This window comes from Oreochromis aureus, linkage group 1 (assembly GCF_013358895.1).
Source record: "Oreochromis aureus strain Israel breed Guangdong linkage group 1, ZZ_aureus, whole genome shotgun sequence".
NCBI lineage: Eukaryota > Metazoa > Chordata > Actinopteri > Cichliformes > Cichlidae > Oreochromis > Oreochromis aureus.
Window position 1 is genome coordinate 24975363 of NC_052942.1, and position 72089 is coordinate 25047451.

A 72089-nucleotide genomic window follows, 5' to 3' on the forward strand; every position below is an offset into this window, starting at 1 on the left:
GCGATGCTTCATCTCCTGCTTTGCGTTTATGTGGGAGCCCCGTCAAAAACCTGTCCACAGTGTCCAAGCGCTTTTTTTTTTTTTTTCATACCGCGCCCCCCCTGCAATGGCTCTGCGCCCCCCCTAGGGGGCGGGCCCCACACTTTGGGAACCTCTGGGTTAGGGTCACATGACTTCACAGTGACACAAAAAGATTAATATACTATACTATATATTTCCATATTAACAATGCTGACATCAGCATAATCCATAGAAACCGCTGATGTCATCAGGATGATATAAACACACTTAATCTGGGAAAACTGCACACATCATCATATTGTAATAAAAACAGACTGATGTCAGCATGATTTAATAAAAGCATCATAGAACAGCAAAGTCTTTTGGCGGGACTTGTGCTTTCTGTTTGTATGTCACTGTTTAGAGAGATGTTCTGCAAATCTTCAGACTCATTACTCGCCTTTTAATTCTACTGGCCTCCACTACTAAACACTCGAAAGAATACTGTTTATCAAATTAGAGCTTTCACTTTGTCCTCTCAAAACGTTTAGATTCAGTGTCTGGTTTTGTTATCGCAACAGACCCCATCTGATGTAAACCTTTGTTTACAATAAACTTGAGACTAAATCTTTTGTCTAAATGTTTTGTATACAGACACAGAGTAAAAATGCACTTTGAAATAATGTGTATGTGACGTGTGAGGGGCTGGTTTCATCTGGTTGCTACACAGAAGAACACTTTATATTAATGTGTGGTAAAATTACACGTTTGTATCGATGCCAGAAAACAAATGACAAAACCTCAGCAATATTTAAAATTTTGCTTTTATATGCAATGCTGATAAACAATAGTGACAGAGTTGCCAACAACTAGTATACCTACCTACAGCTGGAGATACATAAATACAGGAATAAAATTTCTTACTGAAACAGACTTGAGAGTTTTATTAACAATGACATCATTAAAGTATGAAGTAAAATGAATGGACTAATGGACTGAGCATGCTACAAGTTAAATCAAGTGTCTGATGGTCATTTCTGTGATGGCTTCATTTGTGATGAAGGTCCAGGGCCATTGTCTGTGATAACAAAATAATTTTTTCCCTTTAAGGGAACGGATGAGAGAAGGGGTGTCACAGGGGTGGAAGTAACTCCTGTAAAGTAGAAAAAAAAAATGTTTAAATAACCATTAGAGAAACCAGAAAGACAACAATGAGGATCAGGTTTTAACCTCTGTCATAACTGAGAATTCGTCTATTACCTTGTTACTATCAGTATTTTGATTGTCTCCACCCACACCGGAAAATGTGGGAAAGAGTTGCAAAGTGAGGAGGATTCAGGGACATAACAGTTAAACATAAAAGCAAACTTCCTTAGAAAAGTTTCCTCTTCCCAAAGTATCATGAATATTGTCAAGTAGTTTATGGTGTAACAGAATTACTATATGGCTATTTCTTCCAGGACTTGGGTGCCCTCTTGTGGACACTTGCAGAGATGCAGTTAGTATTCTGAATGACTTTGTGACGTACCAGGTTATAGTAACATAACTTACTTCCTTACAAAAGACGATGATAGTTACTCTTATGACTGTTTTTAACACTTTCTATGTACCTGAGGATGCAGAGTGTCTGAGTGACTCGAGGAGGTTGGTGCTTGCAAATTTAACAACACATTTGAATGGCTCATCCCGCTCTGTCATGGTCTTATTGGTGTGATCTCTGAATTTTGTTTCCAGCTGATGAAACATTAACAAGGAACATGGCAGCATCTGGGTTAACATCTGTATCTGTGAAGCAGTGAAACAACAACTTAGATATTCAACTTCTTTTACTTAGTCGGTGTTGTCCGGCTACCTTGTAAACTGCAGACTGTAGTTGAGGTAATATCCCATCACCAAATGCCTCACAAGCCATTTGATGTCTGTTTGCTGCAGACCCAGCTTGCTCTTTTTCTATGTGAAGGTCTGTACATATAAATAAAGACAAATACATAAAACCAGCGTTAAGAAATTTAAGTACATGTTTCACCATACAACAGAAATGCATAGAGAAAACAGCTTAAAAAAAAAAATCAAAAAGTTATAAAACATACTTGAGACAACACAATTCCTTTCTGCCAGAGGGCTGGGAAACTTGGTGGGAAACACCTGGGTGGATTTAAAAGACAAAAAAAAAAGGTCAGAGCAAAATTCCACTCATTTTACTCTCTAAAGCAGTAATTTAAAAAGGTGAAAACACTGCATGCAGCCCACAAAATCTAAGAAATGAAAAAAATAAAAAAAGTCAGTCTTAACTAGTAAATAATTCTGAAAAATAATCAGGCATACTTGCAGATACTGCTTCATAAGCAGATCTCTGATGGCAGTGAGCTTCCGTCCACTGAGGTTAGCATCCTTAATAGCTTGATATCGGGTGGACAGAACCAAAGCCTGCAAAGCAAACACGTCTCTTAAAGTAGGATGGAAACAAACAAGGAAACTGGAAACCTGATAAACAATGTGAAGGATTAACCACAGAAGTTATCCTTACCTGTGACAACAGAGGCTTTTGTTTTGAAGTTGGGCTGGTCAGAAAGACGTAAGGGGTTTGAAGATAGTGAACGACATATGTGGGTTTCAGGTGGTTGGGGCGAGAAAAGGTGTCTCCCCATGCAATTCGAATCCACACAGCTTCATCTGTGTGCTTCTTTATTTTGATAGAAACCTTCAAATATAAAGTGAAAACAGACTGATGATGCAGAAGGTTAACGGAGAAGCACGTGAAATGTAATTTGCTGATAAAACAATTTAAAAATAGGATTTTTTTGTGTAAATTAGATGGAACAGCTTACGTGTCTTATTAGCTCACTGAGGTGGGACTTAAATTGTTCCTTGAACTGTGTCAGCTCTACAGAGTGAGCATCATCTAGAAAACAGAAAAAAAACGATTACGTATATTTATAAAGAAGATTAAGAAAAAAAGATTAAGATATTTATAAAGACAGCAAGAAATTAAAATATTATTTAGGCACTTAAAGCCATCGATATGGCCATCAATAATTTAATAAAGAAAACCTCCATTCAATTCCATTTTATTTATACAGCACCAAATCACAACAACAGTTGCCTCAAGGTGCTTTATATTGTAACGTAGACCCTACAATAATAAAACAGAGAAAACCCCAACAATCATATGACGCTCTATGACCAATCGCTTTGGTGACAGTGGGAAAGAAAAAACTCCCGTTTAACAGGAAGAAACCTCCGTCAGAACCAGACTCATGGAGGGGCATGAGTCTCACCCCTACCGCGACCGGTTGGGGTGAGGGGAGGAAGACAGAACATTCCCTGAAAACCCCAAGAGCTTCGATATTCAACGAAGGTTCAAAACTTATAGGCTTTCAGCCCTTGACGACACAGAGCAGGTTACTGCTCTAAGCAGGTTACTGTTTCAACATACCTTGAGGGTCCATGAGCTGGAAGACATACCACATGCCCAGGTTGGGATTCTCGATGACATCTGTATGAAACCAGGGTGACACAAGCACTGTTAGTGAACTGTAAATCTGTCCTTACCACTGATATAGCAAAAAGCCAAAATGATAACATAATATATGATAGTAATAATATAATATAGTAACTTCGCTTGACTTACGTATCATCTCGAGTTCAGCTATGTGTTTAACTGTCAATTCATTTTCCTGTGAAACACAACACTTATGTTAAACACTAATAGAGCAAACACCATAATATTTAATAGTAGTTTCAATGTGGGCATTTTTACAGTGTACAATGAACACATAGAAATAACAACAAACTATATTGCCTAAAACCAGCCAAATACCTCGCAAATGGCAAGTAGTTTTTCTGTTAACGCCCATTTTGATTCGGCATAATCCATGGACTGCCGCTGCGCCGCCGTCAAACGGCTCCACTTATCCAGCGTTGTCTTCAGCATCTGACTCGGAATCCGTCTTACGAGTCGCTGCAGTAAACGTTTAGCAGTGTTGTCCATGCTTCCTTTAAAAGTAACCGAAATAGACAGACAGCTTGAATTTGAGTAAAACAGTCGATCTGTTCAGCTTTCAGCTTTCACGACAACGCACACTACAGTCGATCGAGTCCAAACAAACCGCCCAGAATAAAAGCACACGAATCCACCAATCAGATATTGGCAAAACGGACTCACGTATTCCCTTTAGCGCCCTCTGCTGTCTTGGAGTTGCATATTAATTTTAAGTGCCGCCGCTGCTGACGCGACCAACAATGGTTATACGAATCTGTATATAATAATGACCTTAGGACTGTTTTCCGCTCTCTCAGATCTTCATCTGCCACTCATCTTGTTGTTCCTTCTGCTCGCCTTACCACTATGGGGCACAGAGCTTTCAGTCGCTCTGCTCTTCGGCTCTGGAACTCAGTTCCTTCAGCCTTAAGAAATATAGATTCTCTTCCCGTATTTAAGTCAAACTCAAAACCTGTTTAAACTGGCTTACTCGCTTTAATACAGATTTTACTTGCTGTCAAATCGTGTTTTTTTTATTTGTTGTTTGCGGTTGTATTTCGCTGTTTTTTGTATTTTAATTTATTAGAATCTATTTTAATCTACTGTTTTATTGATGTCTTTTTCTCTTTGTAAGGTGACCTTGGGTTTTAGAAAGGCGCCCTCAAATAAAATGTATGATAATAATAATAATCATTATTATTATTATTAATATGACCCTTACGTAAAGAGTGAAATGTTGAGAGAAATTAGTGACTGTCATTGAGTGAAATTAATTATGACATACAAAAAGTTCATATAGTATGCACTGCTAGTAGAGAAACTGTTGGGAAAAAAAACAGAAGAAAATTTGTCAACTCTGAGTTGAAAGTTCAGGTCATGGTTTGGAAATTTTGACTTACTAACCCGAAATTAGGGTCAGGGGTTAGTTAGGTTTGACCAATGAGTAGTTTACTCAGAGCGTGGATACTATTTATTAATTTTTAGTTTAGTCCATTTAGTTATGAATTTTCCCCATTTATGCATACACCTTCTGAAATGAAAACGAGAAAATAACAACCAAAAATAAACAAATAAATAAACAAATAAATAAATAAAAAGAGGAAATGGAATAGAAAATGGAATGAGTTGGATACTGTCAGAGGAAAAACGGTAAAAACCCATCACTCATATTGTTTAAATTATGTAAACACAAACAAAATACCCTCCCGCCCATCCACACACACCCACCCACACACACAAACAAGCAAAAAAAACAACAAAAGAACCGTAAGTAGGTAATTAAACAACGTTGAAATTTTCGAGTTATCAAGTTTAATAACATAATAACAAAATAAATAATAACATGAAAATTTGACTCAAGAAAAAAAAAAAAAACCTCAGTGACTGAAACAAGGTTCCATGCATTACAGTCATAGTAAGTAATGGCGGAAAAGAACATGTGTAGCACAGGTGACCAAATAGTACCGTACCCATTCACAAAAACGGAGGTGCTTGGAGAGGAGACTTCTTGTATTTCCTGCAAACTCCCGTCATCATTTGTCCCGCCTTTTGTGGAAAGTACGTACGCCATTGGTGAGGCCAAAGAAGAATATAGGCTACGATTCGCCCTCGACTCTTGTCACTCAAATCGTTGAGGCGAAACAGTTACGAAAGCTTCACGTCCTGTAACAGGCAGGCACGTCCTCTAGATTGTAATTTCTTGTAGGTTAAACCGGCGATAGTACTACTACAGCTCATTTAGTCCAGTTCATTAAACCGTTAGTGACTTGCAGCATTGTTCTACCGTGGAAACGGACCATAAAGCTTCTGCAGCTGTTTAATGGTTGTATAGATTCATCTTCTGTTAAGTTAGCTTGGAGCTAGTAGTTAGCAAGCAGTGACTTTTTTACCCAGGTGTGCTTGGAAACTTCTCAGATGATAAAGCCTTTGCAGTGGTAAGTTTAATTCAGCTGATAGCCCAGTGTTGACATAAAGCTTATTATAAATTACTACATACGCAGTACAGACGCCCAGTTCAAAGTCTAGTCTGGCTAACATAATGCCAAAGTAAATGTAGATGGTGTAGATTTGACACAATGCTATTCTCTCTGCCTCTGTGTCTGCAGGTAAGTGTCCACTGGAAAAAACAATCTCGGTCATCCCTATGACACATCAGGATGGAGAGGGATGGGGAGGTGTTAGTATCCTTTAGAGGAAATGCTGCTGACGTACTACAGGGATGTCAAACTAATTTTACATCATGGGGCACATGCAACCCGCTTTGATCTTGACCGGATGTTTATGCACTCCTTGTTTTCCATTGCCATCCAGTGGGGCAGATTGCAGTGTTTCCCAGAATGCTTCTGGCCCCCATGCCTTATGTTTGATACCCCGATATACGGTATATAAAGTGCAGTTGAAGCAGTCCGTGGAATAATTCATTCAAACAGTTAAAACAATTCTTTCAATTATCTATTCATTATTTGTTATTGGTTGGGCAAAAGATCAATGGTTCCAGATGTGGCAGTATTTTGCTTTCTTGCTATATGTTATTGTATACTGGCCTTAAATCATATTACTTCTAAGGTGCCCCCCTTGGGCTGAGTATTTTATGTTGTTTATAGATGAGAGTTTATCCTCAGTTCATCTCGTGTTTGTTGCCTTTCAGTGTCTCTGCAGTTCATCAGTAAGCCCTTAACTCAAAATGCACCCTGACCTGTCACCTCACCTGCACACAGATGAGTGTAATGAACTAATAAATCAACTGAGACAGTGCCACAAAGAGGTAAGTCAATCTCCAAATGTGACTGTTTCTCTATGCTTCACATGCATAGATATAAAGTTGTCTAAAACCTTGTTTGCTTTTACGATCAGCACAATATCCTGAAGTTCTTTGGCACATGTAACGATGTGGACCGTGCCATGCGACAGTGTCTGAAGAAAGAGGTCAGCTTTTTATTTATTTTTTTTCACTTATGAATAGGACGCAACAATCAATCTTATTAAAAGATTTTTTCTCTCTCTTACATTCATTTCTGTCTCCTTACTATTCAACAGAGACTGGAAAAGCGGGAGCGCAGCAAGCAGCATGCGATAGAGATGAAGAAGAGGCTGAAAGAAGGACCTAAAGACCGTCTCTAAGGGACATTTTACTGCAGCTGTGCCACTGGCACAGCAAGTTAAACCTACTGAGATTTTGGCACACTGAATTAAGCTTGACACTCTGTACCAGGCTTCCTCAGCTGACATTTTATGTCAGGACAGATGAAGAGATATTTCTTTATAAGCAGTGTGGGTGATTTCATTTAATGGTGTGCGTCTCCAAGAACAAAATGGTAATCTTGCCATATTGATGCTTATATTACTGGTATTTTTAAAGTTTTATTGAATGGCAAGTAAGCTCAATTAAGCTTACATGGGTACTTTTTATCAGCTACATAGACTAAAACTTGAAGTGTTGGCAACAATGTCGACAGGTCAACATAAAAAAATCCATCTAGTACTTGAGATTGAAGACTGAGTTTGGGGATTATAAATCCCCCCCCCCCCATCTCTTGCAGCGGACTACTGCTCCATCACTGATGTGTCTGTTGGCACAAAACCACAGCAAGGATTACTCTGTTAACATATAACAGTATCTATTGTTGAAGATTTCTTTGAATTGGGAATCATATTGATTCTTTTTGAATAAAGTAAAATTCTGAATTAATGTAAGAATCTGTTCTTGCTTTAATATGGTGCCACAACAACGTGGGATGCAGTATCAGTTTTGCAGCATGTAACACATGTAGCATTTATATGCATTTTGCTAACAAAATGATAGACATGAGTCTTCTTTTTTTTGGTAATTAAAACCACATCAGAAGCATGAGGTTTTCTCTGAGTGTTAGGTAAGGTTAGGCTAGCTGTGCAAGCCATACGCAGAAGCCTTGTGTTTGCGCAAATGTAAAAACATGTTGTCAAAGTATTGTTTCTTTATTTGAAGCAGCTCATTCTACTCATCACAATGTATGAATAACTCCTTGACAAACATTTAAATTATAAGGCAACCCAAGGTGTGCTTTCAGACAGTGTAGGGAAAAAATACACATGTAGGTATGTGTATTTAAAAAATAAAATAAAATATAAACCTGCAATTTGTAATAAATAATGGAGCAAGTTATAACTGATCTACTTCAAATATTCTCATCAAGCACACTTCAAACACATGCTGAGCTGGTGCTTTGGGGCTCAAATCTATTAGAAACTCCCATAGCCCTAAATAAAGTTTCAAATCAAAGAAATGCTTCTTCTGTCCAAGTTGACACTCAAATAAATTTGATATTTTACAAAATAAATAAATGAATTAAAGTCCATGAATCTTCTGCGTGAGTAACGCTCAGCAGACCTGAGTGATTTGTGTTCATTGATGCTGTACAGAAGCCATATTATACCTCTTCTTATGAAGCAAATGACACAATATAAATAATCTATTATCAGATTAATACAATAGAAGTAAAGACAGGGTCTCCTTTCATGGATCTAATGACCACAATGAATTTTTGTACAGAAACCTGAGTATACGGCAATTTTTAGATTTAATGAGCTTAGGTGGAAGTCTGCCATTGTTTGTTTTTGTCAATTTTTGGTTGACAAAAACAAAACAGAACAAAACAAAAAGCTTCCAACCTTAGTATCCCAGCAATCAATGACCACAAAATCATTTAACAATCTCACATTGCATGAAATCTTATACAAATGTTAACAATCTGTTTACACCACAGACTTCAGCTCATACTCACAAAGGTTTTAAAGCACAATGTAAAGTAAATTAAATGAGCCCATGTCTCTCACTGATCATGTACAACACTTCTATTTGTAAATCATATCTTCAAGTGACAACACTTAACATTTTGGTCATGAAGGACATATGTATTTATGTATACCATTTTCTGTTTTCTGGGCCTATTTTGCTAACTCACTTTTCTGCAGGGTCACGAAAAAGAAGCCGGGGTGCCTCTGGAGCAAAGTAAACCACATGGCACGGCACAACAGTTATCTCAAATAAATACAAAAATAAAACGCAACATTGCTAACAGTACTTACAATGGTGGTACAAAACATACCCTGAAATACAAGGAATTCAGACAAGCAGCACATTTACAGTATATTACATGCAATTAATTACAGAAAACAGTCTACATTATATATATATATTATCATATTTAACTGCAAAATGGACACCTTTTAAAAAATGTACACAGAGCTAGACACATTTACATTTTGGTAAAACAAAATAGATCCCTAAATATACAGAATATAAAACTTCTTGAAACTTTGAATGATCACATGCAGGTTAGGACAGGAAGTGGATTTCAACAACAAAAATGTTCAATTCCTACATTATTGTTCAACGACAGTTGAAGATGCTTGAGAATCCAGATATTTTCATCTCGTCTGTGCTCTAAAAACACACAGCTAAGGAAAAAAAAACATCATCTGGGTTTTTTTAGTTGTTGTTTTTAAAAAGAATGTTCATACATTTTATGTAATGACAATCCGCATCAATTACTCAATAAAGGCTTCTATATGTAGCGCAAAGTTTGATCAGATTCATCACCAATTCTCCCCTGTGAGAATTGCAGTCAGTTACTTTTAGCATTTCTATTTAGTGCTAGCATTCACAGAAGACCTCTAGTGTTGCTTTTATTTTGTATGTTTTTCCCTTTTTTTGGATTTGTAAAAATGATTGGTGCATTATTCCAGGAAGAAAAGAGAAATCCTGGCCTTTGTGTGATTATTTGTAAAAAATAAAAGGCAGTAGTCTTGCCTATATTGTTAAAGAGGTAAACGACTAAAGTTGGTTGGATAACAATAGTTTTATTATTAAAGAAAAAAATCACCTGAAATACTTTTTATTTTATTTAAATGGAAGAATTTCATTTTATCTAGCAGGTTATTATAATAATGTAAGCAAACAGAAATGCTCTTTTTAATAAAGATGTTTATGTAAGAAAATATAATTATGAGAAAACAAATTCCACACTACTTCATGATTGTTTATGTTTTGAGCAGTCACTGAAACGCCCCCCCCCCTACATACAGTCAATACAAATAGGAGACAATGTGCATGATAAGGAGCAAGCAACTGTGTCCTCATGCAAACTTTGGTTTACACTTCAATTCAAAACAGTAAGAGACTAAAAGAAAAATCCTGGAAAAATGCATCCTATGTACACAAAGCAACTCTTTTACACGCTTGTAATAAATATATATTATTCTTCTATATATTATCATCACTTTGTCATGTGCAGTCAGAAATACATTTATTTTTTCATCCATCTTGTTGAATAAGTCTCACAAATGTACAGATGCACTCTGTACCTCCCTGCGCTTACGCAATGCATATTTGGCCTTTGCTCTTTGACTCCTTAACACAGAGCGTGGAAATCTGGAAAACTTGGGGTCAAAACAAAAACCTGTTTTAGAAAAGTGATCATGACTGAATTTTTAACAGATATACACAGAAAGAAATCAGAAAGAATTCTCCTGCTGATGGATGGAAATAAAGGCCCGTAATGAGTTTGACACCACAGCACTGCCAACCTGATCCCCCTTTTTTTTTTTTTTTTTTTTTTTAGGTAGCTTCATATGATGATCTATAATTTCTGTGGTGGGATGGTTACTTTTCACTTGTCTTGTTCTGCAGGTAACTGAAGAGTGCCTCTAGTCCTTTAGTTGAGCACCATAGTTGCTTCAACATCTGACATTCCTTCTCATTCACTTCCTCCAGGACGGACATGAGGATACTCCTCACCAGGCATTTAGATTCTTCTAAGACCTTTAAAACACACAGACAAAAGGGGAAAGAGTTATTTCATTTCCATCCTTAAGAGACACCTTTGCCTTCTGCTTTGTGTAGATCAACAAGACTTACCACTGCGCTACAAGATGCCATTTCCTTCACACGCAGCATCACCTCTTGGTTGAATGTGGTTGGCCAGAAGACCTGCGACACGAGCCCTCGACTGCATGCTTCTTGTGCTGTGAGTTTTCTTCCACAGAAGAGCATCTCATTGGCCTGGAATGAAGGAGAAAAAATGCTATTGGTGGAACCACATAACATTATGTGGAATTTTGCTAAAAAATTGATTTCATGGGACCCACAAGAGCAACGCCCAGTATTTGAGGGAAGGTGTAAGAGGAGCATCCAGAAGGAGTGAGGTGCAGGGCTGCACATGGAGTTTGGAACCAGGCCCTTTCACTGGCCCACACCACATCGCACAGTGGCAGGATGGATGCTCCTAAGCCCAGAGCAGGGCCGTTTATTGCCACCACAATGGGTTTCTTGAAGTGGATGAATGCCAACACAAAGTCCCTACAGGGGTCACAGAATGATCAGCAGTGACTCTATCAAGACTAATGGTAACACACAAAAGAGCTGCCGCCTGTAGTGGAATGATTTCTTCTTACCGTACAGCATCTGCGATGCGACTGCTCTCTTTTCTGCGGTCAGTGGACAGACGCCCTATCAGATACGATGGCTCCAGGCCACTGCAGAAAACAGTCCCCACTGAACTGAGCAGCAGTAATTTACTGTCATCGGCAGCGGCATTACCCAAAGCTCGACAAACTTCCTTCATGATCTGAAGAGAAAGAAGAACAAATGTGTATTACATTCTTAACCAACAAAAGAGGACTGGTTGGGAAGGAAAAAGCTTAAATATAGGTTCTGAATCCTCAGAGCAAAACTGGAGATCCACTAGGTACATCATTATTTTTTATTGCAATGCCCAGAGCAGAGAAAAAAAAATGACCAGCACTGGGATTACAAGACTTCCTTCTGCATCCTTACAGTTAACAGAGACTGAAAACTGTGTAGCACATCACAGCATCTAACAAAATTTCACTTTGAGGGAACAAGCTTGAGATATTCAGTTTAAACATGCTAATGCTAAATATATATAACTGTATATATTGCATAAATACTATACCATTTACATTCTCTATTTAAAATTAAAGTGCAAAAAAAAAATAAATCAAAACATAAGCTTTTAGACTTTTGCTCCAATAGGCTTAGTTTCTGTGTAGAAGGTGAGCTTAGCGTTGAAATGGTTTCTAGTTACTTGATGTTACTTTGTGAGCAGGGGTTGATGTGGGTAAGATGTTAATGTGACAACTGGCACTATGCAGCTTGTTTCCTTGACAGCCTGCCCGTCAGCAACAACTGGCTTAACTGTATGTTAACAATTCCCACTCCTTATGGCTGCATGCGTTACAAAGGAAGACAAGCTGTGTGTGTAAACTTCTAAATGTTATAATAAAAAATATTTTTTTAAAAAGGGCATATTAAGAAAATATTGGTCAGACTTTACTTGAATATAACCTCCTTGCAGTATGGTATGTCAACAACTGGGCCCAGTACATTTTAGTAGTCTGAAAAGAGACACGTTTCATGCTGCCAGTTAAAACAATACATGCAAAATTCAGTATTAAGAGTTTGGCCTTTGTCTCATCTGATAAACAAGAGAGTTTGCCGACACTGTCAGACAGTCAACCTGACAAACCCCAGCCCCACACCCACACCACCACGTCACTGTCTGCAGTCAGTCTGCACAGTGTTGTTGCATTTTAATCAGATTATCACTCCTGACCCATATTAACCATTCAACCTCAAAAGTGAACTTAATTCTCACCAAGCACATAATCTGATCCCAGTTTTAACTGTGTGTGCTGTGTTGTCTGCGTATTTGAATTACTTATGTTGTGGGGACACAAGTCCGTTTACACAGTGACGTGGTGGGGCACAAAAAGCACTTTCTCATAATGAAATTTAGTAGTGAATGGAAGGGTTAGGCAAGCAGTGGTTATGATTAAAGTTAGGATAAGTCTCCAGGAAATTAATGCAAGTCAATGTAATATCCTCTACAATGATGGAAACAATTTGTGTGTGTGTGTGTGTGTGTGTGTGTGTGTGTGTGTGTGTGTGTGTGTGTGTGTGTGTGTGTGTGTGTGTGTGTGTGTATAATCGAGCATGAGAGAAAGTGAGAAATTACAAATGTCATTATTTTAGGAGGTGAATGAAACACTTGCTCAGATACATGAAGGAGAAATGAACAGATGCTAGTTCCACTCGATCAAACAGAGAAAGAAGAGGGCGATCAAAGTGACATTCATGTGGAGTCGGAGAACTTGAAGACGTTAGTAGACAAATCTGCTGCATATGCATTTAGGGATATTTATCATTGAGACAATTAATGAGATGCTCTGTGCTTTAATCTTCAGGACATTTAGTTTAGAATAAAATGTTGGATATTGTGTTAAAGTGCTGAGTCTTGGCTTTAACCTCAATATTTGAAGAACTGTTGAGGAGGTCCAAAAAAAGTTGTTCGGCTGCTACATGTTTCTTGAACAGCTTGTTATATGTTAATGTATAATAAAACTATAAAAGGGCAAATAACATGGTAAACTGAATATTTTAAATTTATCAGAACAGAAATTTGCTTTTTTTGTGGATGCAAGAACTAACCTTTTTAAAGAAAATGCTAAGGATATTTCTCACTTACTTTTTAATTTCTTACTTCTCTTTCATTTATCGATGAAATGGGGAAAAAAACCCCACAGTTGGTTTAAAAACAATGGGATTATAATAGAAAGCTACAGTACTTTAGGCCAGAAAGGTGATAGAAAGTGTACCAGTTAATAGATAGGGGGACTTTCTCACTTACAACCAGCACTGAGTGTTTAGAAGAAAAAGGAACTGGGATATTTTTCAAGATTTTCTCAGCCATCCAGTAAGCACATCCGTAGAGCCTCTTGTTCCTGTGGCTTCAAAGACTGAGGGACATAGAAGGAGCTATCTGAGCAGTTTGATGAGCCCACAGCTTACGAGCTTAGTGTCACAGATGAAAGTACACACATGTGCACACATAGTTTAGGCCACTTCGGTGCTTGTGAAGTACAGACTGCCGTGCTTATGATGCTGTACCAAAGCCAGAACCACCCTCTGTGGAAGATGTGAGACACATCCTACAATCTGAGAAGAGGAAAATCCTGTTTGCTTAGAGTTATGAGCCAAAGGCAGATGATTTTGGGTTGCATGTAATTTGTGGTTAATGCCATAATATTTTAATAGACCTCTAAAAATAGACCTGTTAACATTGACAGATTGAACCTCATTCATTTATTAATGAGGTTCAATTTTACACAGATGAAATTTAAAATAAATACATGTTTTTCTGTATGGTTACAGACCAGAATGAATTACTCCCAAAATATAAATCACAGGAGGTGTAGAAACAGTGTGTATCCACAACTGTGCAAATGATGCACAAAAAAGAACATAAATGTTTTTAGCGTACTAACGTGTTATTAATACAAGATAGCGATTCAGATACAGATCAGTGTCAGGTATGGTAGGAGGAGCTGGAGGCCACTGCAGCTGTCATGGAGCAATAAACGGTCACAACCTGGACACTAGTCACTATTCTGTTCATTCATACTATGGCTAATTTAGAATGGCCAGTTAACCTAACCCACACACGTTTTTGGACACGCTAATACAAGACAGAAAGACTCCAATCTGGATTTGAACCCAGGACCTTCTTCCTGTGTGGAAACACTGCTAATTACTACACATCTGTGTTGCCCCTGTTATTAACCCTGATTTTTTTTTTTTAAATGTCAGTGGGTATATTAGTACATATTGGGGCTTGCGTGCATGTGGATGTGTCCTGTTTCTCCCTGAACTCAGCTGTCATCCATTTCCCTTGGAGGAACTCAGCAATTAGCCACTCGACACTATAAACGCTGGTGTTAAGCGGTTTGGTCTCAGTGTGTGGGCCAGCCCTGAGAGTGGTGAGTTGTAGTAGTGTCTTTTACCGGAGTTTTGACTGTCAGATTAGTGGTTCTTTGGAGCTATTAGTGAGCTATTTGCTTTCAACAATGTCTGTTGCAAAGCAAAATTTTTCTCTATTAACTTGTTTGTTAATCTCTTTTCAGTGTATTTTAGTTTGTGGTTATCGTTTATTTGGTGGGTATAGCGGTGTAGTCATCTCTTTCAGCTCTATTCTTTTAAATGAAAACCCTATTTTCATGAACTACTCTTTTTCTTTTCCCAGTTTCTTTTCCCTGTTGTTACTCCCCTCATCCCCTAGGCTTTTCAGGAACTTAATTTGGGGGGTCATCCGGGATAATAATTGCCCTAAGGCTGAACTCTGTTGACCAGTTTACAAATACAGGCATACAAGCCTGTCTGTCTGCTTTCAAGGTGTGCTATGAATACAAAACAGCCTACGAGAATGAGGTAGTGAGGTAGAGATCTAAGTGATCTTAAACTTTAAATGCCTGTCTTTATATTTCAGCTTCAAGCAAAAGTATACACCTATTCTATAAACAGTAAAAATAGTACAGAAATTGCTTGAATTACTAAACAGTTTAAATAGTATCTCTATTAAATCATTTAAATTAAAACTGAAACAGAAATCAAAATCCAACTGCTGGTATGCATCTGGGGAGAGCAAGTTACTGAAAACATTCATAGGAAATTTAAATAGACCAGCTTGTTGTTGATTGGAGTGTGGAAATGAGCAACCAATCACGAGCTGGAAGACTCCTGCAGGCAGCCAGATCAACGAGTGAATCATCACAGTTCACAAAGCTGCATAGAAGAGAGCCATTAAATGACATCAAGTACTGCAGATGCACACGCTCCAGCCTTTCTCAAGCTCTTCACCCAGTTTTATAAAGTCTGAGTTTTATGCCTTCATTGAGCAAAGCCTGAGCAAAACGATAGTGATATATTTTAGACTAATGAGTCTATGTTGTATCTGCCTTGTGGATGCACACAAAGTCAGCTATGTTTGGACTAATACTGTCTTCCAGTCTATTTAGAGTCTACTTGGAGGGCAAACGCACAGTTGTTACCCTAGTAGTGTGGCGTGTGCTGACAAATCTGTGCTCTCTCAGTAAATTGGACAGCCTCGCATTTACCCTTAATCATCCTTTGATTCACCCTCAAGTCACTTCTACCACTCTTACATTCACATGGGCTGTGGAAAGTGTGCCACCAGGGTAACCCAACACTTTAATCCACTGAAGCATTACACCTGGATATACTGATAATAACCATGCCTGATTAAGCAAAAAGAATGACCGAAAATAGATGCAATTTGAAGCAAATTTCAATATATTAATAGTTCAAATATTTCTGTTCTCACTTTATAGTGTCATTAACATAAACAATATATAAAACCTTAATGTATAAAAACCTGAATATACAAAGATAGGTTACAGGTTCTGATCAGTGATTTAAATTACAGATTTAGACACCGTCTGTTACTAAGTTCAACATCTACAGTTTGTTTCACTGCTAGATTATGATTTTTTTAAGGCAGTTTGACTGACATGGAGTTAGCAGGTGATCACCAAATTACTGACAAGAGCGTAAGAAAACTCATCAAAAAAGGGAGGACACAGCTTGGTACAGATTATGCCCCCTAAACGCCTGTAGAGAAGACTCAGCTGGTATATCATTAGACATAATCAGAAGTGTTTCTCAAAACAAAAGGCCCTGAATAATCTATTAATAAATCAACCAAAAACTTTTTGTCATTTTATACCTTAATCTTATCAAGTAATGGAGAGACTGAAAAGGCAGAATTCCTTTTAAAAGTTTCTTTTGTACTCACAAATTTGCATTTTAAATAATATATTTTTTGAGAATGCACTGCAAATATAAAAGAACAAATACTGGTTTATATTTCTCATTAACTTTATTTGAGGGTACTCCTATTTTAGAAGTCGGGAAATTAATGACAGCCAAACTATATTCTCAAAATAATATTCCAGTTATCCCATTTACATACTAGGTTTACATTTCTTTAAATGAATAATGTTTATGTTAATGATGCCCATGCCTCCTGGAGACCATAGCCTGTAGAAGCAATGGGAGTGATATTCCTAAATAGCAAACAGCTATGAAGAAATCATTGGCGAGTATCTCTAGGGTATCCAGTTCCCTCTCTAAGAATTATTACATAACAGCCTCCTCAATGATCTTGCAGCATAATTTCCTCACTAGTTCAACTGGCATTTTGCTGCAGTAACAACAGATGGCAAAACACTAGGTTATATGTACCACTAATTGCTAAACTTGTTGAAGCCTTGTTTGTTAGGAGGCAGCTTTGAGGAAACTGTGACCCTTTTTCAGCAGTGCCCTGTGTTAGATTTATGCAGCTAGCATTTTCACACCTGGCAGCTGTCAAATAAAACCACAGTTTTCTAAAGCCGTCTCCTGAAAAACTCCCCTTGAGCAGTTAGGGAACTACTGCATAGCTCCAGGGCATCTCTACAACAGTTACTGGGCAAACTTTCATAGTTTCTTTTTTCCCCCCAGACAGAACTCCATGGCAACTAGGATACAATCAACACCAATTAATATGTGTCAGCGAAGCACAAAATATAAATTATGTAAATATAAATAAACCGACATGCACTAATCAAAATGAAAAATGTAACATATGCACAGCACTCATGTGTTTTTTTGTTCTCACCTCTGGCGTCAGACCATTGTTATCTGTTGTTTGGCTGGAGAGCAGGACATGCGTGAAGCCCTCTTCCTTCCTGACCACAATGTCTCGAAATCGACAATTGCTCTCGTTCTGTCGCACGTTGTACCTGAGCCGCTTGTCAAAAACGTAGCCTTTCTCCTCAGCCAGCTTCCGCTTCACTGAGCTGTGTAGGTGCATCTTCCCATTGGCTAAAGGTGAGCCTGATTCATACAAGAAGTGACAGAACAGGTCAATCTGTCTTCTAGAACATTTTAAAATAATTGACAGCAACTAAAAGAAAAAAAATCTGTTACAGTTGGCTATTGCAATTATTGCTATTGCAATTACAAAGTGCTTCCAAATCCAAGTTTAAGCGTGAAATATATTCTTTTAGAAAGAGCATTTAAAAAAAGGGACTTTGATTTGCACAGTAAATATTAGTTTGGTTAGACTGTGGACCTTTTAAAAGCGTCAGCTGAGACTGAAGAAGTGACTTGGATGAGTGACGAAATGTTTCTTCCACTGAAAACGTTACGTTCAGATGATCATATTCAACTTTTTGGGATTTCCTTATCTGGATGATTGAGCAAGCATCAAGATACAGTAGTTCATCTTTTGGATTGGATCACATGGGCCAGCCTTTGCTCCCCATGTGTGAGTGAGCCTTGGCCACCCATGACCCTATCATTGGTTCACCACAGTTTCGTTCTTGGATCGCTTTTCTTGCATTTTGACCACTGCAGACTGGGAAAACCCCATAAGAGCTGCAGTTTTAGAGAATCTCTGACCCAGTTAGTCTAACAATCACAATTTGGCTTTTCTCGCTCAAATGCTTACACTTGCCCATTTTTCTTGTTTCTAACACATCAACTTTGAGGAGAAAATATTCACTTGCTCCCTAATATATCTCACCCACTAACAGCTACCATGATGAAGAGATAATGAGTGTTATTCACTTCACCTGTCAGCAGCCACAATATTCTGCCTGATCAGTGTATTTGAAATCTGGAGTACACCCAACCCTTCCTTACAGCAAATTATCTGTGCTGCCACAGTGTGGCCTGAGTCTTTTTCATGTCACAGTGTTGAACAAATCCAGCAAAGTTACTCCAACTTTGTGTTTAGCCTAGTTTTACTACATTTCTTTATACTATAATATTATTTCTTAATACTTAAAGCTGAAAGCCGAAGAAAAAAAAAAAAACCTTCCATAGTCCATATACAGAAGTCTAGAAAATATTATATTGTCGGGACTCAAAAAAAATAATTTTTTTCAGTAATGCGTTTTGTTTTGTTTTTTTTTTAGCCTGAATAATTTTATACTAGCAATGATTTTAATTACTTTTGGATTTCTTAGTCATTCCAATGCTATTATGCTATGTGGACAATTACACCTACTTTTACATATACATGTGTCATCTAAGGGTATTCTCTCTGCACGATATCACAACTCTTGGTGTGATTCAATGAATTTCAACTTGATTGCATTAACATTTCAACCTTGAAAATTGGCCACAGTTATATTTACATGCAATCTCATGTTCACATTTGAAAAGCAATCAATGTAATTTTCAGGCCTTGTCACACAAAGGAGCATTAATGTACAGGAGCAGTGTAATATCTAATGCACAGAAATCACTGATACATCTGCACTGAGTAAGAAAAAATAATGTCCAAGAGGGTCGAGTACCACATTCTCAGCTGTAGACTTTTACGAGGTAAATGATTAAAGGCAGAAAGAAAAATGAGTCAGACAAAGCACATGTTCCTCATCTAAGAACATCTAGTGATGCTGTGGTAAACAATAACCAAAATAAATCAGAAATTACTCAGGCACACAGAGTCTTTTTACTAGAACAAATGGTGTGATGCTTTTCCAGCCAATTTTATGACTGATAAAAATATGGAGACAAAAGTCTGGTCCTTAAACAATAAAGTTCATGTTGACTGAAGAAAAAAGTAAAGTATATCTTGCCTGAAAATATAAGAATGCATTTTTAAATAATCATCATACATTGGGGATTTGTTTCTTTAATTAACACAATCTGAATCTTGACTAATAGTGACTTAATTTAAAGAGCTAATTTCATTTAATTTTTACAGCAAGCTTGAAAACAAGATTAACATGTAGGTACTGTGGGGGGTTTTTTGGGTGCCAATGACTTTTTTTGTAATTTTGACTCTGTGCACCACCACAGCAGATTTTAAATGAACAAAAAAGATGTGATTGAAGTGCAGGCTGTCATCTATTATTCAAAATGATTAACTAAATTATTACATACATTGTTAAGTGTCTTCATTTTCAGAGACTTGGAAGTAATTCAACAAGCTGACATCATTTTAAATATTATGATTTTTTTAAAAATATTTTACTTATATTTTTACTTGTATGTAAAATCTTGCAGTCAATGACTGCTGCAAGGCTAGAACTCCTGCAGTTCATGAAATGCTGTGTTTCCTCTCTTGAGATGCTCTTCCAGGCGACTGCAGCTGTCTTCAGTTTCTGCTTGTTTATTTGTCTTTCTGTATTCAATTTTGCCTTCAGTAACAGAAAGGCTGCTCTACTACATTGAGATCAGGTGACTAACTTGGCCACTGAAGACTATCCAATTTCTTTACCTTGAGAAACTCCTGGGTTGCTTTGCTAGTATGCTTTATTATCCATTTGCACTGTGAAGGGCCAAAGTGTTTTGCAGCACATGGCTGAATTCAAGCAGAGTAGAGCCCCATGCATGATGTGACTACTTCCATCAGAAGTAATATTATCAACAAACACTAGTGACCTGAGTGGTTTACAACACACTTACACAGCCAGGCTTTCTTTGCATTAGCTGGCCTGACTTAAAACCCCAGTTAGAAATAACAGCTATTATGATGGCGGTTGTCAGCTTTCTCCACTAAGGCCAGCTTCCTGCCTTATGCTTTATGCGTGTTCACTTTAAAGTTAAAAAAAGGGCATTTCACAGGTCATATGACTTCTTTCCCTCAAAAGTGATCCCTATGAGTGCCACCTACTCCAGTCACAGACAGATGATAAGGATGGTGATAAAACAATAATTAAAACTATAAAGAACAGTGGCGGGCTCAGCTGCAGGGGAGGGGTGGAGCAGTGGGTTCAGAGGGCAGTGCTAGGGGAGGCTGGATATCAGCTGGCATTCATTAATTCCATCATGTCTCCCCTATTTTATTTTACAGCACTATTCACCAAGTGACACGGTGTGACTCGGGTCATATCTTCACAAGAACATAAAAAAAAAAAAAAAACAGAACAGTGAAATGCAACACTTAAACAAATAAAGAGATTAACGCTACTGAAAATTGTTATTTTGGTGATCTAGCACAAAGAGCAATAAAATAAACATTTTAGTTCAAGTTAATTATTTTTATTGCTGAGTGCTGCTGTTCTAAGGTGACAGCTGCACATTAGGGCTCCGAAACTTTAAACCGAAACATTTAAACATTCACATCTCCTGTCTAATATCTAATAAAGGAAAATGGGAATCACTTTAATTTGTTGGCAGATAAAAAAGTGAAATTAATTTTACTGATTGAATAGGTATTCTTCGTGAGAGTTCTGTGTTCTAATAGCTGCAATTCCAGCAGAGCAAGCGATACTTTAATCTACCGGTAACATTTATATATTTTATGCATCAGCAAATCAATACACAGACATTCCTGTGACAATATGATGGACAGTTTGCGCTTCATTCAGTGGTTTTAGTAAGGTACAGCCTTACCACTTGCACATGCAAAAATTATATTTCCCTGGCAGAGAATCTGTAAGTTATTACAGTGATCTAGGCAGGTAAAAAGACACTTCAGAACACTCTGACTTTAACCTGAGCATAATTCTAACCTATTAATCTTGCATTATAGTACATTCCTCTGGTTCCAATTCCTCTGGTTCTCGAGCAGGTCTATGTACCTGCTCTTGACTTGGCTAGATACTGAAAAAGTTTTCTCCTAACCAATTCTGCAATCATCCACTAGTGTTGAGCACTTGAAAAGAAGGCAACTGGATTTCTTTCGGTAAAAAGAGGTCCAACACTCAAAGAAGTCCACCTGTCTTCTTTACAAGGTCTCAAGACTACCATGACGTGGATGACTGAGAACCTAAACAGATATCATAAGACGTGAACAATGGATATAAAACAATACAACTTGAGTGAAGCAACCGGAGGGACACCTGACTGTGATTAGTTGTTTGGATAGTTTGGATCCCACATAAGAACTGATCCAGTCTAGAACTAACAATTTCAGAAATGATCTGTGCAAAAAAGTGACATCTTTACAGGGACATGTTTGACTTCAACGGGTTAATGGGTGGAGCACAGGATTTTGGATGAGGTGAGCAGGGCAGTCTTTTGAGGCTTATGAGATTAGGATCTATAATAGCTCCCAGGGTGATGGCCATTAGGATGGGTTGGTGCTGCAGCCCTACCATCCTCATAAATAAATGACAGACTTTTATAAAGTATCACAATCACTTGTTAAATTAGGATACTTTGAAATTAATGAGCAACTGAGAAATTGAATTGAATTGATATTTTGTGGATCATACCATGACAATGATGTCATCATATCCAAAAGCAATAGAAATTCAGTTTGCAACTGGATGCTAAACAAAATAAATCACAGAAATTTAGGCTTATCAGAAAAATTGTATCCACAAAAAGCAAGAAGAGGGCTTAGTTTGACTTAAGCTGATTTAAAAGAAAATAGAAAATTGTTTACATTTTACCTCAGAATTGTGTTATTGTGTTTATTTATGAAGTAATTTAAACAAAATCAAACCAAATGATCTGTTTTATATGGGGTAAATATGGTTTACATGTTTTTGGCATATTTATTCTACAGTCATTTTGTTCAGGGCCACTGAATGAAAAGACAATATAAAGCCTTACATAGTATGTTTCATGACTGTAAAGCCAGTAGATACTCACAGTTAAACAAGCACATGACGCAAGTGGCCATAAAGCTAGTATCTTTATATCAGAAAATTAAAAACATCCTCTGAACTAAAAGCAAAATGGAAACACTCAACCTACAACTATGTACTAGTATGCTTAGTTATTCAGCTCTTTTCTCTGATTTTCTGTTAAAACAGATCAAGATGACTTTTTAAAAACACAATTAATGATTAACTACAGTGGTTGAGACACTGGACTGTGACCCAGGAGCGAAATTCAAAGGTGTTATCAGCTGCTCCAGCACGAAAGAACCACAGTAGGTATGTGAGACGACTGTGGTAACATTAAAATATATGAATAAATAGCTTCTACTACTGCCACTATTACTTCTACTACAGGTTACTGGTTATTGTCACGGTGTAGTAAGTGTTATGGGTGAGGTGGAAAAATATAATAAATCATCCTTATCTATATACAAGCCACTACAGCACATGGTGTTGTGATAATACAAAAAAGCTATGCTCAAATCTGGATTAATTTTACATTTACAGTCGTTGTCAGAAATTTATGTACACTTATCATGGGTGTGATTATTGTGGTAATTCTGGGCTTTTAATTATTTGAACTTTATTTATTTTTGGTGGAATTATTGTACGCCACACTTCCTTAAAGAGGTAGTAAGTAAAATCTCACCACCAGATGTCAGCAAATTCGAGACTGGAGTCAAATGAATTCTGTTTTCTTACCACTTCCAGTTCAAGTGCATAAATCCAGGTACAGTGGACACTGTAGGACAAATAACTATGGCAGAGATCTGTCAATGTCTCCACGTTTATTTAGTCTGGAGGAGGTTTTAAAACTTTGTGAACTGAGTCGACGAGTCAGTGACGCTCACTTCTATCCAATGACAGTGATACTGAGGTGAGGTGTTGAGGATATTCTGAACTTCTCTGTTGGTGAGGGCTGTTGTTTTTGCCAGGGAAACTAAGTGAATTAATGGTCATACGATGTGAGAATGTAATCAAACTGTTTATCAGAGGGAAAGTGTGATTTTTAGGACACTCAAGCCTCATATTATCTAGCATAAGGTTAACAAGCTGTTGTTGCTGTTTAGTCGGCTTGTTGTGAGCTGTGCACAGGACAGTAGCAAGTCTAATCTGCTGACAAAAATTAATGGCAACACTTTTGGGAATAAATAAACATGTTTATGCACATTTATTGTGTTAGATCCCCGACTTCAGCTCAGGAGATGAGAGTTGATGTGAGGAGGAATAGGATGGGGTGGAAATGAGAGAAGCCAGTGGTTGAGGATACAGATGAAGAGGAGGAAAATTACATTATGAGAAAAATGCAAAAATGTTAAATACTCATAAATTGTTTGAAAGGGTTAATTATGATCTTTACATTAAATGTAACATTTAAGGCATGCAGCCAGTCTTTAGCCACACAAATAAAACGTGATTAGGCAGAACAGCAGTGTTCATCTTGGCCACTGTATTCCAGATGGCACGGCAATATGGTGGCTTACAGAAACCAGCACCCACTCCTGCGCATCTTTAATAGATTAATTCTAAGTTCATGAGAATGCATTGCACAAGTTGTTGAAAGATGTAATTACACAGCAATAAATCTATATTTATGAGCAAAACCTTTTTCTATAAAAAAATAAAAAATTCTTACTGTACCTTTAATAAATTTTAAAAACAAGAATTAGGAGCACGGGTTTGAATGGGCATGCATAAGAACAACAATCGCATTTCTATAACAATATATGCCTCAAAAATCCAGCATCACATCATCTTAGTTTACCAAACTATCTGCTTTTCTTAATAACTTACCTAGTTCAGTAGTAAACTGCTGTCCGCTGGCTTCCATATGTCCTAGTTCTCCATCCACCCTGTCTGAGGGTGGTCGTTGTGACCTTGCTGCAGTCCTGTACATGACAGAGTCCATCTCTCCATTCTGGAGTCCATTATGAGGAACCCTCAATGATGGGACAAAGGGAGGTCCGCCTGGCGGAGGAGCTTTAAATGTCATGGCTTTGCTCATTCTGTCCCCTAAAGCATGTTTTCCAGGTCCTACACCCACTTTCTTCTGCTTTTGAGTGGGTCCTGATCCTCCACTTCCAATCCCCGGAACAGTCCCTACTCTCACCCCCACAGTTGAGCCACTAGTCCTTTTCTTTTTTCGAACTTCAGATCTAGCTCTTGAGTCATCCGTTGCAGAAAGGTGGCTAGGGATGAAGGGCTCTCCACGGTTTTTGGGAACTTTAGGCCGTTTGTGTGAGTGCAGTCTTGAGCTATTGAACTGATCAATAAATTCTTCACAGTGTAGTAGATGGTGTTCTGGCTCCCAGGTGTCCTCTTTACTTCCATAGCCTTTCCACCTAATTAGATACTCCCACTTACCCTTCTTATTCCGCCTCTTATCCACGATCTGCTCCACCTTTAAAAAAAGTACAACATAGAAGAACAGATTATTAGACAATATTCTAATGACAAAAATTATCACAAAACACTTAATGCATTTGTGTTTGAGTCTTTAACCCCGTTTTTATTTCCAATATTTAGTCACAAGTATGACATAGGGGTGTTAAAGATTCTCTGAGTTCACAGTTCAGATAGTACCTCAGCACCACCTCCCAGTTTCTTCCGGGAACCTATTTGAGTTATGCAGCAGCCTAACTTAAAAGCAACGCACTCAGCTAAAGCTAGAAGACAGATGATAGACAGTACATTAAAAAACTAAATAAAATAAAAATGGTTGTTGGCACCATGGTGTCACACATTCTGTTCTGAAGCCTAAACTTCAGCCATCATCACTTCATAGTCTTGAAACTGGATGTGACAAGTGGAGACTTGATCTGACTGAAGGAATGAAGGTTACTGCATGCTCACATGGTAGCAACTTGTCACTCTGGACTATCTTCTCCACAGACTTAGTATAGCAGCTTCTTTTTTGGCACCTAGATGAATATCCTTCTGCAGGACTACAACTTAAATGAATAACAAAGCAACATGTAGCATGCAGTGTCTGTGTCTTAGTAGATTCGACCGTAGTTATCATATTGAAAACTTTAGGTGACTCCTTTTTCAATTTATTATGATCACAACATTTTCAGAAAACTTGGCCTTTGACCTTGAGGTAACTGGGATTCAAACTTTTTAGACACATTGACACATATGATATTGATTTGAAAATCTGAAGTGACTTCTTAATTTATTGCATTCACAAGATTTTCAGAAAACTTGACCTCTAACCTTTAACCTTGAGGTTGAGATCACTGAGATCCAATTTTGTCTGAGGTTTTTAGCAATAAAAATCCTAAATCGCCTCATTCTTGCATTCACAAACGTAGGTGTCCACACCGCCTGAACACCCACCCACTGGTTGTGGTTACGACAATACCTAATCAGCTTTAAAGTTAAGTAAAAATTAAAAATTAAATATTGCTTGCAGCCAAAACTAAAAATAGCAGGAATAAAATTGATTCCAAAACCACCTTTTTTTCTTACTGATATTCATCAAGGAAACAAAGGATTCAGAAGGGATCTTCTAGGAATGTTGTGTTATTTTCAGAGAACTAATTGTTCAGCAGACTGATTTCATACCTGTTGATCACTTGAACATAACCTGCGCCATATATTAGGTTTGGTCTTCAACATAATTTACCATGTACCCAAGCAAAAACCACCTATGTAGCACTGAAAACTTAGCGTTAACTCTGAAGTTACCGGCTAACTAATAAATCACAGTTCTTAAGAGGGTTCAAACCCATCTAAGACTAAAGTCAAGAGTTGACTTCCCGGTTAAATAAATTCCTATTTCACAGTACAGGCCTCTGGTAATGCTTGATATTGGGCTAAAACCTGGTTTATCATGAAAATAACAAACAGCAGAACTGTTTTACTTAAATTAAAAAATATATATATTTATTGTCTACATTCAAAACGCAATCTGTACCAGGTAAATTTGATTCATCTTTGTGGCTTACTTATTTTAATTTATCTTAAAGTGTCTGAGTTCCTTTATATGATTTTATGCTGATGGAAAGAGGGTTTTTGTGAAAGTGTGTGCCGCACTTTTGGATAAACTTGATGATGATGCACCTTCAGAGGTCTGATTCTGTGTCATTTACCAGATTTGCACATAACTAAAATCAAAAGCTAATGGGTACACTGAAGTGCCTGACTACATTTAGTATGTTTTCCAGAAGATGATCCCTTATAATCTGAAACATTGCCAAGGAGTGCCAGATCGTTAAAAAAAGAGAAACATTGTGTGACATGTGTCAAGTTCAAGATAAGAGCTAACTCCCTGTGGAAGAAAGATAAGAACCAGGCTGAAGCCAAGATGAGCTGCAGGCTGTTTTCATGATGAAACCTTAAAAATGGGCTTTTTGAAGCCAAACACCAGATGAGCCAGTGCATTTTATAATTCTATAGAGAACAGATGAGGACAGGTGGCACATGGGCAAAAGAAGAAACCTTTACATTTAATTGGAAATCAGTTATTTGAGAAAAATACCAAGGTGTGTATAATTGGTCTTGGCAGGAGTCTAAAATCGAAGTGCTTCTGAAGTCATTGTTACAAACTGAATAAATCAGGAGTAACAAAATAGAAATTCAACTGGTACAAAGCAAACACACACATCACATAATTTCTTTCTGACACTCAGACAAGCAAATATCTCAGATTTAATTAAAAAAACTGGCTATAGTGAATAGTTGTCATTCGTTTTTAATCAAAACCATGGATACAAGTAAGTTATTGTTGCATAAACAATACAAAGTCCATGGTGTTCTTAGTGTGGAATCATGATTGTGGTATACACAATGTGTGACTAATCACTTCAATAATGAAACGACTCATTAATTTGCACTTCAATTTGACTGCATTCAACTTGATTCGCAAAGGTGTTGATTAGACTGAAGGTGAAATTACAAGTCAATAGAGACTTTCACATGAAAGAAAAAAAATAGAACATTTATTTAATTTATGCAACATGATATTTATATAAATTTATGTAAATAAATGCTATGTTAAATTACATTTATGTATTTTGTTACATTTATGTAACTTCTAATGGTTTTCACTTTGGAATTTTTCTAAAAGAAAACACACAATATCTAACAAAACTAAACCTAGAATGGCAACAAAATGTCACCGCCAGACAAAACTAAGGGCCTCACTCTCGGTCTGATCCATCGGTCCATCGCAAACAGCCACATGCACATTATCACATCACAGAGAATACAAAACACCCATAATAACCACATCACACCAAAACCAAGTCATACATACACAACAAACTGAAACATCCCAGTAAAATCTGTCACTAATGGCATTTTTCAAAACATACAAATAAACACAGGCTCCACTGTTGATACACTGAAGGCTCAATTATGTGGAGCATCAAAAGGTTGATGAGATTTCATAATAATCACTGCCAGATGTGAGAGTACAGTCATGCTAAAAAGAAAAAAAGTAGAAAAAATAGTACATCCTCAGGTATCATGTGAGGATCTTCGAGTTTTACAGCAGTCGAGTTGCTCTTAAAACAAATGTTAAGTTTAGCTTTTGTGTCTTTTACTGCCAATGACAAGAAAAAACAAAAGACAAAAAGGATATATGAAATAAATATCCATATGACTTCTTCTGAAGAAACAGGTTTTGAGTCATGAGACCCGTGTTAATCGGCTGGGAGGTTTTATCAGAGGCTTCAGTATAGCTTTGGTAATAACTGCTCATCATGTTCTCAGATGTGCTGTGCACATTAACAGAAGTAAACAGCCTTTGATGGGTGAGCTGCAGGGGTGGCAGCGAAATGAACAGATGATTAGGTTGCTTACAGTCTAAGATAATGTCAGAGTTAGCAGCCAAGCAGAGAGATACATGCAGAGAGGAGAAAGAAGGATAAAACCTCAACATGGTGTGCACTTGCATACACAGAAAGGAGAGGTTTAAAACTTGATGCTGAAGCATCTGCTACAGAGAATGACTTCATGTGTGGCATCAACGTGCAATGTTGAAACAATGTTCTTGCAATAAAACTGGATCTACATTAGGTTGTCAAATTTTTCTTGGGATGGCACCATTTTATTGTTAAACTTGTCCCAACACTATAATTTCCTGCTCATTTTTAAAGAGACTTGTGCCTACAGTAAAAAAAAAAAAAAAAAAAGTCTAAACAAACAAATGATGAATAAATCTCTACCTCATGCTCTTTTCAATTGGAAAAAAATAACAAAATGTGCACTGCTGCCACAATCTGGGAAGTGGGATAGACAAAAAAAGAAGTCTAACAAGATAAAAACACAATTTCAGCTAAGATTTACTAAAAAAAACTGGGACCATGATCAAAATGTCATTTGACACCATCAACATAAATTTAATTCATGACTAGTGTATATTATGTTCACCAATATCAGCATAAAATGAATGATTATTGAGAAATTTAAGGTACTCCAACCACCATTGGAGAATTGGAAATTTTTAGTTTTTTCATTTCAAATGAAATAATTGAGAGCAGTCCAGTAAACACATTTCACAAATCACTACAAAAATGCTTCAGAGTTAATCTAGATAAAGATTTTATTTTCAAATTTAATGGTTTTACCAAACACTGAACTCAACCTGCTAAGACAGGAAAGCTGAGCACATCCAAACAAATCATCCCACTGAAATGGACATCTAAGCTACACCAACAACCTACAGTGTAAACAACATCCCCTGAAGGCATCATTTCCACAGCAACTTCAGTTGAAACATATGACACTGATCTCATTTAGGAAAAGCAGAAATTGGGGCTGCCTCGGAGCAAAGCTTCTTAGCGGACAAGTAGTCTAAGCAGGAGTTTAAACAGTTTTTAACTGCATTATGTGTAATTAAATTTTAATTATAGGTTTGGGAGCTATCATAAAAATAATTGGAGTTCCATGGCTGCGAAAAAGTATTGTAAGTAGCAATGTTTACACTGTACTATATTAAAGAGACGTATAAAAGCATAATAATAAAACTCAAAGGAGGTGCTCAATCCAATTCTTTTGGTTAGTGCGATTGATGTCTGGGATTAAAAAAAAAAAAGATCGGTTCAGTTTGATTATTTATTAATTCAAGTAAATGACAAATATGTCCATGGACAGTATGCTACCACTGTCCCAGAGAATGCCATAAAAAAGTCCTGCTTTTCCTCTACAGGAAGGCATGCACGTGTGTGAAAGAGAAAGGGAATGAGAAGAGTTGAGATGCTGAGACAAACTGATGCGTACTCAGGCTCAGATTGTTAAGGGCAGTGTAAGCGCGGCAGGCAGTGAGGAGGGACATTCATGCTCAAACTTGGAATGAAGCAACCGTGCCTAGTGTGAGCACACCCTAACATACATTTTCACAGGTGCACAGACAAAATAAGCTCACTGCCAACAGCAAAGGCAAAAGAGGTAAAGATCCTGAATGTTCTACAACAACCAGCAAGGAGGCTGACTATCCAACACAAGCGTTTGTGTCCAGAGGTGATGGTAACTGATGATTCACGGTATCATCTGATCAAAATAGACGTCAATCAAATTCCTGATAGCAGCATATTTTTTTCGCCATGAGCAAATGAATGTTTTCTTGCCTTGCCACCATCCAGTTACCAAAGGATAATGGGGCTTTGTTCTAGTAGTTTATAGTTACAGCTATCCAATCACCATGCAAACCACGGACTGGTTTTAAAAGAATGAAAAAACAAAACGAAAAACTTATTTTTCCTTCTATTTCACCATGATCATAACCCCTTTTCTTGCTGACGCTTACCGAGTTTGTTTACAGGTCATTGTTGAATTTCAAACCAACACTTGAGATAGTTTTCGGTTCTCTCTCTCCATCTCTCTCTCACTCTTGTACATAGACTCACTTCTGAATTTCGACCCGTGTTAGAGGAAAACCCAGAGACTCAAGGAATTCAAACAACCCACTCAGCTTCAAAATCCTTTGTCTGCTATGCTTATAATGTCCGCCCATCTCCAAAGGTCTGTGCACTACCGTTCTTCTCCCTTTTGTCTTGCATGCATAAACACACATCCATGCACACGTGCAGTCTTTTAGTAAGTGGTGCTAAAAGTCCTACAATGTCTTAACTTGACAGGGCCAAGGACTAGGAACGTCTGGTTAGTGATGAAGATTGACTAAACGACTGAACAGCTGAGATCCATGAGAGCCTGGATGAGGATCAATTTCCAAAGTCTTAAGGAAAGTTAGACACGCCCACCCAGCAGAGTGACAATACCTGATCAGCCTTTTATGGCCGTGGGGTAAAAATGAAATATTGCTTGGAACCAAAACAAAAAATAGCAGGAATAAAATTGATTCCAAAACTCAATTTTTCGTATTGATATTCATCACAGAAAGACAAAGGATTCAGAAGTAATATTCCAGGAATGGTGATGCTCCGGGGTTTTTAATAGATACTATAAGTGTATCATTTTCCTTGAGTTATCATGTTCACAAAGTTGGGTGGTCCACACTCCTGTCCGCCTGCCCTGCAGGGTGACAACAACACCCCATCAGCCTTTTACGGATGAGGGGTGAAAAGAATGAACATATTACCCAGTCCTTTCACGCTTCATTGCCTCCCTGTCTTTTTTAGAATTGAATTTAAGATTTTATTGCTTACTTTTAAAACTTTTAAATGGACTGGCCCCTTTGTATCTGTCTGAGCTGCTTCACATTCATTCACCTGTAAGAGCTCTTTCAACTAACCAGTTGCTTTTACACACATGCTCTTAAAACTAGATTAAAAAACAGAGATGACTGTGCTTTTGCAGCAGCAGCAGCAAACCTACAAATCTAACCTCTCATCAGCAGTGCTAGATGTTACAGGCAATTAAGCTTTATTAAAAAGCCAGTTATTCTCCTTGGCATTTGGCTGCAGTGTGACATAATTTTAGAAGATTGCATTGCATGGTTTGCTTTTATTTTATTTTAATGTTGTGTATTCTGCTCTGTTTTAATGGATACTTATATATTTTCAATGTAAAACAATTTAGTGAACTCTATTGTTTTAAGTCTACTATATAAATAAATATTACTTTAACATTAACTGCAACTGCTAGTTTCTCTTTATCAGCACAAACATTGTCTTATATGTTGTTTGACAGCTTTTCTCCAGACTGACAAATAATCATTGGATCACTGATTCAAACAACTGAACTTAAGTAAAAGTTATTCGGATGTGTTACCACTTTGCCAAGGTCTGGAAAAAAAAGGCCCAAACTCTCACCCTCAGATAAGATGAAATTGGTTATGATGTTCAGGAACAACCCAGGAACTACCAACTGTCAAGCCTGTCATAAACTGGAAACTGGAGGAACACCACCATCACTGTTCACAGTAAAGTGAGTTTGCCAACCAAGAAAGAATCACTGACTGTGATTTGCAGCTGCCCACATGAATATGACAAATGCATTCTGGGTGAAAATTTGATGGACAAAAAAGATAAAGATTGTCATTGTGGCCAAATGGCTCAAACGTTATTTTTGAACTGCTAAAGTTGACGCTTTTAGAGCTAAGAACACTGTAACAACTGTTAAGCACAGTAGTGGTAGCATCATGTTCAGGCTATGTTGGTGTCGGTGGTACTGATACATTGCCCAAGTGGATGGAATAATAAAGGAGGAAGAGTAGTTAGAAATTCTTCAACTTCATGTCAAAACGGGGGTTCAAACTTGGACACTGGGAGCTCCAACAGGACAATGTATCAAAATTATTAGTTGAGGTGTATATATACATTTGAGCCAATGTGTATCCTTTAGACCCTGTGTGGAATAAAAATGAATTCCAACTTGTGTTCCAAGTTCTTGTTTTTTAAAGTAATTCAAGATGTATGTTGGACGCTGGAAAAACTGTTCAAAGGAATCATTAAAAGCCAATACCTCTGACCACTACAAATACACTGTATGTGCGTTTTTTCTCATCTTGCTAACCACCCACAGTGCTTAACCCGCAACCCCAATTTTAGGCTTCGGTATGTTGCCCAAGAACTTTTACACAAGCCAGAGATCAAAAGACAATTCACTGTAGTTTCCTATTTAGTAGAAAACATTTAGCCTTCTAAAAGCTTTTCAATCCCATAAACCACTATTATGGCATTGAAAGTTTGATATGACCTGATTATGTACAATGCATATGCACATCTTGTGTTGCCATTGCACCATATGTTGTGAAATATATTCAAACCATAGCCACAAGCCCTAAACATAATCCAAAAACGAGGCACATTTGTCAAATTTTATATTTTTGTTGATTTCTAAAAAGGAAAGGAACAGATACACTCTCTACAGCTCAGATTCTGAAAATGGCTTTGAATGCATACAAGATAAATAGATGCACAACTATGGGGAATATTAGAACATTTTTGCATGCGGTCTGAAGTTCTGAAATAATGAGGCTGCCTTAGATGCAGAGCATGTTAAAAAATCTATCAACAAATTTTGAATAATGTTACAGTCAAGAGACAATAGGGGCCATTTTTATAGTGTTGGATCACTGTCATGAAAAGCCTCTTTTTAGTTTTCTTGTCTTGACTGGCTATTTTATGGAACCCATTTTTCTCTGTAGGTTCAGTCTTTCTTTTCACACTAGCACTCACAGCACTAAAACAGAATTTCCAACCCCATGCTAACAGTTGGCAATGTGTTCTTTTTAACAAATACTGCTCCATTTTTCTCTAAACAAATGGCTAAAATTGAATGGTGGCTAGTCTTTTTAATCCATCTCTCCAGGGCACTTGATTACAAAATTATTTAGGCTTATCCAGCAGTTGCACTGAATATTGTAGTCAATCACTCTTTTGAAGAGGTCACAGATGACTTTCCCATGTAGACCCCGTCTATTCTTTAATACGACACAGTAACCAGTACATCGCCTGATGAAGCTATTTGTCTGCTTGGAGGGGGTTTCCTCCAAGCAGACATGAAGCTTTATCTGAACTGTCTTTGCGCTCCATATCTTCTTTTTATATCCACAGTTCTCCTTAGCTTCCCTTTCCAAATTACATGTCAGATAATAGAAACTGCAAGCTAGAGAAACATATTTTTACAGCCTTTGTCTGATTTTAAAGCATCATTTAGCTTTAATGTCAAATTCTCTCCTTTGCTTTGTGAACCCTGTGGTCACTGGATGTTACAAATTTGGAAGAATTAAAAGAAAGATCAAACTCTAGAAATGGCTTTAACTGAAAATTTCTAATGACAGTTTTTTAAACCTTAGGAGCAGTAACTGGTTAGGATTTGCTAAAGCTTCATCACAAGCTTTAGCAAAGTGATGAAGTTCTAAGCCCATAAAATCAAGGAGAAAAGGTGGCTGGTTTGCATTGCTTATTAATGTTCCCAGCTTTACAATACCGTCACTAGATTTAGTGACTTTTCATATTTCTTTGGTGAGACTGCCCTGAAAGTAGCACTTATCAAAAAAAAAAAGAAAAAAGGAATTGTTTCCATTGCAATGTTTCCCCTCTACCATCTTCAAAAGGGATAGAAGGCTGCACCCAGATGGAGTCTGTACATGATGAGAGACACCCCCCCCCCCCCCCAAAAAAAAATAGACATTCAGTTGCCTCTAATTCTCCCTCTAAGTGATCATCTACCCATCCATTTTCTTGACTAGTTAACCAACCCAGCACTGCAACCCACAACCTCCTTGCAGTCACCGTCACCCTCTAAGTGATCACTTTACATATAATAGCCAAAATCAAAGTACATGCAATATCCTGTATGTGGTAATGTAAAAATGTAACAGTTATTGGCCAGCAGTGGGCAACTCCTCTGGCCGCAAAATGTGAGTCTAGTTGTATAGAGGTCGATAGGAAAATGAACTTTGGCCTCAGTAAACACTTTCCTGATGAGTTTATGGTCTCAATCACTAGATCATGTTTTACTGAATACAACATTCGGTTCATTATGTAAATTATACTTACCAATCACTTTGTTAGCTGCACCTGTTTAAATGCTTGTTAATGGAAATATCTGCAATGGCAGCAATTCGATGCATTTAAGCATGTAGACTTGATCAAGAAGACCTGCTTAAGTTCAAACCCAGAATCAGAATGAGGATGAAAGGTGATTTAAGTGACTTGTTGCATTCGTTGTTGGGGCGATCATGGCTCAAGAGTTGGCAGTTTGTCTTGTAATCGGAAGGTTGACGGTTCAAGCCCCGACTTGGACAGTCTCGGTCGTTGTGTCCTTGGGCAAGACACTTTACCCGTTGCCTACTGGTGAAGGTCGGAGGGCCCGGTGGCGCCAGTGTCCGGCAGCCTCGCCTCTGTCAGTGAGCCCTGGGCGGCTGTGGCTACAATGTAGCTTGCCATCACCAGTGTGTGAATGTGTGTGTGAATGGGTGGATGACTGAACGTGTAAAGCACTTTGTAGTCCTTAGGGACTAAGTAAAGCGCTATACAAATACAGGCCATTTACTTAGACTTAGACTTAGAGCTTTTTATTGTCATTGTGCAGTTTCTTGCACAGCGAAATTGGGTAGCTGGACCACAAAGGTGCTAAAGTAAGAAAAAGAGAAACCAATATACATCAAAGGTGGAAAATAAATAAATAGAATAAAATAAAAAGCAGTGTATATATATACACATGTGTGAGTGGAACTATATACATGGTGTATGTGTAGGAAACATTGAAACAGACTGGGACCAAAATAATTGCACTTGAGCCAAAAATATTGCACAGAACATGGAAAGACTGAGATATTGCACATAGATGATCAACAGCAGTGTCAGGGTGGATGTGTTGGGGAAGTCTTTACACACTCTTAGTTTCCATTAATAGTTCTGACAGCCCACGGGAAGAAGCTGTTCTTTAGCCTGTTGGTTTTGCACCTGATGGATCTGAGCCTTTTTCCAGAGGCCAGGATGTTGAAGAGGTGGTGGTTAGGATGGAGGTGGTCCTTTATAATTGCCCTGGCTCTGGAGAGACATCTTGAGCTGGCAATTAAGTCCAGGGAGGGGAGTGGACAGCCGATCACCTTCTCCGCAGTTCTGATGATCCTCTGTAGTCTCTTCTTGTCAGCTGTTGTGCAACCAGCGTACCACACAGGGATGGCGTGCACCAGCACACTCTCGATAGTGGCACGGTAGAAGGACACTAGGAGTTCAGTCTGCAGCCTGTTCCATCTCAGAACCCTCAAGAAATGGAGGCGCTGCTGGGCTTTCTTTACTAGGGCTGATGTGTTTGTGGACCAGGATAGGTTTACCATTTATTTACCATCAGATAAGTGGTGTGAACATTATAGAAACTGCTGAATTACTGGCATTTTCCCCTACACAAAAAAAGAGAAAATATCTAGTGATAGGCAGCTCACTGGGTGAAATACCTTGTTGATGCCAGAAGTCAGAGGAGAATGGCCAGACTACTTTGAGCCAACAGAAGGGTAACCCAAAAACCTTCACAGACAACCCAAAAACCACTTGTTACAACCAAGGTATGCTGAAAACATCACACAACATCAAGCTTTATGATCATAGTGCATTTATCTTTGGATGACTGGTCCCAGCAGGATAATGTCCCATGTTACAAAGCTGAAATTATCTAAACTGGTTTCTTAAACATGACAATGAATTCACTAGACTGAAATGGCCTCCTCGGTCACCAGATCTCAATCCAGCAGAACACCTTTGGGATATGGTGAGAACAGGAGATGTGAGGTATTTTCAGCACCTTGTTGAATCTATGCCACACAGAAATAAGGTAGTTCTGAAGGCAGGCTCCATCCCAATACTATCACAGTTCACTCAAAACTCTTACATAAAACATGCCTCATTCACCCATTCACACAAGCATTTGTTTCTATACCTAAGTGATTTCTATCTTAAATTCACACACATTCATAATTTGATGAACACATCAGAGAACAACTCAGGGTTCAAGATCTGGCCCAAGAATTCTACGACATCCAGACTGGAAAGTGGAACAACCAGGGATCAAAAAATCAACCTTCCGATTAGAAGATGACCTACTCTACCCCCTCTTGACTTACAGCCATCCCTAGTGGGTATAAAGTCTCCACTAGGGTGAGACCACCTTGTGACTGACATCCTTACTGTATGAACATGCAGTATTCCTTGCTTTCTCAATCAGATTCTCTTGCTGCTCATCACCAGCACACCGTTAAAAAATTAATTACACTGATTGGCTTTTATTGCCAATACTGACCAGCAAGTAATGTTAAGTCAACCATTTCAGATCATCTCTACATTTGCTTTTTAACCTAAAATAAATAAAATAATATGATTTGTCTCGGCTGCATTTGTAGAATTTTTTGTCCAACCTCTGGACTCTGTATTTAATTCAGCTTTAGGTGTAAAAATAGTTAATAAAAATATTTAAGCTACATCAAGGATTACATGGGTACTTTTGTAGATGTAGCTTTTTCTATGCATTTTGCCCTTTCACCCACACATGGCTAGATATGGGCGATCGTGGCTCAAGAGTTGGGAGTTCGCCTTGTAATCGGGAAGGTTGCCGGTTCGAGCCCCGACTTGGACAGTCTCGGTCGTTGTGTCCTTGGGCAAGACACTTCACCCGTTGCCTACTGGTGATGGTCAGAGGGGCCGGTGGCGCCAGTTTCCAGCAGCCTCGCCTCTGTCAGTGCGCCCCAGGGTGGCTGTGGCTACAATGTAGCTTGCCATCACCAGTGTGTGAATGGGTGGATGACTGGTTGTGTAAAGCGCTTTGGGGTCCTTAGGGACTAGAAAAGCGCTATACAAATACAGGCCATTTACCATTTACATAAAACCAGTGAAAACTAAGCCCTTTAAAAAAAAGATTTTCGTGCAGTGATATTTGTGAATATTCACTTAAACGGAAATTAGAGTGGACCTGAAATCTGTTATTGTATGTTTACCAAGAAACAGATGATTAGAAAGTCCAGCTGTGACCTTAACCACTCACCATACTCTGAAACTATCATTTAGAGGTGTAAACAGCTTTTTGACAGGTGAGCTTTAAGGTGGTTGCTAGAACATGCATGCGAGTTAAATGCTTACAGTCCAACATAATGGTGCACTTAGAAATGTAACTGAATCACAGGCAGAGAAAAATATAAAAGTGGAGGAGGTAGACAGAAGGGCTAAGTAGCATACACCAGAGAGGTTTCGTAACAATTAGTATTTAAATATGAGCTGGGAGAGTGGAGGTGGGCACGTCCTCCCTCAACTGCCAATTTCATTTTCAGCATCATCTCAGACTTAACAAGTGGGAACAAGCACATACAAAGGTCTGTCAAGGATGTCAACACAGGTATACAATGTGAAAATTCTTTATGGTTACAGCTGTAACCATAAGGAGACGACAGATAGTGACAGTGGTTAGAGTGGATTTTTAACCACCGTCACACTCTGACTCATGAGGTGTGACATAACACAACTTTAACCAATATTTAGAAAATGTATTAACTAAAAGACGCATAAAACATCATTAACTTTATGAGGTGTGTCAACAGCTGGAAGAATACTGAGTGTAAAACACGTATGGTGTTGTGTAATGTAAAATCTAAGATTACCAGGCTTAACCCAAACAAATAGCATGATACTGGGTGGATGGGGAGAAAGAAAAGACTGAGGCAGGTCTTAATTGCTCCAGTAAGACTGGTCAGGTACTCCCAATTGAACTGATCAACTCCACCTAGGAGGAACCTGCAAGGAAATACTGAGGGACAAACACCAGGTTCCATACAGCAGGCCCAGCCAAGGCAGTAAGCCATCACACGCCCCTCCATAAGAATGGAGTCATAACAACAGACTGATCTCAAATGAAATACAATAGGAGATGGAATGTTTTCAATGCCAGTCTAACATTACTTCTGACTTTTCAACTGGTGTAACAAAACAAAAAACTAGCCGAATAATCAATGAACCATTTATAAAAACAAAAGTTGATGGTTGACACCCAGCATTTTTTCAACCCTGCCACCACATCCTCAGCAACCTGATACCACAAGGAAGCAAAATATGTGGGAAGAGGATGCAAGGATAGAACCAAGTAGGTAACACACACATTTGCCCAAACCACCTGTAAGTAGTTGTAGATAATCCATCCACCACCACCTAGGGATGGCAATCAAAAATTGTTGCCACTTTGAAAACCAGTTCTAATATTTCCTATTATCAGAATCATATAAGTCTAAGCTTACCAATTACTTTATCAATGCCTGCAGGTACTGGCAATGCACAATGATAGATTTTAGCTAATAAAGCAGTTATACCACCACTGGCACACCAGAATTGACATAAACTTCAAAATATTTTACCATCCATGTCAATGCAAGTGCTTCTTCTTCTGAACTGACAAGAGTTACGTTTCTTTAAAAAGATGCATGGATTACCAAAGTTCATGTCATCAGCTTGCTGAAAGACAGTTCTCTCTCCAACATAGCAAAGGCCCACCTGAAATTGCATGTATGGCAATACTGAAGCCTCCTCCTCCAATGGTGCCTTAACAAAATACGCTATTTCCACTATATTCTCCAGTACACAAAGCAGATAATGTACTTTACTATTCTACATGTCACAAACCAAAACAACTGCAATGGGTTGCATCCAGGATTCGACACAACTCGTGAGCCACAACAAGTAACAGGAGAAATACAGCTTTAGCCAAAATTGACCAATGTATTCACTGAAAGAGAAACCATAATTAACTTTATGAGACCTGTGGTGTTGTTAGTGTATTTGCAGTTGGATGAATTTGACTATTAGGTATATGGTGTTGTGTAATGGAAAGCTTAAAATAATTAGGCTGAGGAGAACCAAACAAATGGCATGGCTGTATAGAGAGGCAGCAAGACTGAGACAGCTGGTTCTTCAGTGCTCCAGAGGAAATTAACTCCAGCTAGCAGGAACCTGCAACAGGGCAACACAGAGGAGCAAACAGCAGGAAACATGCAGCAGGCCTAGCTGAGGCAGAGGATCGTCACACCTCACATATCAGGCATGCTGGGTCTGCAACAGCATTTGTATCACAGAAACACCAAGCTGAAGTAGAGTTTCCACTGCTGAACATTTTCCTTCAGTTGCAGAGGCACGATCTCAGTCCAGCACTTGACTGCATAATAATCTGAGTTATTCAGACACTGAATGCAGACAGATTGCAGACACAAATGTAACAAAATCCTCCGTGCATATTAGCACAATGTCATTTTCTTGGGAAATCCAGCTCTAAAAGTCTACAATTTTTAGAATATATGCCTATATTCTACTGCACTGGTCTTTGGGGAGCATGCTAACCCTCTTGATACGGTGCGTATGTGGAGAGATTGACATCTTAAATTATTTATTCATCAAAATTATCAACAGATGCAATATTGACCTTATTGGCTAATACAACTTCTTATGAGTTTTTTAAATTGCCCATGACTCCTCTTATGTTAGCACTCCTCTGCGCTACTTACAAAAATCTAAGCACCTTCCTGTTGTTTCTGGCCATTGGATGAATTAATGCTAATGATAAAATATGCTTATGCTTTAATCCTGTGAATACATCCTTAATTTAAAAAAAAACATTATTTCATACTATTAAAGATTTGTGAGCTATGGACATAAATGTCTTTTGGAAAGTCACACTGATCTTTGACTAGTACTGGGAATTGAAAACATTTGTAGGCGAGAGCAAGTTTCAAATTCTCCAGTCCATTGGAATCATAGGCTTATCTTTTAATCAATGGCATGGTTTTTCAGCATTGTGTATTGCATAACATTGATGTCAAACCCATGATAGTAAAAGCTTACACACACACACACATGCATAAGCTTGTGTCACATGCTTTCTTGACTTCTATTTCTATGCTGGGTTCCAATTCAGACATAAAAACTTCTGTTTTAATGGTGTAATGTAGAAAGCAAACCTGGATAAAACAAAAACACAATGGAACATTACCAGTCAGAGCCTGGAGCTCAACAACAAAATATTATGGGATCAGCTTGACAGAGAACAAAAGGGAGTAAACATCTGCTGAACGTCCCTCAAGAAGCCTGGAGAATTATTACCAAAGACTACAAATGAAATTACAAAAAAAGCTGTCTAAGAGAGTTCAGGCTATGTATAAAGCTTTTTGCTTTATATATTGTATATTCATGTATTTTTGCACCACTTTAAATAAATTGTGGCATCATTTCTCATCAAGCTATAAAGAAGCATGGTATTGTAGTCACTTAAGCCTGGATTATACTATGTTGCGGACATGGACACAGACAACTGAAGACCCAATAGCCGTGTAGGCATTCCTGTTCTAAATCTTCAAAATCCACAGCCTGGGCACATGTGTCGTTAATGCATTTTCATGCAAAATCTCCACGGACGAATCTGCGTGGTCACAAAAAAAGGCAGGCACATGCTTATGTGGTCCTTCATGCTCACTATCTAATGACGAAGTTTGCATCACTGAGACCCACACGGACCCTAAAAGAATTGCAGATGTGGAAAGCATTAAAAAACGCTTTAATGTAATGGATGGTAGACCACAGTAACTTTGACCTTTAACCACCATTATCCATTCTTGTGAAAATGTGACAGACAGACTATCCAATAATCCAAAATTATGATGCTGCCAACCACACCCGTCATCAGCGTGCTGTTTAGTCAATCAAAAATAAGTTATCTGAGCTGAGCTGAGCCCCCCCCAATTCCTTCCCTCCTCATCCCCAACTGCCTCCCTCACACCCCCACACATGCAGGGCCTTGGTGTACAGGTGCATCACTGAGGTGCAGGGGAGACATTCCTCCTCTGTCCCCTTCTGGCCACCTGTGCCTCAATTTTATTTCGCAACCTAGACATCCACATTACTCATATTCTCATAGCAGATACATATAGGGCCGTGGGGGTGGGCACACTATACGGCATCCAGGTTGAATACGGTCTGTGTATTCAACCTCACCTCTGGTGCCGGTGCCCACCTCTCAATTTTAAATACATGTAGACATTGAGGGTTCTCAGGAGGGGCTGGGCTGACACCTGCTGCTTTCTGGCAGGAAGCACCATACCCTTCCTGTGTTTTAAATGCACTTTAGAACAGCACGCAGCAACACCACATATGAGCGGGCGGAGAGAGGTATGCGATCTTCACACCCCCGTTCTCTGTTCGCCATCGGGGTCTGGGATGCTGGGCCTCCCTGCTGTAGCAGGACCGGGGCGGTCTGCTTGTCTCCACCCCAGGGGAAATGGCAACATCTCCTGGGTCTGGGGGCAAATTGCCCCTCTGAGGGTGATGGTACCTGGACCTGGGGTATAGAGTATGTTTGGGGAGAGTGAGTGTGCGTACACTGTTCATTTCTGCTTGTCACCTCGTTGGACGAATGCTGAATATTCGTATATGTGTGCATGAGGGTGGAAATGCATGTTTGTGTCTGTGTGCCCGTTTCTCTATGTCTATGACTATGTGTCAGGACAGGTCTTAGACTTCACCTCTCTGGGAACATCTCAGGCACCCCCCAGGTGTGGAGGCAACCCCCCCCCCCACTACACTCCCTGCCAGTGGCTGATGCCGTCAGTTCACTGGTGGTTCTTAGTATCCGGGGTGGGGCGCTGAGGTATGTACTGGCTCACTCCCAGTGGCTGCTTGGCGGGGCCTGGCTCGGTCCGGGGGATGTGGGGTCCTCGGACCTCAGGCCTCTGGGGCCAGGGCTTGTTCCGCTCTGGCACAGCTGTCTGATAGCAGAGGCTGCAGGCACGTTGCCGCAGCCCCTTGTAGCTTCTGCACCATGGCTGCTGGGTCACCATGCTCTTTCCAGGTTGGCTTGGTTGGCTGCTGCCTCTAAACATATCATGCATTGTCGGTCTTGTGTGCTGCTCAGTAAGATTCAGTATTTATTATTTACAGATACCTATGCTTATGTTGGCTGTTGCTATAGTTTCCCTACTGTGCTGTTTTCCTTTTGTTTGTTTTTTTTTTCCTCAGCAGATAGTGAAGCAGATTTTTAGTGTCTTTTCTCTCTATCCCTCTTCACCTCCATTTTTATTTCCCTCTCCTTCTGTTAAATCTCTTCCCAACTTCTCTGTTCTTTTTATTTCTCTTTCCCATCCCCAAGTCCTGTCCTTTCTGATTGTAATAACTTAAAATAAAAATAAATAATAAAGATCGAATAAACTATGAAAATCAAGTGGACCAGTTTGGCAAAAGGACGACTTGGGAAAGTAAATTGTTGGGCACTTTTCGTGATTGCTACAGTGCCATACAGGACAGGCAAAAAAAATAAATAAAATAAATAAAGTTATCTGTGTATAGGTTATTGGTCATTTGCCATTCTCAGCTAATTCATATTTCTGTCTGGCTGACTGGACAACTTCAACAACTTTAAGTCTGTGATGATTTGACGGCTTTGTGTGTTCGAGGTTGTGTGTTGTACATTCCAAGACACTCTTCTGCATACCTTGGGTTGTGTTACTTTGTAATTCCCCTCAACTCGAAGCAGACTGGCTACTCTCTTCTGACCTCCGACATCAACAAGGCATTTTCACCCAGAGAACTGCCACTCACTGGATGCTTTCTCTCTTTTGCACCATTCCCTGTAAACACTGAAGATGCTTGTATGGAAAAATCCCAGCAGCTCAGCAGTTTTTGAAATACTCAGACAACCCATCTGGCACCAACAACCAAGCCACATTCAAAGACGCTTAAATGACCTTTCATCTTCATTTTGATGTTTGGTTTGAACCAGAGCAGACTTTATCATATCTACATTCCTGAATGCATGTTGCTGCCATGTTATTGGCAGACTAGGTATTTGCATTAACAAGCAGTTAAGCAAGTGTACCAGACAAAGTGGCGTGTGTGTGTGTGTGTGTGTGTGCGTGTGCGTGCGTGCGTGCGTTTTCAACAAAACTCACCAATAACTATTTTCAACTAAGAAGGAAAACGATGATCTGGTTTACTGAGAACTAAAGAAAGGATTCAATAGATAAGTGAAATTTAAGAAACACCCTCCAGAGAAAGCATTACAGACCAAATATTGAATCCAGCCACATAATTACAGGTCAAATATTTAATTTTTTCCCCAACGTCAAACGATACCACTGAAGTACTGAATTTGAATATACAGCACTGGTCTCAGCCTCTCTCACTTACTCTTGGAAATTACTACATATTTACTCCAATGCCTTTTGGCACAGATTCCATCTCCTTGACTCCTCAACATGTTTTTAAAATTTTCTTTTCTAGCTAGAGAACTTTGCACAGCAAAAGATGAAAACATGGGTTCCCAAACATTCCAACAGAAACCTATGAGACATGTCAAGATGTTCCTCTTCAATTAAAAGTATCAAGACTTGTAGCCTTTCTTTATAAATGTGAAAAACAATTCTGCCTGTGATCACCTTTCTTTTGTTTTCATCATGCAATTAAATACTAATGAGCATGCTAAATGCAATGCAGTGCGCAGCCCATAAGTTTTTGGACAATTACTCATTTTTGTATTTTTGCCCCTTTACACCCCCAGAGTAGATTTTAAATCAATGACTTGATTGAAGTACGCTTTGTTTAAAGGTTTTATTTAAAGCCTTTGAGAGAAATGTTGCATTAGGTGTTTAGGAAGTGCAGCCATTTTTATAAGTACTTTCCCATTTACAAAGGATCAAAATGACTTATAAAGTGACGTTTGAGTTGTTTTTAATACTTGTTTGAAGTTTCAGAACCCACGGCCATCACCAAATGCTCCATTTCCTCCCTTGAGATGCTCTGTTAGGCCTTTACTGCAGCGACCTGCACCTGCTATTTGTTTGTGGGTTTCTGCCTTCAGTTATGCCATCAATAACTGAAAGGCATGCTCTAATGAGTTTAGATCAGGTTTCTGACTTTATCATTGAATGATATCCTATTTCTTTGCCTTGAGAAATTCTTGAGTTGCTTTTCCATGTGTTTTGGGTCATTATCTGTTTGCACTGTGAAGTGCAGTTTGCACTAAACTCTTCCATAAGTGGGCCACTTTTGTCATTTCAGTTAATAATAATCATTTGTATTATATGGGTGGGGGGGTCCCCCTTTCTGTTTTGTTTTTTTTTTTTCCATCCACCATTTCCACTGGCTTCCAGGCCATACTCTGCACAGATGTTTCTGTATACTATGCCCGCCACTTCGTTATGGCGTTCCATGTATGCCCTGCCTGCTAGCATCTTGCATCCTGCTGTTATGTGCTGGATTACACAGCCTACACCTGGGGTCTTGCCTGGTGTGGTAGATCCCAGCCTCTATGGATCTTGTGCTCAGAGCTTGTTCCTGTGCTGCTATGATTAGTGCCTCTGTGCTGTCTTTCAGTCCAGCCTCATCCAGCCACAGGTAGGACTTCTGGATGTCAGCCACGTCCTCTATCTGCTGGTGGTACATACCGTGCAGGGGCTTTTCCTTCCATGATGGTTCCTCCTGCCTGAGGTATTCACTGAGCACGCGGTCGGTTGGGGCCATCTTCCTGATGTATTCATAGATGTTTGTGGTCTCATCCCGGACTGTGGTACTGACGCTCACCAGTCCCCGGCCTCCTTCCTTCCCCTTAGCATACAGCCTCAGGGTGCTGGACTTGGGGTGAAACCCTCGATGCATGGTCAGGAGCTTCCTGGTCTTGATGTCAGTGGCTTCCACCTCATCCTTTGGCCAGCTTATTATCCCAGCAGGGTACCTGACCACAGGCAGGGCGTAGGTGTTGATGGGCCAGATCTTGTTATTACCGTTTAGCAGCTGGATAGCGCAGTGGTAAGAATGGGAGTCGCAAGTTCGATTCCTGACTGGGGCATGTGTATCCAGTAAGGGTCCTAGGCTACACCCACTATGCTAACCAAGCCTACCGCAGAATGAGCAAAACAGATAAATATGAAGCCATACCGGCTCGGACGATGCCCGCATTAACAAGGTCCGCGTCAGGTACTAAGGAACCAGGGCTCCCTGGTGAGAAGTGGGCTACTGGAACAAGAAGCCATCGGAGAACAAGAGACGAAAATAGGGCGCTGTTGAAATGCTACTACGCAAGTAACCCCAGCGGAAGGGGTTACATGAATAGGATGAGGGACCTATGGAATCTTTGATACCCACTATTGACGGTGAAACAACATTCGAAAGAAGGGATTGCTCTCATAGCTAGAGGTTGACGAAATACAACACACATGCTACGGCAAGGGGGAGCCAGGACGACAGGTCGGGGGGTAGAAATCATCACTCCCACCCAAGATTGGGTACCAAGCTCCAAGTACAATGGAAGAAGGAACTGAGTGGGAGAGGAACTGACATTCAATTTATCATGTTTAATTTATCATGGATCAGGTAACAGGCCGCAAAACTTATTACTGAATTAAATTTGCAAGAGTTAATTAACTCTTGCAGCAACGTCAAACAACCCTTTTCTATGGTCATTTTTTAACTAAAAGGTACGCAACACTCGTAAACACTGGTCAGCTTCTCCAGTTAAGTCACTCTAAATATAACTGCGACCGATGCAGCTGTAGTCATTTTAGCAGAGAAATGACTTAAAGACTGATTATTGTTAACAAAACCTGCTCAGCAATGATCAATCATTTCAGCTCTACACAAAATTGATCAGTCTTGAGGTTTACAGTACAAGCTGCCACATGAGGCAGGTTTCACATAAAGGCAACAGCCCGCTTAGAACAAAAAGAGGTGTCAAGAGTCAAACTTCAAAACAAAAGTACAGAATTGCTCAGAATAACTTCACCTGTGTAAGGGTACACTCACACAGTTACAAGTGAACAGCATGCTGACGGATTTTCCCCACACATCAACAGTAATTACTGCACAATGTCTTGAAAGTAGCTTTCATAGCTCAGTGGTAGTTCATGAACGCATGACACCAATGTAGAGGAAGCCAAAATTTATGCTTAACAAAAAGGAGCAATTAAGTAAATAAAAGTTAAAAAAAAAAAAAAAAAGCAAACTAAATAATAGTGGCAGTAGTGGGAGAGTGGAGGGGTGGTGGTGTAAAAATCAAGTGTGAAATGTAACCCAATGTGTCCTCTTTTTGGTAACCTTGTGTTATCTTACTTTAGTTTTAATGTGTTTCCAGGACAAAGAGCACTCATTTACTGAATATTAAAGTCAGTGGTTATAACTATTTGGGAAAAGGCAATTAATGCTACTCACTTATTCAGTCTATTGTACTTTAGCTGACATCCAGCTTCACTCATCATGCATTATTTGGCAGTGTTGTGAGCTGATAATGTTATCTACTTAAAAACACTCAGTGGATGCCCAAGCTTTTCCTCAGACGGACTTTGTGACATGTTTAAACTTTGTACATTACTTTAAAAAGTACACTTGTTTGTCCTTGGGAGACCCATCTGTGTCTCTACCATGAGCTCAAACATGAGACACCACACCAGAGTGACAAAAGCTAATGACAGCATGTGTCCGATTTGACAAAACTGATGAGGGAGCCAGCCTTCGTGCAATTTCTGAACGCCGCCCCCCCTTCCCAGGGCCCCCACACACTTCCAGAGTGATGTTGCGCACGAGGGCAGCGTGACCTTCCTGTCACCCATTCGGGCAACTTTTAAGCCCATAACTGTGAGAGTCACAATTTCACAAAAATCACGCATCAACCATGAAAGAAGCTCGCACCGAGTTGCGTACGCCGTTTGACAAAAATAAACCGGTGTCGGATCCTGTCTGCCAAACAGCCTGTGACACTAACGCCGCTATCAAGGCTGTGATGACAAAATATCTTTTGGCACGTATGTGCACCTTCAGAACCATCACTCCGTCTGTAGCTATTCACCATGCCCGTTCGCTCAGCGCTGCTGTCACTTTACCACGACTTTCAACTCGGCGACAGACTGAGGAGTTCAGCCCGTAAATTACATCTTATCCATTTACTACAGTCGTGAAGAATTATGACAAAGTATATCAGAAGCGACATAAAGTATAAGCTTAAATTAGGCAATCTTGTCTTTGCCAAGCTTGAAAACGGGTTAGTTTCGCCTGTTAAAGGGCTTAGGACACCGCTTTTTGCATACGCGACGCCCTTCCCTTTACTTCCTAATTCCATTATTCGTCAATATTACAGAGCATTTTCCTTAGACGTGGTTTTATCCTACCTCGTAAAGGTCTCCTGAAGCCATTCTTGGGTGCAGACAGCGGCGGCGCGGCGTTCTTGCCTGCCTTGTTGGCTTTTTTTTGGACCCTACTCTCTCGGCGTTTCGGCGAAAGCCCCGATAGACGGGAATTAGCGAGCAGCCTTGTTATTCTGAGCAATCCGCAGCAGCAGATCAGACAGTGTCAATCGAGCCCGGCGGATCGTTCCACGCTTAAAACAAGCAACCATCGGGGCGGTGCTGTTTACATATACCGAAGTAGAGGACTAAAAATTAGTCCCGGACTAAGAATGTAGCCTGATGGTCTGCATGCGCCCAGCTCATCTGAGCTCTGTTGCAATCCACTCAGCGGGAGACGTTATACGCGTTGTGTTTACACACACCAGCTGGGTCAGATCCCTTTCTATGATCCCGTTTACCTGTCCACTGTGGCGTCATAGAAAGATCTGACCTACCTTATTTGTATTCACCGGGAAATATCTAGAACAAGTTAAGAGGAACTATTTGTAATGATTAATCGCTAGCAAAAGTACTGGTGTTGGTAGACCTTACTGAACTTTGCATCAGCATCAAATACCTTTAGAATATTTATTTATTAATAAATACAATTTAAAAATAAAGAGATTAAAAACAAAAAGTTTGTTTTGCCCTGTTTCCAAGGGTTCTGATGGGTTCTCTATGGGTCGCCCAGCTTCCTTCTGAGTCTGGTTAATTGGCACTTCTAAACTGGCCATAGAGCGTGAATGGCTGTTTGTCTCTCTGTGTTGGCCCTCCATAGACTAGCTACCTGTCCAGGTGGCCATCTTTTGTCCCATGACAACCGGGTAGGAACCCCTATCTAAAATCTGAAGAATAACTGGTTGTTTGGCACAGACCAGGTCTTGATCACAACATCTTTCACAGAACCTTGGATGAATTACCTTAGAGTATGAAAAGCTTAGAGTATGAATGCTTTTGCAGCATTTTCATATCCGCTCTACCTTAGAGCAAATGTGAAAATGCTGCTGAAGCATTTATAAAGACCTGAAAAAAAAAGACACTGACTACAAACAGGAGAATTTCAGTATTTTTCCTTCTCTGAGATACCAAAACTACAACCTAAAATACTGAAAAAGTTTTCAGTCATTATATAAAAATTAATCCAGAGTTGTATCACTTGAAACTGTTTTCAACAATATTATATGTATTATATGTTTCTTTTAACTAATTTGTTTCTTAAATAAAAGAAAAACAAAAACAAATTAAAAAACAAATTGAAACAAATCTGAAAATAAGCTGAAAATAGAAAAGAGTAAATGAACAACAAATTGCTCCTGTCAACTGACAAATAGAAATCCACACTCTTCTAGTGAAATTCATGCAAGTACATGAAAATAAAGAAATGAAAATTAGCATAAAAATATTATTTGTATCAGTTCAAAAGAAAGAAAAATCCAAACACTGCATGGTTTAAACAGTTATTCTGTCTGACTTTGCGTCAGATCTTTGAAGTTGCGGCCCTCAGACCATTTCAGATGTTTTTGTTTGTCTTTAAATGTATTTCATTCTTTCTAGTAAAATGTTTGATATTGCATGTCTTATCCAGTGTGAAGCAGCTGATTTTTTAAGTTTTCCTTCCAAATAATGCTGTTAGCTTTTTGGCAGTTACAAAACTGAGGTTTATAAACGTTTGTTCATTTCTGATATAACTTTAATCTTTAGGATACACACCGAATACAAATACTCGTAGGTATAGTGACAGTCCTTTTGCAGTCTTTGCACTTGTCGCTTCCCAATATATTTCAAAATATTTCAGTCTTTCTACACAGTCACTGCATCAAGTGATTTTACAGGACAATGACAGGCCAGACATTTTAAAACACTGATCACATACATGTTTGCACATGCTCATTACCTCTGTGTAAACGTTGAATAACACATAGTCTAAAAAGCTATAGGTCTCAGAAACCATATTAAAAGGCCACACAAGATCTGGATCATAACCCCTCCTATGTGTGCTACAAAGCAAAAATATCTGCGTATAAAAGCAATTACTAAAATTTTAACATATTTGGTCAAAACACTAAGAAGACCGTGTCTACAATGTAACAGAGATGCAATTTGCCCCCATACTTTGTCCTTAATTTCTTGTATAACATACATACACAAATACTGCACTAAACATCCTTATGATAATACCAGAATTTTACTTTGTTGCATTTACGCTTATAGGTCTTCATTAGCTAACAATATGATGTGAGATTATGAACAGCATTATTTGTTTTTGCCTTGCAACATATAACAGTTGTCCACTTGCACTAGAGAATACCAATAAGTTATAAAAGATTAGAATATAAAATGGACTTGAAGACATTTTTTAAAGAGGGAATGATCTTAAATTCATCCTGAGTACTGGATATACCAAAGGAGAATCAACAAGTTATTACATCTAAGAGTTTATTTCTCTGTCAGTCCTGGGGATGTATTTATTTAATGCGTATATTCAGTAAAAACAAATATCATCACTTTTTGTGTATTTAAAGTTTGATACCAAGTGGTATATGAGGATATCGTCACATTTTAAATTAAAATGAAACAGTAAAAACAAACAAACAATAAAACAAGATAGAAAAGAACTGTCTTCTTTACTAATACAAAAGCACCTTATTCTCTTCCTAGCGCCTTCCCAGCATGGAGTCCACTGCGTGGCTCTGTCTTCTCCATTTGGATCGGTCTTGGATGTCCTCTGGGGTGAGATCCACTGAGTGCATGTCTTCGATGATGGCGTCCATCCACTGCTTCTTCAGTCTTCCTCGAGGTGGGCGGCCTCCAGTGTCGAGTCGGAGGACTGTTCTTGACACCGTATTTTCTGCACATGTCCATACCACTGTAGGCGCGCTTCCCTCATCTTCTTTTCGATTGGGGTAACTCCGAGTCGTTTTCGAACACCTCCATGAGCATCTTCATCTCCGTAGCATTGAGGATCTGCTCATGTTTCTTGGTGGCTGGACTAAAAGAATCCCTTACAATAGTGAGAAATGACTAACAGCTGGGTTGTACTGGGATTTCAGAGTGTTAGCTTCAGATCATTTACACTACTGTGCAAAACGCTTAACCCACCCTCATTTCCAAATACTTTGCTAGGGAAATGAATGCAGTGACTTATGGAAAAACTTGTGCAAACACTTGTGGAAATACAGTATGTAAGGCATAAACAGAGTGTGTGCAATTCTAACAAGCTTAAAAGTCTGAGATTTCTTAGGCAAGCTTTCTAATAATTTATTTAAGTAATCTTCGGAAATAATTCTCCAGGCTTCTTGAAGGGCATTCAAAACTCTTCTATGGATGTTGGTTGCTTTTTGTTCTCTGTCATGATGATCCCACAGTGTTTTAATGTTGAGGTCCAGGCTCTGGGGAGGCCAATCCATGACTCATAGTGTTCCATTGTGTTTTTGTTCTATCCAGGTTTGCTTTTACTGCATTGGCACTGGCTTTGGGATCGCTGTAATGCTGAAAAATGAAGCCGCTGCCAATCAGACAGTGTCCAGATGGTACTGAAAAATAATGTTGAGGTCTGGGCTCATGACTGATAGTGTTCCACTCAGTGTGTGTTTTACTATTTAGGTTTACTTTTATTGCATTGGCAGTGTGTTTGGGATCACTGACATGCTAACAAATCAAGCCAATCAGACACATTTTAGACAGTATTGCGCAATGATTTAAACTGTGATGCTACTCCATTTTGATAAGATCTGCAACACTAACTGAAATGCAACCTCAAATCATAACAGAACCTCTACTATGTTTTACATATGGCTGTAGACACTCACTCTACTGAACTCCTCTAAAGATAATGACTTGAAATAAAAAAAAATAAAATGTGGATTAATCAGTCCTTAAGATCCATTGTCACTAAATTTCAGTCCAGTTCTTGTGTTCTAATTTGGGATACCATAGCTTTTTCTCCTCATTTCCCATAGTTAAGAATGGCTTGCTGACAGCCACCCTTTCACTGAGGCCATTTCTGGTGAGGTTTCAGTAAACAGTAGCTGAATCAACGAAAGGCCAGCTGATTTCACATGTCCTGTATCAGGTCTTTGTAGGGTTTTTCCCAACTATTTCTTAAGGACATGATTCTTAGAAACTGTTCATCTGGAGCAGATACTTTTTAGACCTGCCTTTTTGTTTTTTTACACATTTATTTATTGGTTTTAACAAGTTTTACAAAATGTACCATGAACATAAGATGAAATAATGACAAAAGACATAATAATAAAGGCAAGAATAAAGCAAACCATAACAGGAAGGGGGGGGGGGGGAGCAGACAGACATAACAAGTTGTAGAATTTTGACCATTTGGCCCAAAACTTGTCCAGTTTGTTTCTTAATGCATTAGTTATTTTCTCCAGAGTTAGTATAGACGTCAGTCCATTGAGCAACTAAGATAGTCCACATATTTTTTGATCTTTCCAGCATTTAGCAATACATCGCTTGGTTTCCAAAAGTTTGATCGTTAACAGAGCTCTGATGTTTGAAGCAGGTACAGAATTGTTCGGGTATACATTTAAAATACATAGTTTGGGATCAAGTGGAATCACATCACCAATGATTTGGCTTAACAAATTTATTACCTTACTCCCATATGCAATGAAACAAAGAGCCCCTATCCACTCCACACTTAATACAGGAGTCTGGGATGTTTGGGGTAAATGATGCAATTTTGAGGGGGTAATATACTGTCTTGTTAACCATTTATATTGAGGTAGTTTAGATTGTACATTGATTGTCTGACTCTGGGCCAAGGAGCATGATTTATACCATTCATCATCAGATATATCCATTTGCAAATCATTCCTCCATGCCTCTAAAATAGACTGTGTTGATTCTTTGGAGTTTTCCATAAACATTTTGTATAATAAGACCTGACATTTTTTCTTCTGTTTTCCACTTGTTTTTTTGTTTTTTTTTGTTGACACACAGCACGCTGAGATATGCCAAGTTTTAAACCAATATCTCTTTGAGAATTGTCCTGCCAACTTTGAAAAACCGGACTGTGAGACTGATATAGCATATAGTTTTTAGCCATATGAAGGTGATTTGTCAAAAAACAAGGTGGTCTTTCTGTGCATATTGCCAGGGATGACCTTGTCATTTTTTGTCAGATTTTTTAAAGGAGATACAGCATAACATGCTGAGATATGCAGAGTTTTCAGCAGGGTTTTCAGCTGTTAGCTGGAAACTAGTTTGACACTTGTTTGTTGGTGCAAAAATAATATTTTATGCTAGCAAACTATGTTATCTTTGGCTTTTTAAAAAATAAATTCAGCTAAAGAAATAGGAATAAACTGCATGTTTCACAGACAGGTTGCTGCTAACGAAGTGCCTAAACATATGATTTAAAATTGGTTCTTCGCTTTGTGAAATTCTGGCTCATTGGAAGCAAAATATGAAGAAATGAGGGGTGGCTCAAAACAGTACAGGAGACAGAGAAATGCGATCATTGTTTTAACAATAAGGACAACAAAAAGAACCAAAAAGAATTGGTTATATGTAATGTAATACTCTTTTTATTCTTACTACAGAAAAAAAGGTCCATGGGCTTTAAGCCAACTTCCCTGGATGTGGCAAACTGACCCAGACATAACATCATAACAGTTCAAATGAAGGAAAATGTGTCAGTGAGAATGTTAAAACACCTAAAAGCTGACCTCCAATATAAAGCATACAACTGTGTGGTAGCACCACGTATTACTATCCAAATGATAGTGGATTCATTGGAGAAGATTTAGAAGCTGTACAAAATCATGACAAGTCACAGGCACTCTTGGAGAAAGTCCTTTGCACAAAAAAACAAACACCAACAAAAAATAAATACAAAATGACTTTTTGGGATAGTCACATCAGCTCTATGTTCACAGATGAAACAACTGAAAATTTCAAAGGAACAAATCGCATCTTCACGTTCACTAAAGCCTAACTTTGTTATGTTGTGGTTCTGGTTTGGTTGTCTGGCTGTTGTACCTTTAATCTGTGCAGGCACAACAATAAAATCAGATTAGAGCTTTTTGAATTGAAGCGTTCAACCCTGTGTCATGCAGTTCTGAGCTCAGATAATAGCCCTCCCTAACAGCATGAGGACTCATAATATACATCGAAACAACATTTGTCACATTCAAGACTGGATGACAAGGAAACATAACACTGCTCTGTGTTCGCATGTCTTAAAACAGTGAAATATCTATAAAAGCAAATGGGCATGGAAACTGGAAGTAGGAATCCCTTAAGCCTAGGAGGACTGGAGGAATTTGCTCAAGCGTAAACCAGAAAAGCTATGATATCAAATATTGTCTTAAAGGTCCTAATACCAATTCAAGACTGGTGCCTGTGTTTGCCTTGTTTTGTGTGTTTGTGTGTATGTTTGCTTATCATCATGGCAAAATGTGGTCCCGGAGTCCCTTATTTTTTTCTTTTAAATATTGTATTAGTCTATAGCTATAACAGCAGCGGAGATCACAATACATTTTATAGAAAATTCTTAAGCATTTTTAAACTTTTTGTGACTCTTCAGTAGTTAGTGCTAAGAAGCACCATGTCACTTAGCCCCCTGCAAGTTCAATTCAATTTTATTTATACAGCACCAAATCATAATAACAGTCGCCTCAAGGCGCTTTATATTGCAAGGTAGACCCTACAATAATACATACAGAGAAAAAACCCAACAATCATATGACCCCCTATGAGCAAGCAATTTTGCAACAGCGGGAAGGAAAAACTCCCTTTTAACAGGAAGAAACTTCCATCTGAACTAGACTCAGGGAGGGGCGGGGCCATCTGTCGCAACCGGTTGGGGGGAGGGAAGGAAGACAGGATAAAAGACATGCTGTGGAAGAGAGCCAGAGATTAATAACAAGTATGATTCAATGCAAATCAGATTCAGTAATAGTTAGGCCCCCGCCAAGTAAGGTGGCATTACCATGTGGCTTTCCAGCTTTAGCAATTTTGGCTACCTTTGTTTGTTTATGTTGTTTTCAAATTATACATATACAGCATTTTTGAAACAGGAAAACTAGTGCCTTCTTTTATCATTAGAACTAAGTCTGTAACTGTATTCTTTGTACCATTTGTGAATGGTAAGCTGTGGAAAAAGCCATCACACATTTTACTATTGATCATACTTTTGTTTTGTTAATTTAGCATTCACAAATATACACATGCAAAACAAAGAGTTTTTTCATCCAACGACAAGACATTAGGAGCACGGTGAATGACAAATGTAACATCATACATCTTAGATATAAATTTGAAAAATCAGCACTCTCCATATTACTAAATTATTATAATGTTCAATGTTCACATCACCAATAATTTATTTATTTATTTATTATAAAGAAATTGTGATTCTCAGAATTGTATTTGTTTTGAGTTTTGTATCCTTGATTACATATATCTCAGTTTTATATTTATAGTTATTTATATTTATTATTTATAGTTTAGATTTGTGTGTTGTTGTATTTTTTATTATTTTTTTTAATTCGTGCTTTGTTTCATTAGTATTCCAGCCTCCCTCTGTTCCCGTGTTTAATGTTCAGTGTGAGTCATCTTGTTGTCATGGTCCTGAATGGCTTGGGGTGTGTGTCTCTCTTTTTCTCTCTCTTCTCTATAGTCTGTTTCTCTCTAGATCTTTCATTGTCAGGTAGAGTTGTGTCCACTTACTTTTTCCAGTGAACTCAATGCAATAAAAGCTATTAAAATCTAATAAAAAGTCTCCTCAGTCTCCCGAGTCTGCTGCCTGAGTCCAACTTAGGCAGCAACAATATACTTGTCTCTGAATTTTCTTGGGTTCTACTGCTGTTTCCTGTGTTATTTTCAAAACTGCTGTCTCCTGTGTCTGGGCTTGAGTTTTACTTCTTCCCCTTATGATTGTCTTGATTTTCTGGGCCTGTGTCCCATTTTCCCCACCTTCTGTGTATAAATAGGCCCCTTCTTCCTCTTAGTCTTTGTCAAAGTGTCTATGATATTTCTCTTTGATGTCTGGATCAAAGAGTCTGGATTTGGATTTCCTTTTAGTTTTAGACCTGGTTTTTGAATTTTGCATTCAACTAAATAAAGGCTTGTTAAAATTAAAAATGTTGCCCAAGGGCCCTTCAGTTTACAAACTCTGACACACAGTAAAGATTAAAGCATGGCTAAAAGCACATTAGCTGCTTTTTATATTGTCTATTTAAATGTCCAAGTATATGACAAAGGGTATAAATTAAAATCTTATGAGTTTATGGTTATTAAAAACCTTTATACAATCCAGCTATTACATGCTCTCTATTGTGACTTTGTTAAACTGCAGCACACCTATAAGAAAAGGTAAAAATAATAAATTAAAATTTTTGGCATGTCATTTCTTACTGTTTTTGCAACATTTACTAAGTTGTTGAAAGTTGACGTTTCTCCACACTAGCAATATTTTTATGAACAAGTCTGCATTTATATCATGCATCCAGATTGAACAGAGAAAGTATGCCAACTGTCCACACAGTCTGGGAGGCCTGAAGTCTTCCAAAACCTTGCTGTTATAAAGGTTTGCTTATATTTAGCTTATTTGGGGGAGTTTAGACAAAACCGTTCCATTGTGTTATGGTACATGCATTTAGTTACGGTCAGTTAGCCATGTGGTTTTGGTTTAAACTTTCATGGGAATGATGAAAAGAAGACAAAAATTGACTGTCAGGAATTGAACAGCTGCTTCCGGTGGCATCCATCCCATCCTACTCCCTCTGCCAACTTTGTGATTCTACAGTTCATCACCCAACTTCCTCCTTTACTTCCAATGAGCAATATTCAGAATTAATATTGCTGCTAAAGGGCTTTGCCTCTTGAACAGTTATCTCATGCTTACTCATCCAGCTTTGGACCAAATAGCCTTGTGGTTAAGCAGTTGTCAGCCAAAATGTAATGTGTTTGCTAAATTGCCAAAGGAGGGCACTTGCACCAAAAAGTAATTACTTGCTCTTTGGCCCACAGTCTGCTTCTCCCCCAAATTGGATTTGAATCTGCTGAGGAGAAACAAATAGAGCAATATGAAGATACTTACTGGATGTAATGAGAAAGGAAAATGATGGTTAAAGCATAAATAATTATTTCAAAATGGATTAATTTTAAAGAATCCACTGACAAGTTCAATCAAGTTGCCTAGAGAGAGAGCAAGAAGTCATGTTTTTACAAGGTTTAGGATTTGACCCTATTTATTACTAAATATCCCACTTTATGAAGATTTACAGCATATGAAACAAAGATCTTGCGTGCATGTAAATGTTTGAGGGACCAATCCACCCTCAAATGGTAGAGTCCACATTGTTGAACTCTACCCCCCACCACAAGTGGTAAACTGTTCTCTCCAGGAAGTGCAAGAAATTGTTAATGCTTAATGCACCCATTTCCCAGCATTGAAGCCTTCCTTTGTTTACATCCATTATTGATTTCATAATTACCCAAAATCAATTAAGAACATAACAATAGAATCCTGCACACTTGCAGTCGCATGAACTGAATCAGTTTCTGACTAATTCAAATTGACTGACTGCGGCTTCAACACTGCATTGAAAATTTGCTCCTGGGTTTTCTCTGGCACCTTTAATTGTCCCCCCGTGTATGTGATGATAGAGGCTTAAACATGCTTCAGTTCCAATAAACATGTATTTATACTAAGACTTTCTGTGTAGCATTCGTGAATGTGACTGAATTTGATTAGGTCAAGAACGTGCCTTATGCAGAAAAAATATCCTGCACTGTTATACTATCTTTAAATTGCTGTCACTCATATCCTCGTTGCAAGTTCATTTTTTAAAAACAATCCTATCAAACTCCTTTAGCCAGTTTAGATGGTAAATGGACTGGTTCTTATATAGCGCTTTTCTACTCTATCTATACGTACAACTTGTACATTCACCCATTCACACCCAATCGCACAAGCACTTTTTTTCTACGCTGTTTCCAAGTGTTCCCTATCTAACATTCACATACATTCGTACTCTAAAGGATGCGTCTGATGGATGACCTGCTCTACCACCTGAGTTACAGCCACCCCGTATATAAACCAGCTTTTTTTAGTTGACAATAGCTGACTAATATCAAACTTACACAAAATCATGGGTCGACTGCCTGTAGTATTTTTTGTTTGTGTGTCAGTGTAATAATATTTCTGTCAAGTGACATTTGAATATTTCATAATATGTTAACTTTGATAGTCCTCTTTCCAATTTCACTCAGACAGTTTATACTATATGCAGGTAAAGTAGCTTCACACCAAAGGATTTCAAGGCTTTAAACATCATGCAATGTTTGTGGGTTATGGGACCCATTTTGATAAAGAGAATGCAATCAGTTACCACATCCACTGCTTTCACAGTCATGTTGAGAAGTGATTCTCTAGCCTTTTCATAATATGTTTTTGTTAGAGTTAGGCTGTCTACACTATTACTGTAGCTTCAAACACAAAACAAACTTTGTTAAGTTAACTTAGTTTAGTGGCTGTAGCCATTCCACTTTGATTCCCAGTTTCTACACTCCACATTTAGTATCCTTGGATATGATCCTAAACCCTAAATTGCCCCTGATACACTTTCAACTTTGAGCGTGTGCATAAGAGATAAAAAGCACTTAATGTTATAGAATAAAGCACTTTATCAATGTGTGTCTGAGTTTTCATGTAGTAGAAAAGCACTAGATCAGTAAATCAATAAATTTATAATTTAAACCAACAGCTTGTAAAATACAGTTGCTAACCAGCTTTTGACACTTTATGCCATGACCTAACCCAGCTGCAGTGCCACAGTGCACAAGTAAATGCACTTGTGTACCTCCCCTAAAACCACCTTCTGAAAATAAATACCTACTGTTACGGATAACGGTTGAGTAAATCATTTTCATTGCAGAAATTCTGACTGGGCTTGGGAACACAGGTGTAAATCATGGATTGAATGATAGCTCTGTTCCATTCAAGTGTCTCCATAAGCCATTTTATACCTCTATTATTTCCTGCAGTGACATGTTAAAATTTCTTCTGTAAAATAAATCCTATTTGTCCAAGTTTAAAAGTGAGAGTTGCAGATAGGTCAAACACAGCCTGCATATGCCCACAGAAGAGGTTGGGTGAGTTACTTGAACTCAGCCTGTGTAGGTATTTGCAGGGTCTTTAAATATCAAGCAAATATCTAACTTAGAGTAGTTCAAGATAAGATAAGATAAGATAAGATAAGATAAGATAAGATAGGAATTATGATGTGATATATTTTTTTTAAGTTGTGGTTTCTTTGTTATAGATTCTTATGGTAAACAGGTCTATCTGGGGACTAGTATATAATCTACTTTAACTTGTAACTGTATCCAATGTTTTAAAAGTACCTATCTCAGTGCAAGTGCTGTGATTTAAAATACTTCTATGAGATACAGTTAACACAGCACAAAGTAACTGCAATAACTTTATAATAATTATAAAGTTAATATGCTCTATTGGTTCTTTTTTAATCTAGTCTATCACCTAATCCAAAGCCGCAGCAATAGTAACTTAAATAATGTTCATATCCATCTAACAATCTCAGAATGTTTTGCTGAAAAAGGCAAAAAGGCATGCAAAATCTCCCCCAGTGAGCCAAACCTATGTTACCAAAATATAAATATATATATCATATCTATCTAATAGACACCAATTTGCTCATGTAAATGGAGATTCGTCTTCACAAGCTAACATTAATTATGAGTTCCAGGGTTATGTGCTTCCCTTAGGCAGTATTGACTGAAGGCATAGCATACATTTTCATTGCTATGCAGATGATACCCAGCTTTATCTATCCATGAAGCCAGATAACACACACCAATTAGTCAAAGTCTAGGAATGTCTTAAAGACTTAAAGACCTATGACCTCTAATCTCCTGCTTCTAAATTCAGATAAAACTATTGTTCTTGTACTCTGCCCTAAAACTATTAGAAACATGGTGTCTAGTCAGATGCTTGCTATGGATGGCATTTCCTTGGCCTCCAGCCACATTCTGCGGAACCTTGGAATTATTTGTGACCAGAATATGCCATGACCTAGTCCTGTTTACAGCATTTTCCCCCACACCTGCCTAAAACTTTTGCACAGTACTGTATATCTCTAAAATTAGAAACCTCCATTCTCAGAGTGATGCTGAAGAGGGCTATTGTTATTCATTATTATCAGGTTGTCCTAAAACCTATCTGAAAAGCCTTCAGTTTAGCCAAAATGCTGCAGCAAGAGTACCGACAGGTTCTAGGAAGAAAGACCATATTTGACCCATATTAGCTTGTCTTCACTGGCTCCCTATTAAATCCAAAATCAGTCCTTCTCTTCACATACAAGGTCTTGAGTAATCAAGCTTAACTTAAATACCTAACACCATGTCACCCCAACAGAGCACTTAACTCTTAGACTATCGGTTTGCTTCTGGTTCCTAGGGTATTCAAAAATAATTAGAATGAGAGGCAAATCCTTCAGCTTTTAGGTCCCTCTTCGGTTTGGGAGACTTGGGAGACAGAGACCTTCTCTGTGTTTAAGATTAGGCTTAAAACTTTCCTTTTTGGTAAACCTTGTTGTTATATGTCTTAGTTTTACTTTACCCCTATTTGATTGTCTTCATTTTCTACATTTCTGTCTTACTAGCCCCACCTCTTCCCACTTAATCTGACAGACTTTCTGTGTGTTATTTTTGCTTTGTTTGGGAGGGCTTTAAGCCTAATAATGACCTCCTTGTCTGTTATCAGCATTTCTTTGCACCTCACATTGTGAGTTCCATTACCATCTACCATGTATATCCCAAAGTTATATCCTTGGAACCAGATCCAGATCGTTTACCTAGTTAATTTGTCATGGAATAATGAAGGGATATGCCTCATCTACCCTCTGAGCTGGTTGCCAGCTGATTGTCCAGTTATATTTGAGCCTCTGAAAAATGAGAGACTATAAAAAATGACAATTTGTAAAGAGTTAATTCAGCTTTGTTCAGCCCCTTGAAATAATGTTAAAAGTCTGCACTTCAATCACATGTTGATTCAGGTCCGACAAAAACTTTGTCAACTTTATCCAAACATGTATGAAGCTAAACGAAAGTGCTAGACAGAGAAGCATGACTGTTGGAGGCAGAGTCAGTGTGGAGCTGTGGAAGGCTGCCTTGTTGCAGGTACATGAAACAATGCGTAGAAAGCACGAGGAAACAAGTAGCAGCTCAACAGGTTAAACAACACCTTAACTAGGTCAAAATTTCTTAAGCATTAGCACCACAGAGTTAAACTGAAAAACTTTGCAAAAAAATTAAGTAAACAGATGAGTCCACAGGGATATCGTTACAGCAGCGGTCATTAACGTTTTTCATCAGCTTTCTGCTTTCTGCTCTGTGTGCCTTCACATAAAAATGGGGATTCATGCACCATATGACTTCCAGTGGTAATGCAAAGCACAGTTTGCACTGCTGCAACTATGTATAAAACATAGTCCTAGCGCAGAAAATCTATAGTTTACTTAAAAGATCCTCTAAATATAAGAATCAGCAAAAATATGGCGCTTCCAATCAATTGCAAATCGAATCTTTGAACATTACCTGCCATGATTTGTGTGTAACATAAATTACCACAGTGATCCAGCAAAGTTAAAGCTGATCCACTTTCATGACACAGAAAGCTTAAAGCTCAACATAGCTCACTAAACTGTTAATCTCTTTTTATAGTACAGCCCTTGGATATATGGAGTGGGGGAAATAATTATTTGATCCCCTGCTGCATTTGCTCACACTAAGTCTGAACATCTGCCATCATCCCAATGAAAGCAGTGTTCACCACTTAAGTTAGAAACTAGAAACACTGTGTGACTTCACATCTTTGCTTCTCTTTGCTCAGTGACATGGATGGAAAAGCAAATTTGTCACAGTGTGATCATTTTCTTGTGTAAACCCATTTTCTTGTGTTTTTTTTTAAATAAATATTTCATGCTAGCGATTTAAATAAATAAATGTTAAATAAAAACAATGTTGTTGTTGCTCTTATTTGTGTAGTTCTTATGGTGTTCTAAATATGACTCACTGCAGGCCACAACATGCCATCATTATGGGGTTCCATGTCTGTGCTCTTATTGTGGTCACTGTATTATGCTGAGTGCAGAGAGGAAACTGCATCTAACCAGGGAAACCCAGTTCATGTTATACACTCTGGCTACAAAGTGGCACTGAGCATTTATAAGGAAGTGGCTGGCACAGTGGTGCAGTGGAGACCATTGGCGGATATGGATATCAGTGTTAGTAGGAAAGAGATTCAGACAAAATGAAAGAAAGGTGGCAAAAGCAATGAGAGGAAGAGAGGAAAGGCCGTTGGTTTTACAAAATCCAAAGGAAAATAGGAGAAATGAGAAGCACAAGAAGGAACAGGAGAGAGAGGACTTAGATTTGGACACACCGGTTTGAATAACATGTTGTTTTTAATAGGAAAACACTGTACAGGGGAGTGTGACTGCAATAGAAAGCAGTAAACAATAGAACATGTTTTATTGCAATTTCAAAAATATGACGCGGAAAGAAGAGAATTGATCAAAAACCTTGACGATATGAAAGTGAAACTGGACTTGGCTGATTTATTTTGTAAGAACTCGAGAAGTGAAAGTTATGAGGCCATATTTTGGTTTTTAAAACAGACTAATTTGTTTGGGAGGATTTGTAAGTTGTTTTTTTTTTTTTTTTTTGACACTTCGGTCCACACTCCACACCAGTTGGTGGCGGTAATGCACCATTTTGTTGTTTGCCAACCGGCAATAAACAACATAAAGAAGAAGAAGGGGCGCAATGGTTAACATGGCTGGGACCCATCCATGTTGCAAGTTCTTGTACCTGTGTGTCTCTCACGGTTCAATGACATGGTGATTCTGATTAACTGCCCACCTGCCCAGTGTCTACCACTTTTTGATGGAAAACAAAGGAATAATGAAATGACAAAAAACCCCAAAACACCCAAACTGTCTAGATAAAAACATAAAGGCCTTGTGAAGTTAAACACAAAGTTATCTTACACAATAACTATATTTCTTGAGGTAAAGTTCGTGTAGCCTGCTAATAGGCCCCAAACCAACTAGCTTACAAACATTTGTACTCACGTGAGCGCCTTTTCTTTTCTTTCTTCAAGACTTGGTCAAAACATTTCCTGAAGCAGACTGATGTCATGATAATACCGTCTTTGAGGTAAGAAAAGCCACTCTGGTTGTGTTAATCACCAGTTTAATGACTATTGCGACATTTTTAAGGCTTTATGATAAATACTTTGATAAACGGAAAAAAGTTAGTGTGACGTTGATTATTTTCTGCACTTTGGCCTGCTGAGACTAACACCACTGATTTTTGCCCTAAACCGGGGGTCGGCAACCTGCGGCTCTTTTGTCCTTATACTGCGGCTCCGGGTGGTTTGGGAAAATAAATTAGAAGAATTTAGCTGAAGTGCATTTTATATGTGTTTAGTTCTTTTTTAACTTGTAGTTCTAAATTGGAAGATTATTGTGATATTGAAATATAAAAATAAAATTATATTTTATTATTTTTCGTCGTTCAAAATAAGCGTCACACTCGCGGAAGCCGGTGCATTTATTGAGACTTTCAACCCCAGGTAGGCCAATTATGGATCTTAGGATCCACATTATGTCAGCAGCTATTCTCCACTGTGAACTATGTTAAAAACAAACACCACTCACGCCTCACAGATGACAGCTTACAGTGTAAAGATGAAAGTGACTTCGTACGGTCCCGATTTGCAGACACTGTGCGCAGAGGTTCAGGAGCAGAAGTCCCATTGTAAACATATCACGGCAGACCCGACAATGTTTCCATGAACATGCTTTTCAGCATCTCTTTATTGACCACTTTTCACACACAGTTGCTGTACGCATACAGCCGGCTGTAGCTTTTCAGCTCACAGCCCGACCACACAACAGCAGAGAGAGCACAGACGTTAAGGCGGCGAGGCGTGATTGCGGGTGCCGCTCAGGTGCGTCCGCCTCCCCTGCAGCGGCACTGCAGACCACCAGGTAAAATAAATATTTATGCAGAATTTTGCAAATATTTATTTTTCATTTTTTTTGTAGCATAGTGATTTTTTTCCAATTATTTTTTAAAATTCCGGTCAAGGCTCCGCTACCTTCCAAAAGCCCAAAGGCGATATAAGGGTGGCAGCTCACAACAGTTTTTCTTTGCTACATGGATCATTTAAGTTCAGCTTTTAAATTCCTTAAAGACCTTCAACTGAGTGTCTTTCCTTTTTGTTATATTTCTTTAAGAGTTCAAAATGTGTTAATTACATAAATAAAATGTAATTTTCTCTGTAGCACTTCATGGATTTCATAAGCAACACGCCTTAGTTGTTCACACAAAGCATAAAGGTAAAAAAGCAATATATACAGTGTTATCTTCATTTTAGATGTCAAAAAGTATTTGCGGCTCCCAGTGTTTTCTTTTGTGTGGAAACCGGGTCCAAGTGGCTCTTTGGATGGTAAAGGTTGCTGACCCCTGCCCTAAACTGTGACCTTGATTTTTTTTCTTTTATGCCTCTGTGCAAACTGAGGAAGGCAAAGTACAACAAAGGCCTTTTTAATGTAAAGTGGGTTGCTATAGTAATATTTAATGCTAAATTAATGATTACTGCAGTGTTTTGGAGGCTATATGATGAATGTTTTACCACCTGGTAAAACAATCCTGTGCATAGTCCGCTGTGAATTTGTAGTTTGCTTTTCTTTGACAAAGGCAGTGTGTGGTTCACTGGAGTGAAATTGTGTGGCATTGTTATTTTTATGGGCTAAATCCTTTATTGACATTCAATATTTACTTTGATTGGGCAAACAGAATTAAATGTTTTATTGATGTCGGTGCTAGAGGTTTTGTGGGTTTGTGCATTGGTAAACAGGTTTCTTACTTTGTTGTAGCACTACTAGGCATCAGAGAAACTGGTATTTCTGTGTTTCTTGTGTGTACATGATTTCCTGATCCTTACAGTTGCCTGTGTACTAAAAGAATGTTATTTTGTCACAGATTGTCTTTCTCTCTTTTTAACAAAATGTATTTATTAATTTTCTAGATGATTTTTACTTCATTTTATAAAGCAATCCTAGGAGATTAAGAGGAACCTAAGCTTTGGGATGTACATGTGCATCTGTATAGATATACTACATTACAGTTACAGCTCTGGAGGGCTCATTTTTATTAGCCTGGCAATTAAAAGTGCTTTATATCCAGAGCTATTTGATCATCAGTGTATCGCTTTGTTATTTAAATTATCCTGATTAAATTAAGAATTTTCAAATTACTTTAGAGTAAAGAACAATTGAATTTGAATCACAAACTACACCAACCTTAATTTAACAGTAATTTAACGAATATGTTAAATTACTGTCAAAGCTGCATTCATTAAAACTTTAATCACCCCTTAAACCCGTATTTAGTTTATCCAAGTGCTTGTGGAAGTCTGGCAAAACTGCAGGCCGGCAAAAAAAATGTTTAATAAGCTAAAAGAAATACTGGTATTTATTAATAATATATATTTTGTAGCAAATATCCTTTCTTACAAGACCCAGTCTCTCTCATCTCTGTTGCCAATGCAAAAAAAGCCCTTTATCAACACATATACTGAAGATTACATAAGCACCCTCCCTAAAAAAAACAAACAAACAATTAAAAACAACAACAACAACAACAAAAAAAAACAACCCACACTAAACTGAACTTGTAAAAATGGTTTATTTTCAGCTGTCTGTCCATCCTGAAACTATAGTTTTCTTCATCAAAAACGCTTTCCTAAAACCGGCTCAGGAGTGTGTCTGAACAGACCGGCTTTGGATCTGTAGTTTGCATGTTCTCCCTCTTTTTGTGTGGATTCACTCCAGGTACTGCAGCTTCCTCCAACAGTCCAGAGACATGCATCTAAGGGTGTTAGGTTAATAGGTGATTCTGATTGTTTGGTCATTTGCTGGAGGTCATTTTGTAGGGTTCTGGCAGCACTCCTCCTGCTCCTCCTTCCACAAAGGAGCTGATACCAGTCCTGCTGATGGGTTAAGGATCTTCTAAGGCCCTGTCCAGCTCACCTAGAGTAACTGCCTGCCTCCTGGAATCGCATACTCTTGAGGCTGTGCTGGGAGACGAAGGAAACTGTTGGCACGTACTGATGTGCCATTCTGAAGGGATTGGACTACCTGTGCAATCTCTATAGGGTCCAGGCATCGCTTTATACTACCAGTAGTGGCACTGATCCGAGCCAATTGCAAAACTACGAAAAAACAGAAAACAGTGGAAAATTGTACTTGTGGACCTTATATTAAATTGATTAAAATATGTAGACTAAGCCTCCCTTTAAATCCTGTTTTTTGTTGTTGTTTTTTAACAGTTATTTCTTAGTTTCATACCATTAAACACCACCAGGACTGCAGCTGAAAAGAAAGAAAGGAAATAGAACTGTCTTATGCACATCTAAATATTAATTTAATAGAATAACAGTTGTGATCCATCAGATTCTTCAGTTTCTTAATGACAGACCATTAACACTCTTAACTTACAAAGCCAGCATTTTTTGGCAACTTCCTTTTCTCACTTCAAATAGGGTAAATATTATTACTATATTAGGTCACTTTATTATATTAGGGCACAGTCAGTTCATTTCAATATACAATCTGCAACCACTGCAATTTAGAACTAGGTTAGCTGCAAGTAATTACTAACAGGACAAGTTCAGTTTATTAAATGTAATCAGAAAAACATACAAATATAGGTCAAACAGTAGCAGTCTGGAAGATAGTCGAAAAAGGCTTCAGTAATTGACAAACTCCAATGTAGGACTGTAAGCCATGCAAATATTTTGACATTGTGTTCTGTAGCATTCTTGCATTAAGAGAACTTGCACTACTTCCAGGGATAAAATGAATCAGAAATGCCTGATTGTCAAAAAATGTATGGGTGCTAGCACTGCTACATAAGTGAGGCTAGGTAATGGAAAGATACCCTGAGAATGTTTGTACTTGCTTCATGGAACAAAGCCCAGAAAGGAAAGAGAGAAGAATTTAAAGAAAGAAGAACCTAACCAATTTCTCAGCTGGCCGATAGTTTTGGCTGATGTCTTGATGTTACATTTACAACAACTGATAAATAAAAGTTGAAAAATTAAAAGAAGACATGGGCGAAACACTTTTCAACCATGTCGTGAATGTTGGCGATGCATAATTTGTCCACCAGAGGGCACTTTGCAAGTTCCCTGTGGGAAAGTGGGTTTGGAACGCCACGAAAAACAACCACTTGATATGAAAAGAGCTGGGGAAGAAAAAAACAAAAAACAAAAAAACTACATATAACACATTTAAGGGAAATGGGCCATATAAATGTAGTAGCCAAACAGCAGCATTATGGACCTGTTCTGATAGAAAATGCATGCCAATTGTTTCATGCTGGCTGCAGTTTAATGAGGGCTTCAGTAGTAATCAACAGCATGCTATTGAAACTTTGCCTTGTTTCCCGAACTAGAGTAATGGTTCAAGAGTGCTTTCATATCTGTGCCAATAATGTATAAAAACAAAATATATGCCAGAATAAAACAATGTACAAACAATAAGTTGTCAAGGAGCTGTCAAATGATAACCATGCCCTCGTGCAAACCATGTTTTATCATCTATTTTGCTCCAAAAGGGATTCGTAATTATAGGTTGAATTTAATTCTGGTATTGCTCATACTTTAAACGATTTAGCAATTGATGTGGGAAATTCCCTCACACACTTACAATGATCTAATAATGTTCAGCCTAATGTGTGCACCGGTGTAGAATGACTGGGCTGAAGTGCTGCAGAGGTGGATGTATTTACTGATTTGCTTTTCACTGCGGTTTTGGTCGGAAAAAACTTGTCGCTTCTGTTAAACCTTTTGATTTTCTTCCCCTTGTTTTGCTCTCTTCTGACAGGCCATGGCATACTGACTGACTTTTTCATTCAATGTGTGCTATGATCCTATGCATTTATATGGTGGTACTGCATTGGCTAAGCCGTTTAACAACTAACAGTTATTATAAAATGCCTTCCAAAATTCAGTAGCAGAATAGCAAGTAGTAGTGGCACAATACAATCAGAGTGAAATGCATTGGGAAGCGCAGTGCAGTAAATGCCTTGTGTGGTTAAATGTTGTGAGAGTACAGAGCTGAAACAAACCGTTATCAGATCATTCCCTGCTAGGCACAAATGTGACATTGCAGGAAGTTACAAATAGAGAAATTAAAGTTTTTCTGAATCTGCTGTTTTGGTAATGGAGCTAAATCGGTCTTTAAGAGAAGGTGCTCAGCTGCCTGTCCAGTAAGTGGTCGTTTATATCTACATCTATAATCCATGTTATGACAGATAACATGCATTATGCCTCCTCGCTGTAACGGTGTGTCATTTCAGCAGTAATTTTTGCATTGAGAAAGATTGGCCCATTTGCTAATTTAAGGGACTGATAAAATGACTTTTAACACTTGGAAACGTATTACGTGCTTTACAAAAAGTCTACAATTAAAAATGGGAGGAACCATGTTTATGCATTCAGTCGCATGACTTATTTTCACTATTCTCTCCTTGGTTTGACAAATAATGTTGATTAACACTTTCCTGTTGTAAATGTGAGCTGTGTGTTAGGGATGTCTGCAACATAGTCTACTGAAAATTGCATGTTGATCTATCTGCTATGGCGATACTGGGATACAGGGAGCAGTCAAAATGACCTTTACATAAGAGATGGCTAATTTAAACCACACACTATACTGCATTACTGCACATTTTGGAGGTAATAGGGTAGTTTATTTTGGCCATTTCCCATTTACAGAATGAATTGAGAGTAATGTGTATATAAATACCAGTGGAAGAGCACTGAAGCATGTTTCTCATACAGCATGTTTAGCTCACCTTAGTTAGTGGACATAACATAATATCAGCTAAATAGTTAAAAAGGGCTTTTTTTGTTTTAATTTCAAATCTAGTTTGCTTTAGTGTCAGCTAGTTTTCAGAATGCGTTTGCTATTTCAGTCTTGTTTTTATTATTTTAAAAGGTTTTACTTTTGTTCCTGATGGTTAAAATCTTAGTTTCATTTTCTTATAGTAATGTGGAGGGTTTTTGCTAGGCACTATTCAGAAGCTCAGAATAGAAATGACAAAATACAGTCACTTTCTGTAGGGATCCCAGGTCAGTGATCAAATGCACCACTCCTTATCAAAGAGGTTGACACAGTTAACTGTATATTTATTTATTTTTTTAAATTGTAGTTGGTTTTATGAGTGGACAGTATTATTCAGTCGGGTCTCTTTTTTCCCTAGTGTCTATTTTTCTTTTTTACATTTTTCAACGGAAATGTTTTTATGTCAGATTTTTTGTTGTGTTTGCTTAATTTTTATTTACTTCAGTGATGGCATCTTTAATAGATGTAACTGTAGCAAAACTGTATTATGCCAGCCTCAGGTAACAAAACATAAATCACAATGAGGGGCAGTAAAAAATAAGACAAGTATAAAAATCAAAGTAACAGAAACAGAACTGGATTAACAAGTAAATAAGTGATACATGTGTGTCCTTTTTTAGTTTTTAACTAGCACACATTGTCTGCATTAATGATCTTATCATTTCCTTCTTTATTTATTCTTTAATATTCAGAAGAAGTAGCCACTCCATCCGTGACATGAAAACAAAAAAGGAAATATTTTTCAAATGGATATGTTGTTTTTCTTTTTTTTAAATAAATTAAAGCTATGTCTACAAATTAGTAGCTTAGAGAGTAATTATCTTAAAGGAAATAGCCGTAACTGACATGGAGAGTAAAAAGCGTTTAAATAGAGAGTAAATGCTCAGTGCAGCATAGCATGAGCATAGCAGCATAACTAAGAGATAGGGTTGGCTCAGGTGAGCCAACCCTATCTATAAACTTTATCAAAAAGGACAATTTTAAGTCTAATCTTAAAAGTAGAAAGAATGTCTGTCTCCCAAGTCTCAAACCGGGAGATGTTTCCACACCAGAGGGGCCTGATAGCTTCGGACTCTGTTTCCCATTCAAGTTATGGAAACTCTGAGAATCAAAAGCGAGCCTGTAGTCTGGCAGCTATTCTATTTAAGTAAAAGATTTTTAAATTAAAGTGGGCTTAACCAGAGAAGAGAAGCTAATATGGGGAAAATATAAGATCTTTATAGTATGTTTATAATACACTAAGGGATCATCTTTTTAAAGACTCTTCTTATAGTCAGTGCATCATAACTGCTTCCTCCAACAATTTTCTCACAGCTTGGGTTTTCTGGCATCATTTATTTCCACGATTTAGTCACATTCACACTGAATTAACAAACATTACACTACGGCAAGAAATCCAGCAACTGCTGCTTGAAGAAGGGAAGTGAATATACATACAGAGTGTTTACAACAAGGTGAAAACCACTGGTTACACGAAAGAACAAGAAAATCAGATTAGACTCTGCCAGAAAACTTCTAAAGACCCTGCAAAGTTCTCGAAAAAATGTTTGGACAGATGAAACAAAGATTAACTTGTACCAGGATGACGGTAAGAGAAAAGTATGGAGGAGGAGAGAAACAGCTCTGAAGCATACCACATTATCTGTCAAACATGGTGAGTTTATACAATTCATTTTGAGACAGTGAAAATGGGACTTTCTGTAATGACCTTCAGTCCTAAACACATTTTTTGTTCAGGCACTTGAATTTGAACTGAAAGTCTGTCTGTCCTTCTGTCAGTTAGATGTGGCGGTGTACAGTGTACAATTTAAGATAAATACTATCTAAATACTTAAAGACACAGCTTTTGTAGTTTAGCATAAAAAATGTAATAAAATGATCAAATTCAAAAATTGAAATGGAATGAATAGCTAAGTAGTCAAATATCTACTACAAATATGTAATACAAATATCTTATAATGCAGATGCATCACAGATAAGATTAATATATGGATCAGCTGTATTCTCCGTACTATCAACTTTATATAAAATACTCTATTTTTAAATTTGGGGCTTTTTAGTTTTCCAGATGATAAAATACAGTCTAGGGCAGTAACACATAAATAAGATGAGAAAGAAAAGCAACAAATATGGCTTTTCATTCACAGACAAACTGCTGTTCTTAATATAATGAAACTATTCTATAGCAGGAAAATAAGAAGTTTTGTTGTTGCTCACTAGATGGCACCATTGTCTTACTATAAATTGAATGCACTAGTCTATCAGTTGCATAACATTGGAAAAGTACTGCGCTAAGTGGGTCAACTAAAATTTTAAATCTTTGTTTCTAGAGAAGTTCTTTTAGTGCTGAAGAAAAAGGGGAGTTGTTCTTGTCACTTATGAACGAAGGCTATCTCTTATGTAAAATGGTGACTCATAAAGAAACACCACCCTGAGTCATAATGAATTCCTTTAGTAGGTTGCACCATCTGGGGTTAGTGTAAGATAAACCATTAACAACCAACAAAGATGTCAGAAGTTACAAACTACATTACACTTTTGGTCCTTACGTGGCCCTTGTCAGGTTTTTGAGAGTGGAAAAAGTCATCTAGAGAAAATGGGAGACCTAATTAGTCTTACAGGTCATATTTAACCTTTACAAAGGCTTGAGGCTGATATCCATATTTAATCTTAAAATGTGTCTATTTTTTCTCATTTATAAATGAGACAAGAATGCCTTTAGAGTAATCTTGAAAATACATTATTTTCAAACTGTATACATAAACTTGGTTCTGACACTTATAAATTAGTTTATGTTCAGTTTTGAGCTTTTCTGTAAACAAAAATAATTTGTTTGGAAAATTTGGAAATTTGGGTACATTCTGGCCATCATGTGTAAAGTCATGGTAAAAGTAAGTACACATATCAAGACATACTAGAAAAATCATCTAGTCCTTACCAGGTCTTAAAATGTGGTAAATATAACCTCATATGTATAACAACAAATATTAAACCATGTCCTTATTTAACAAAAAAATAAGCTATAATGCTGAAGCAGTGTAAGAAAGACTAAGTACACTCCATGATTCGGTGACCTGCAGGAACACCTTTAGCAGCAATAACTTCTGTCTGACTTTATTGGTGTCTTACATAGCAGTGGAAGAAATCTTGCCCACTCTTCTATACATTGCTCTCTTAAGGTCTTGCACACATTTCAATCTGCTTGAACTTTGGAGTTTGAATGGGCCAGTGTAACACCTTGATTTGATAGATTTGCTGGTTTCCCTGTGCGTCATTGTCTTGTAGCATGAGTCAGTTTGGGCCACGCTTTCGCTGTCAGACAGATGACTGCACATTTGACTCTACAATACTTTGCTAAAAAGAGACTGGGCACAGACTGCAAGGTGCCCAGCTCCTGTGGCTGCAAAACAGCTCAAAATGTTCAGTCTTTTTTTAACTCAACTATTGAACATTTAACATGTTAACAAAGGCGTGTAGAGTCTGACATGTAGTTCTTGTGCTTTTTGCAGTTTCTCAGCATTGCGTAGTCTGACTCTGGAATGAATTTGCTGGAATATCCACTCCTGTGAAGCTTGGGTACTGTCTTAAAAAATTTTCTGCTTGCAAATAATTTTTCTCACTATAAAATGATGCATTTTATATTGTTTGTAAA

At 38.2% G+C, this 72089-nt stretch overlaps 3 protein-coding genes across 6 annotated transcripts; 1 reads left to right on the plus strand and 2 right to left on the minus strand.

Moving 5' to 3' along the window:
- Window positions 1-806: 806 nt before the first annotated feature.
- cenpn (centromere protein N) lies at window positions 807-4128 on the minus strand. Its single transcript, XM_031756940.2, has 10 exons — window positions 3821-4128; window positions 3632-3677; window positions 3437-3496; window positions 2829-2902; window positions 2528-2701; window positions 2326-2427; window positions 2091-2145; window positions 1853-1962; window positions 1611-1734; window positions 807-1153 (listed from the first exon to the last, which is right to left on the minus strand). The coding sequence occupies exons 1-10, from the start codon at window positions 3989-3991 to the stop codon at window positions 1032-1034; spliced, it is 1038 nt and encodes a 345-aa protein (XP_031612800.1). The 5' UTR covers window positions 3992-4128; the 3' UTR covers window positions 807-1031.
- Window positions 4129-5447: 1319 nt separating this feature from the next.
- Window positions 5448-7670, plus strand: cmc2 (C-x(9)-C motif containing 2). 4 transcript variants are annotated; one of them, XM_031756947.2, is made up of 5 exons: window positions 5550-5916; window positions 6088-6162; window positions 6676-6746; window positions 6836-6907; window positions 7019-7670. In XM_031756947.2, exons 2-5 carry the CDS (start codon window positions 6126-6128, stop codon window positions 7100-7102), a joined length of 264 nt encoding a protein of 87 aa, XP_031612807.1. In that variant the 5' UTR covers window positions 5550-5916; window positions 6088-6125; the 3' UTR covers window positions 7103-7670. The 4 variants fall into 4 exon arrangements, with proteins under 4 accessions (XP_039467262.1, XP_031612807.1, XP_031612808.1 ...); XM_039611328.1 differs by lacking the exons at window positions 5550-5916; window positions 6088-6162 and adding an exon at window positions 5448-5539 and having other exon boundaries at window positions 6630-6746; XM_031756948.2 differs by lacking the exon at window positions 6088-6162 and having other exon boundaries at window positions 5551-5916; window positions 6630-6746.
- A 250-nt stretch (window positions 7671-7920) lies between these two features.
- On the minus strand, window positions 7921-47735 carry LOC116333706 (chromodomain Y-like protein 2). The gene is made up of 7 exons (XM_031756954.2): window positions 47472-47735; window positions 24239-24845; window positions 17494-17711; window positions 11414-11586; window positions 11108-11318; window positions 10878-11021; window positions 7921-10781 (listed from the first exon to the last, which is right to left on the minus strand). The coding sequence occupies exons 1-7, from the start codon at window positions 47493-47495 to the stop codon at window positions 10623-10625; spliced, it is 1536 nt and encodes a 511-aa protein (XP_031612814.1). The 5' UTR covers window positions 47496-47735; the 3' UTR covers window positions 7921-10622.
- Between the last annotated feature and the right edge of the window lie 24354 nt (window positions 47736-72089).

Coding starts and splice junctions, on each gene's coding strand:
- cenpn (XM_031756940.2), bottom strand. CDS start 3,991: ATGGACAACACTGCTAAACGTTTACTGCAGCGACTCGTAAGACGGATT. Junction 3,678..3,820: donor AACTACTTGCCATTTGCGAG/GTATTTGGCTGG, acceptor TGTGTTTCACAG/GAAAATGAATTGACAGTTAA. Junction 2,702..2,828: donor TCAGTGAGCTAATAAGACAC/GTAAGCTGTTCC, acceptor TTATATTTGAAG/GTTTCTATCAAAATAAAGAA.
- cmc2 (XM_031756947.2), top strand. CDS start 6,126: ATGACACATCAGGATGGAGAGGGATGGGGAGGTGTTA. Junction 6,163..6,675: donor AGAGGGATGGGGAGGTGTTA/GTATCCTTTAGA, acceptor AAATGCACCCTG/ACCTGTCACCTCACCTGCAC. Junction 6,908..7,018: donor GACAGTGTCTGAAGAAAGAG/GTCAGCTTTTTA, acceptor ACTATTCAACAG/AGACTGGAAAAGCGGGAGCG.
- LOC116333706 (XM_031756954.2), bottom strand. CDS start 47,495: ATGGCTTCAGGAGACCTTTACGAG. Junction 24,846..47,471: donor CTTCAGGAGACCTTTACGAG/GTAGGATAAAAC, acceptor CTTTTTTTAAAG/GTGGAGCAGATCGTGGATAA. Junction 11,319..11,413: donor CGCATCGCAGATGCTGTACG/GTAAGAAGAAAT, acceptor TGACCCCTGTAG/GGACTTTGTGTTGGCATTCA.